Raw genomic sequence first — 71,818 nt, 5'->3', positions numbered from 1 at the left:
TGACACGTCAACACAAAGAAAACTAAAATCCTCACAACTGGACTTACAGACAAAATCATGATAAATGAAGAAAATATTGAAGTTGTCAAGAATTTCATTTTCCTTGGATCCACAATCAATGCCCATGGAAGCAGCAGCCAAGAAATCAAACGATGTGCTGCATTAGGCAAATCTGCAAAGAAAAAAAAAAAAAGTCTTTAAAGTGTTAAGAAGCAAAGATGTTGCTTTGAGGACTAAGGTGCACCTGACCAGAGCCATGGTACTTTCAATTGTCTCATGGGCATTCAAAAGCAAGACCAAAGAAGAACTGAATTACGGTGTTGGCGAAGGATACTAATATTCCATGGACTGCCAGAAGCACGGACAAATCTGTCTCGGTAGAAGTATAGCCAGAACACTCCTTTAGAAGCGAGGATGGCAAAACTTCATCTCACTTACTCTGGACATGTTATCAGGGGGACCAGTCTCTGGAGAAGGACATAATGCTTGGTAAAGTAGAGGGTCAGTGAAAAAGAAGAAGTGACACTGTGGCTGCAACACTGTGCTCAAACATAGCAACGATTGTGAGGATGGTGCAGGACCAGGCAAAGGAAACAACTGGTTTTCCCATCTATGATGAAAGGGTGCATTATTCCTAGAGGCTCCAACTCTTCCCAGCTGCCAGCACACTGTTCCTCCAACATCTGCAGCTTAACCCTGTTGGTCCGGCACCTGGGCCAGTTTTAGACTTTGTTTTCCTTACTATGGAACCAAGCTCTAATTATAAAGGGTCTGGCTTATTCACCATTGACTCTCCAGCACCTAGCAGACCACCTAACACATGGTTGTTGTCATTATTGTCGTTGGGTGCCCTCAAGTTTGTTCCAACTCATAGCGACCCCATGTACAACAGAATGAACCACAGCCCAGTCCTGCCTCATCCTCACAATCGTTATACATGAGCCTATTGTTACAGCCTCCTGCCATTACATCTTGTTGAGGGTTCTGTAAACATTTGCTGAGTAAATGAAAGAATTATTAATAGCTGGGAGAAACACAAAAATTGTAGTTATTTTTTTAGGAATAAAAATGCAATAAGAATAAAGACAAATCAACAGTGAAATGTGTTATTTGTAGAGAAATACTTTAAAGAAGTATCCTGGCTCTTATTAGTCAGAAACATAGCCTGAAAATATAAAACAAACCTAAGAAAGCATAAAATGCTAGAGTTCTAACCATCATGTTCTAAAAGTCATTTTTGTCGAGTTTTGATACTCTGGCATGGTTAAATTTCGGTCTCTAACTGAATTACTTTAGATTCTCAAAGCAAACATAATATGATGTGTAAGTTTGAATTTGTTGACAAATCATTCTTAATTTTTTTCTCATTCAAAAATTTATACACAAATTGTTTTGTGATATTGGTTGCAATCCCCAAAATGTGTTAGCGCTCCCCGCCTTTTTACCGCAGATTCCCTATGTCCATTCACCCAGTTTCCCAGTCCCTTCCTGCCTTCTCATCTTGCCCTTGGACAGGAGTTGCCCGTTTGGTCTTATATACTGGACTGAAATAAGAAGCACATTCCTCACGTGTTTTATAGTTTGTTTTATAGGCGTAACTAATCGTTGGCTGAAAGGTGGACTTGGGAAGTGGCTTCAATTTTGAGTTAGTAGGGAGTCTGGAGCCATACTGTCAGCGTTTTTCCAGTCTTTATCCAGACCAGTAAGTCCAGTCTTTTTTTGTGATACTGAATTTTGTTCTTCATTTTTCCCCTGCTCTGTCTGAAACCCTCTATTGTGATCCCTGTCAGAGCAGATGTTGGTGGTAGCCGGGCACCATTTAATTCTGTTGTACTCAGTCTGGCGGAGGCTTTGGTAGTTGTGGTCCATTAATCTTTTGGACTAATCTCTCCCTTGTGTCTTTGGTTTTCTTCATTCTGCTTTGTTCCAGACAGGGTAGGACCAGTAGATGTATCTTAGCTGCCCACAAGCTTTTAAGACTCCAGATGCTACGTAACAAAATAGGATGTAGAACATTTTCTTTAAGAACTATGTTATGCCAACTGAGTTAGATGTTCCCCAAGATCATGGTCCCCAGCCCTTAGCCCAGTAACTAGGTACCTCAGGGAGTTTGGATGTGTCTATGAAGCTTCTATGATTTTGCCTTGGTCCAGTTGTGCTGACTTCTCCAGTGTTGTGTACTGTCTTACCCTTCATCAAAGTTACCACTTGTCTATTGTCTAGTGTTTTTCCCTCCCCAACCCTCCCCTCCCTCATAACCACCAAAGATTTTTTTTTCTGTGTGTAAACCTTTTCATGAGTTTTTTTAATAGTGGTCTCATACAGTATTTGTCCTTTTGTGACTGACTTATTTCTCTCAGCGTAATGTCCTCGAGATTCATCCATGTTGTGAGATGTTTTGGGGACTCATCATTGTTCTTTATCATTGCACAGTGTTCCATTGTGTGTATGTACGGTAGTTTGTTTATCCATTCATCTGTTGATGGGCACTTAGGTTGTTTCCATCTTTTTGCTATTGTGAATAATGCTGCAGTGAACATGGGCGTTCATATGTTTATTCTTGCAACGGCTCTTATTTCTCTAGGATATATTCCTAGGAGTGGGATTGCTGGATCATATGGTATTTCTATTTCTAGCTTTCTAAGGAAGTACCATATCATTTTCCAAAATGGTTGTATCATTTTGCATTCCTGCCAGCAGTGCATAAGAGTTCCAATCTCCCTACAGCCTCTGAAACATTTGTTAATTTCTGTTTTTTTTTTTTTTTGATTAACCCCAATAATGTTGGAGAGAGATGGTATTTCATCGCAGTTTTGATTTGCATTTCTCTAATGGCTAGTGATCATGAGCATTTCCTCATGTGTCTGTTAGCCACCTGAATGTCTTCTTTGGTGAAGTGTCTGTTCATGCCCTTTGCCCATTTTTTAACTGAATTACTTGTCTTTCTGTTGTAGAGTGTTGGCTTTTCCTATAGATTTTAGAGATTAGGCCCTTGTAGGACACATCATAGCCAGAATTTTCTTCCCGATATGTAGGTTCTCTTTTTACTCTTTTTGTGAAGGTTTTGGTAAGTGTATGTTTAATTTTTAGAAGTTCCCAGTTATCTAACTTATCTTCTGGTTTGTGTGTATTGTTAGTTATGGTTTGTATCCTATTTTTTCTTCGATGGTCTTTATAATTTTTTGTTTTATATTTAGGTCTTTGATGCATTTTGAATCAGTTATTGTGTATGGTGTGAGGTGTGGGTTCTGTTTCATTTTTTTTACAGATGGACATCCAGTTTTGCCAGCACCTTTTGTTAAAAAGATTGTTGTTTCCCTGTTAATGGACTTTGAGTCTTTGTCAAAGATCAGGTGACTGGAGGTGGATAGATTTACATCTGGGCTCTCGATTCTGTTCCCTCGGTCAATGTGACTGTCATTGTATCTAGTACCATTTTGTCTATGGGATTTGCACAGTAGGTTCTGAGGTCAGGTAGTATGAGGCCTTCTACTTTGTTCTTGCTCTTCAATAATGCTTTACTTATCCACGGCCTCTTTCCTTTCCATATAAAGTTAATGATTAGTTTTTCCATCTTGTTAAAGAATGCTGTAGGTATTTGGATTGGGATTGCATTTTATTTGTAGATTGCTTTGGGTAAAATTGACATTTTCACAATATCGAGTCTACCTGTCCATGAGCATGGTATGTTTTTACATTTATGTAGGTCTTTTTTGGTTTCTTGCAGTAGTGTTTTGTAGTTTTCTTTGTATAGGTCTTTTACTCCCAGGTTAGATTTATTCTTAAGTATTTTATGGGGGGGGGGCTATTATAAATGGTTTTGCATTCCTGATCTCCTTTGCATGGTTCTCTTTATTGGTATATAGAAATCCAACTGATTTCTGTATGCTGATCTCGTATCCTGCTACTTACTCTGCTGAATCTATTAGTTCCAGTAGTTTTCTCGTGGAGTCTTTAGGGTTCTGTATGGATAGTATCATACCATCTGCAAATTGGGATCGTTTTACTTCTTCCTTACCAATTTGGATGTTCTTCATTTCTTTTTCTTGCCTTATTGCTCTAGCTAGTACCTCTAGCACAAAGTTAAATAGAGTGGTGATAAAGTGCATCCTTGTCTTGTTCCCATTTTCAGGGAAATGATTTCAGCCTCTCTCCATTGAGAATGATGTTGGCTGTTGGTTTTATATAGTTGCCCTTTATTATGTTGAGGAATTTTCCTTCTATTCTTATGTTATTGAGAGTTTTTATCAAAAATTGGTGTTGAACTTTATCACATGCCTTTTCTGCATCAATTGAGATGATCATGTGTTTTTTGGTTTGTTTGTTTTATTTATGTGGTGGATTACATTGATTGATTTTCTAATGCTTAACCATCCTTGCATACCTGGTGTGAATTCTACTTGGTTGGGGTGTATTTTTTATATGATGCTGAATTATACTGGCTAGAATTTTGTTGAAAATTTTTGCATCTGTATTCATGAGAGACATTGTTCTGTAATTTTCTTTTTTGTGTAGTGTTTTTGCCTGGTAACAGGGTTATGCTGGCTTCATAGAATGAATTCAGAAGTATCCCTTTCTTTCCTATGTTCTGAAATAATATGAGTAGTACAGGTGCAAACTCTTCTCTGAATGTTTGGTGGAATTCTCCATTGAAGCTGTCTGGGCCAAGAGGTTTTTTTTTTTTTTTTGCTGGGAGTTTTTTTTTTTTTTTTAATCTTTTCACTCTCTTGTTATAGGTCTGTTCAGATTTTCTATCTCAATTTGTGATACTTTAGGTAGGTAGTGTGTTTATAGAAATTTGTCCATTTTCTCTAGGTTTTCAAATTTGTTGGAGTATAATTTTTCATAGTACTCTGTTATGATCCTTTTTATTTCAGTTGGGTGTGTTGTAATGTCTCTCATCTTGTTTCTTATCTGGATTATTTGCAACTTCTCCTGATTTTCTTTGATCAATTTGGCCAATGGTTTATCAGTTTCTTTCATCCTTTCAAAGGACCAACTTTTGGTTTTTTTGATTCTATTGTTTTTCTAGTATTTATTTCATTTATTTCTACTCTGATCTTTATTATTTCCTTTTTAATGGTGACTGTGGGCTTCCTTTGCTATTCTATTTCTATTTGTTTTAGTCGTAAAGCTATCGTTTTTTATTTTATCCCTTTTTTCTTTTTTGACATGTACATCTCATTGACCTCTGAGCACTGCCTTTGTTGTGTCCCAAAGATTTTGGTATGACGTGTTTTTGTTCTCATTTGATTCTAGGAATCGTTTTATTCCATCTTTGATTTTTTTCTATTACCCAGTAGTTTTTACAAGGCATTATTCAGCTTCCATGTTTTTTATTTTTTCTCCTCGATCTTCCTGTTATTAATTTCTACTTTATGGTGCTGTGATCAGGGAAGATGCTTTGTATTATCTCAAAGTTTTGGATTTTGTTGAGGATTGCTTTGTGGCCTAAGATGTGGTTTATTCTGGGGAACATTCCACGTGCATTGAAAAGTGTGTATACTTTGCTGCTGTTGGGTGGAGTGTTCTATGAGGTCAAGTTGATTGATTGTGGCCTTTAGATCTTCTGTATCTTTGTTGAGTTTCTTTCTAGATGTTCCGTACTTTACAAAGAATGATGTGTTGAAGTCTACTAATATTATCGTGGAACTGTGAATTTCTCTTCTCAGTGGTGTTATAGTTTGTTCTAAGTATTTTGGAACCCTGTCATGGAATGCATAGATACTTACTATGGTTGTGTCATCATGGAGGATTGTCCCTTTAATCATTATATAATGTCCTTCCTTTTCTTTTATGGTGGATTTTGCCTTAAAGTCTATTTCATCTGAGATTAATATTGCCACTCCTTCTCTTTTTTGGTTGCTGTTTGGCTGATATGGTTTTTCCATCCTTTGATTTTTAATATATTTATGTCCTTGTTTCTGAGGTGTGTCTCTTGTAGACAGCATATTGATAGGTCATTTTTTTTTTTTTTTTTAATCCATTCTGTCACTCTCTATCTCTTTATGGGCAGATTTAAACCATTTACATTCAGGGAGATTATCAATAGGTATAAGCTTATTACTGTCATTTTGTAGTGCCCTTTTTTTTTTTTTTTTTTTGGTGGTGCTGATATTTTCTTTGTTCTTCTTACTTTCCTGTACTGAGTTCCTTTTGTTTGTGAAATTCCTCTACTTTTTTTTTTTCTTTTTGTAGATTTTGCGTTTACTGAGAATTTATGTTTTTCTTCTTTATTTTGACGCGTAGGTTTGTTAACTTCCTTTGCGGTTACCATGATTTACCCCTAACTTCCTCAGTTTGAACCAGTCTTTTATTACTTGATATCACTTTGGCTTCTTCTCCATTTAAAAGTTCAATACCTACAATGTTTATCCTCCCTTTTATTGTTCTGATGTCATTGACATTTACAGACTGACATCCCTGGTTCCCTGTTATAAATCTCTTTTTTTTTTTAATTGTGCTTTAAGTAAAAGTTTACAAATCAAGTCAGACTCTGATACAAAAATTTATAAACACCTTGCTATATACTCGTAATTGCTTTCCCCTGATGAGACAGCACACTCCTTCCCTCCACTTTCTCTTTTTGTGTCCATTCGGCCAGCTTCTGGCCCTCTCTATCCTCCCATCTCCCCTTCAGACAGTAAATGCCAACATAGCCTCATATGTCTACTTGATCCAAGAAGCTCACTCTTCACTAGTATCATTTTCTATCCCATAGTCCAGTCCAATCTCTGTCTGAAGAGTTAGCTTTAGGAATGGTTCCTCTCTTGGGCTAAAAGAAGGTCTGGGGACCATGACCTCCGGGGTCATTCTAGTCTCAGTCAGACCATTAAGTCTGGTCTTTTTACAAGAATTTGGGCTCTGCACCCCACTGCTCTCCTGCTCCCTCATGGGTTATTTGTTGTGTTCCCTGTCAGGGCAGTCATCAGTGGGCTGGGCACCATATAGTTCTTCTGGTCTCAGGCTGATGTAGTCTCTGGTTTATGTGGCCCTTTCTGTCAGTTGGGCTCATAAGTACCCTGTGTCTTTAGTGTTCTTCATTCTCCTTTGCTCCAGATGGGTTGAGACTCATTGATGCATCTTAGATGGCCGCTTGCTAGCATTTAAGACCCCAGACGCCACTCTTCTTTTCCTCTTATTTGTTGTTCTTGATTTCATTTCTGCAGAGCCTCTGTTTTTTTCTTGTATTTTATTTTGATGAGTTGGATAGTTAGCCTCCTTTGTGGTTACCTTAATATTTACCCCTAATTTTCTAAATTTAAACCTAGCTTTTATTTCTTTATATTGCCTTGTCTTCCTCTCCATATGAAAGATCTATGACCACATTTCTTAGTCCCTCTTTATTATTTTAACGTGGCCTTCTTTTACATAATGACATTGTTGTTTCCCTGTTTTGAGCATTTTTTATCTTGATTTATTTTTATGATCTCCCTGTCTGGATTGACATCTGATTGCCCTGTAGAGTGTTCTAGTCTTGGGTTGATACCTGATATTATTGATTTTCTAACCAAAGGACTCCCTCTAGTATTTCTTGTAGTTTTGGTTTGGTTTTAATGAAATCCCTAAACTTCCATTTATCTGGAAATGTCCCAGTTTCACCTTCATATTTGATAGACAGTTTTGCTGGATATGTGATTCTTGGCTGACATTTTTTTTCCTTCAATGCTTTATATAAGTCATCCCATTGCCTTCTTGCCTGCATGGTTTCTGCCGAGTGGTCCAAGCTTATTCTTATTGACTGTCTTTTGTAGGTGACTCTTCGTTTATCCCTAGCCACTCTTAAAATTCTCTCTTTATTTTTGGTTTTGGCATGTTTGGTTGTAATATGTCTTGGTGACTTTCTTTTAGTATCTACCTTATGTGGAGTTCGATGAAAATCTTGGATTGATATCTTCTCATCTTTCACGATATCAGGAAAGTTTTCTGCCAACAAATCTTCAACAATTCTCTCTGTATTTTCTGTTATCCCTCCCTGTTCTGGTACTCCAGTCTCTCACAGTTTATTTCTCTTGATAGAGTCCCACGTGATTCTTAAGGTTTCTTCATTTTTTTTAATTCTTTTTCATCTGATTTTTCTTCAAATATATTGGTGCCAACTGCTTTCTCTTCAAGTTCACCAATTCTGCCTTCCACTTGCTTGCTTCTGCTCCTCTGACTTTCTATTGAGTTGTCTAATTCTGTAATTTTATTGTTAATCTTCTGAATTTCTGATTGCTGTCTCTCTATGGATTCTTGCAGCTTATTAAATTTTTCATTATGTTCTTGAAGAACCTTTTTAATATCTTCAACTGTTTTATCTGTGTGTTCCTTGGCTAGTTCTGCATATTGCCTAATCTCCTTCCTTATGTCATGAAGAGTTCTGCATATTAATCTTTTGAATCTGCACCTGACAATTCCAGGAAGTCACCTTCATCCAAAAGATGCTTTGATTCTCTGTTTTGAGAGCTTGTGGAAGTGATCATGGTCTGTTTCTTTATGTGATTTGATATTGACTGTTGTCTTCATGCCATCTATAAGTTATTGTATTAGTTTATTTTATGTTTGCTTACTGTATCCTAGTTTCTTGCTTTGTTTTGTTTCGATATGCCCAAATGGGTTGCTATAGGGAGCTAGCTTGATTATTTTCACCTTTGGGGCTCTGACCTCCTGTCACCAGATGGCTAGGGCTGTTATATGAGCTTATGAGCCCATTCATTTTTCTTGTGTGGATTCAGGTCAGGTTTCCAGGTAGCTGATCATCAAGTGTGCAGTACAAGCTCTGTTCTACAGTCCTAGAAGAGCAGGGGTGTTTGGTGTAGGTTCCGGTGTCTGGTTGCAGCAGGGGTCACACTCTGAACAAGGCAGGGGGCTGAGAACCATCCCCCGAGTGTCTGTGAGGAAAGCACATCCCTGTTCCTTAGAGCATACAGGGGGACGGGTTCTGCCAATGGACCATGGGCACCCAATGCGTTTGGTTGTAAGGACTGGGAGGTATCAGTTATCCTTGGACCCCTGTCATGGGTGGCTGGATGACCTGAGTGGAGCTACCCATCCTTAGGCCCCTGATGTGGGTAGGCGAGGACCCTGTTTAATAGGCAAAGCTGTGTCAAATATCAGACACCCACCTCACCACAACACAGCTTAAACAGTCGCCATCTGCCAGCAAGGGCCTGTTCTCCTGGAATAGACCCACACAGGTCCATGCGGGTGAGGGGAGGGGAAGGTATTCAAAGTCCACAGACTGTTTATGCCTGGACAGGAGCCACTTCTGTCCTGAGCTCCCCAGGTTAGTGGAGTTGGCAAATTATCTTTTCACCTGTTGTGAATTTACTCCTTCCCCAAGTCCGGGAGCATGGCTGAGGGCACTCAAATGGGCCTATCTCAGGTCCAGGGAAATCAATAGCCACTGAAGCCGACTTGGGGGTGGGGGTGCAGTAAAACATACTTAAGTACTTAGCTTTTGCCGAAAGCGCTGTTCTCTGGTTCCGGAGGTTTGAGTAGGCTGTGTAGCTGGCTGCTTCTCCCTGAGAAAACTGTGGCTGAAAGCTACCACCAACCCGCCACAGCCGCTTCCAGGAATGGTGCCTGAAGAATCCCAGCAATTCAGATCCGGCAACTCCTCTCCACTTCTGAATGGTTTCTCTCTCACCCTGCCACTCAGTCCATTTTCTAACTTTGCCTTTGTTGTTCAGGGCTCCTAGCTTGTCATAAATATAATCATTTCACTTGATTTTTTGGGTCTTTGTTGTAAGAGGGATCACCGGAAGCATCTGGCTATTCCTCCATCTTGGTCCTGCCCACCTGTTATAAATCTTTTAGTTTTGTTTTATCCTCGAGGGTTCATTACCTAGGATGGTATCTGGCTGATGCTATCCTGTGTCCTACCTAGATTTAGGTTGTCATCTGATTTATTTTTTCTCCCTTTAATAATTCTTGTAAGTTTGGTTTGGTTTTTACATATTCCCTTAATTTCTGTTTATCTGGAAATGTCTAATTTTGCTATCAGATTTGAACAAGTTTTGCAGGATATATTATTATTGGTTGGCAATTTTTTTTCTTTCAAGGTTTTTATGTGTAATCCTATTGCCTTCTTGCCTGCATGGCTTCTGCTGAGTAATCAGAGCTTAGTCTTATTGTTACCGTTTTTTATGTGACTTTTCCTTTTTCTCAGTCTGCTCTCAGGATTCTTTCTTTGTCTTTTGTTTTGGAGAATGTGATTATGATATGTCTTGGTGACTTTCTTTTGGGGTCTATGCTATATGGTGTTTGTTCATCTTCTTGGATGGTCAGCTTTTAGTCTTTCATGATATTAGGGAAATGTTCTGTCAGCAAGTCTTCAATAATCCTCTCTGTGTTTTCCATTTTCCCCACTTGTTCTGGAACTCCAATCACATGCAAATTTTTACTCTTGGTTATATCTCACATAGTTCTTAGGTTTTCTTTTTTCTTCATTCTTTCTGATTTATCCTCAATGTGATACCCACAGATTTGTCTTCAATTTCACTGACTCTGTCTTCCATTGTTTCAAATTTGCTCCTAAAACCTTCTATTGGTTGTCCATTTCTGAAATTTTGTTGTTTATCTTTTGGATTTCTAGTTACTGTTTTGTATGATTTCTATTTATTTATTTATTTTTGACATTTTGTTCTTTAATTCTTCTATTTTTTTGTCTGTGTTTCCCTGATTTGGTCTGTATTTTATATGATTTTTTCTGTTTTTCCTTAGTTTTATCTGTGCTTTTCTTGATCTCTTTACTGATCTCATAGAGATTCGTCAATATTAGTTTCGAATTCCCTATCAGGTATTTCCAGAGCATTTTATTCTGCTGGAAGGTCATTTGTTGTTTTATTTTGGTTTCTTACTGGAGTTATCCTGTCCTGTTTTTTAATATGTTTTGATATTGTCTGCTGTCCCCAACCCATTCAAGAAATATTTTCTTCATTTATTTATTGTGGGCGTGTTTGTTTTGTCCTGCTTTTTTGTTTTATTTGGCTATGTCTGATCAGGTGAGCTGGGTAGGGTTTTTTGCTTGCTTGTCTATGGGCACAATAGTTCTCACCACCTTGTCCAGGTGGGCAGGGCCAGTAGCTCAGCTATGGTGCAGCAGGGCAGGTCCAGTGTGGGGGAGGAGTAGAAACGGTCCATTTACCTGTGGCACAAACCAGAGCCAGTGGGGCAGGTCTGGAAGTGGTGTGGCAGGGTGGGGCTGGGGGTCCAGATGTCCATTCCGATCCCACTTGGGGGCATAGCTGTTGGTGGAGTAGGGCTGGGGAGAAAGTAGAGTGTAGGGTGTGGGGCTCCAGGGATCCAGAGCGGTCCCACACAGGTGCACAGTGCTCGATGGGAGGGACCTGGGCACAGCATGGGACAGGGTTCTGGGGCCTGAGGATCTGCACCAGTGCCACTCCGGAGGCAGGATGGGGCCAGGGCATGGAATGGGACAGGGTCTGGGGATCCAAGCTGGTGCCACTTGGTGGCATAGTGATCAGCAGGGCAGGGCCAGGAGGTGGCATGAGGTGGGGTCCATAGGGCGGGGGTCTGCATAGGTGCCACTCGGGGGCATCTTGCTTGGAGGACAGTACAGAGAGGCAGGAGGGAAGAGAGGGAATGTGATGTGTGGGGCTAGGTGGGAGGGAGAAAGAAAAGAGAAACAAAACTTTTTTAAAAATGGCATAGCAGGAGCGAGTGGGTGGTGGCAGGGTGACTTGGGGTGACCGTGTGCTGATTGCTCTCTAGCTGAGTGGAGTGGCAGGGCCCATTGAGAAGGGGCAGAGGCAGTGCACAGGGTTAGGTGGGTGGGAGAAAGGAAGAGAAAGAGAGAGAAGAAACAAATAAAAATATATGATGCTGAGGAAACTGGCCATTGGGGAAGGGGCAGAACTGAGGTGGCAGCAAGCTGGTGTCTCTCTCATTGGGTGGCATGGCATAGCCCATCAGGAAGGGGTGGGACAGCACAGGGGGCTAGGTGGAAGAGAGAAGGAAAAGGAAGAAAAAGAAAGAGAATATATATATATATATGGCTCTGAGGAAGCTAGCTGGTTGGGGGAATGGACCCAGGGTGGCAATGAACCAGTGTCTTTCCCACCGAGTGACCATGGTCCATTGGAAAGTGGGAGAAGCAGCACACAGACCAGAAGGGTGAGGGGTGGGAAAACGTGTATCTCTGGTTACCAGGTGCTCTGTCTCCTGATGGAAGCTCTGTGAATTGCCTTTCCACACTCCCTGTCCAGGGTTGTTGCTTCCTGTGCTCCAAGATAGCAAAGCTGTGCCGTGACAGCAGGCAGGGAACCTGCATTCTGTAGGCTCTCCTCATTCTCTGCTCTCTGTCACTTTCTTCTTCCATATGGTGTTTGATCTAGTTCTTTATCCCTTCGTTTGGTTATTAGGCTTCCAGGATAAACGTTTGTATCTGTTGTACTTAGTTTTTTGGGTCTTTTTGCTGAAGGACAGCATGGTGCTTCTGTCTATAGTGCTATGTTGGCTCAAAAAATTATTTTTAATGTCATTAGCTTTGAGAACAAGAAAACGGATGTTCAGGAAGGTTAAGCAAATTGAGGCCACTTAGCTAGATCAACTCGACGGCAACAGGTTTTTTTGTTTTTGTTTTTAGCTAGTAAACAGCAGTTAGTTCAACTCAACAAGTATTTATTGAGCAGTTATGCATAAAGAATTAGTCTAAGCACTATTTGAGATACAAAGATGATTAGGACACAGTACTTAGTCTCAGCAAATAGAGGAAACAAATCATGTTGTGCATGCAGTGGGGTAGAAGGAGAATGAAAACTGGAAAATTCACTATAAGTTGGGCATTAAGCAAAGGGCCTTCCATTCCTTCCTCTCATTTAGTTCTCATAGATACCAGCCTCAACTCATGGTAACCCTACATACAACAGAACAAAACGGCACCCTGCCCTGGACCATCCCCATGATCGATTGGTTGCGGTTCAAACTCTTGTGATCCGTAGGACTTTCACTAGCTGATTTTCAGAAGCAGATCACCAGGTCTTTTTTTCTTAGTCTGTTTTAGTCTGGAAGCTCCGCTGAAACCTGTTCAGTATCATAACAACATGCATGCTTCCACTGACAGACAGATGGTGGTTGTGCATGAAGAACATTGGCTGGGAATCAAACCCAGGTCTCTTGCATGGAAGGCAAGAATTCTACCATTGAACCACGAATATTCCCCATCCCCATTTTACAGACATTGAATCTCAGAAATATCATGCAGTAATGAGAGGAAGATCCAGAATTTGAACCTAGGTCTACCTGGTGGCAAATTCTTAGCTCTTTTCCTAACAGTTTTATAGTTCAAGACATAAAGGCCAAATGAGTTCAAAGGAAGAAGTTGCTCACATCCATTTGGGGGTTGTAGGAGATCTTCATGAGAGAGGTTGTTGTAGTTGTTAGATGCTGGCGAGTCAGTTCCAACTCATACCCACCCCATGTACAACAGAGTGAAACACTGCCCGGTCCTGCATCATCCTCACAATTGCTGTTATGCTTGAGCCCATTGCTGCAGCCACTGTGTCAATCCATTTTGCTAAGGGTCTTCCTCTTGTTCGCTGACCCTGTACTTTACCGAGCATGATGTCCTTCTCCAGGGACTGACACTTCCTGATAACATGTCCAAAGTATGTGAGACAAAATCCTTGCTTCTAAGGAGCATTCCGGCTGTACTTCTTCCAAGACAAATTTGTTTGTTCTTTTGGCAGTCCATGATATATTCAATATTCTTCACCCACATCATAATTGAAAGGTGTCAATTCTTCTCCGTTCTTCGTTATTCTTTGTCCAGCTTTCACATGCATATGAGGCTATTGAAACACCATGACTTGGGTAAGGCACACCTTAGTCTACAGAGTGACATCTTTGCTATTCAACACTTTAAAGAGGTCTTTTGCAGCAGATTTGCCCAGTGCAATGTGTCATTTGATTTCTTGACTGAGAGAGGTAGTGCTTGTTAATTGGAAAATTTTTGACAAAAAACCATGGGAAGTAGGGGGTGCAGATAGGTGGCCATTTTGGATAGAGAAAATGCAGAAGGAAATGTATGTCCAAAGAAAGATCCATGACTCTCTTTAGCTGGAACCCACAGTCCTTGTAGAGCAATAGTGGGGACAAGGTGGGAGTGGGAATGTGAAGCCATATTACATACAGGTCCTTGAAAGCCAGGAAGAAAAGCCTGGACTTAATATGAAGACGGTGTTTGAGCAGGGGCATGACCCACATAGTCAGAGCTGGTCTTTAGGAAGATTGGCATGTCAACATATGTAGGTTGGCTTATAAAAGAGAAACTAGAGACAGGGAATCAGTTACTAGGACTATTGCTGAAATGGCCCAAGGCCAGGATAATGTGAGTGTTCAGAGGGACTGGAAAGGAGACAATGATTTATACTGTCATAATGTTCAGGTGGCTGGGTGTGGCCCATCTATATTATAATTATATAATTGCTAAGTACAGAGATTTGGTAATGATAATAGAAATATTTATTGAGTGTTCACTAGATACCTGGCACGTTATTAGTGCTTTACAAGCCTTAATTCATTTACTGCTGATAGCAGACTTACAAGGTGGATGCTGTTGTTATCCCAATTGTACAGATGAGGAAATTGGGGCTCAGAGAGGGTAGGAAACACATCCAAGGTCACATAATTAAGGGTTGCTGAAACCAGAACTCAAACCCAGATTTGTTTGACTCCGAAGCCCATGCTCTTATCACCATGCTATATACTCAGCCCTCGTGCCTACCTCTTTTGGGTCAGGCTCCTCTAAATGAATAATATTTTGATGGACATTTCAGGGCAGCCTGATGTGGTAGAAATAGCAAGAGCTCTGTAGTGCCACAGACCTGAGTTTGGAATCCTGGCTCAGCTATTTACAAGCTGAGTGATTTGGGGCATGTTACTTGACCTCCCTGAGCTTATTTTCTCATCTGAAACATGAAAATAGCAGATCTACTTCCCAGGGTTGCTGTGAAGATTAAAAGCAGGAACATATGGACCATCCCTAGATGGTGCATGGCACATAGGAACAAGTTATCAGTAAATAGTGGTTAATAATAATAATCATAATAATGGGCATCCAGATGAGGGTAAACAGGATGCTGAGAGGACTAAAGATAAAGTCATGTGAGGACCTCTTAAGAGCACTGGCTGTACTTACCTGGAGAAGGGAGATAAATAGTCATCCTCAAATGTACACACTGCGGTCAAGTGGAAGGGAGACAGAGAAGATTCATTCTGTGTGACAAAATAAGCAGTAAGAGGGTAGAATGGGAACCAAGGAGGCAGAGCTGTGTCAGTCTAGGTGTTTCTCACCACCTGAGCTGACTCTCATTGGAATAGGCTGCTTTGGGGGGTGCTAGGATTCTGTTGGAGCCCTGATGGCACAGTGATTAAGAGCTGTGGCTGCTAAACAAAAGGTCAGCAGTTCGAACCCACCAGCTGCTCCTTGGAAACCCTAAGGGCCAGTTCTACCCTGTCCTACAGTGTCACTGTGAGTTGTCGAATCTACTCAACAGCAATGTGGGGTTTTTTTGGAGGGGGGGAGGAGAGGGGGCAGGTGGGAATCCTGTTACGGGTTTTCCAGAGAGAGCCTCTGTAATCCATCTAGAAGAGATGCTGTATAGCAGGTGTTCTCAGATGTGAGTGTGTCTCAGAAACACCAGGAGGGCTTGTTAAAGCACAGATTGCTATGTCCACCCCCACAATTTGTCCTAGTAGGCCTGGGATGGGGCCTGAGAATTTGCATCTCTAGCAGTTCCCGGGCAATGCTAATGCTTCTTGTTTGGGGTCCACATTTTGATAGCCACTGCTTTATAGAATTAGTGTTAGATACCCTGAGTCAGCTGCGAACTCATGGCCACCCCATGTACAACAGAACAAAACATTACCTGGTCCTGCACCATCTTCACAGCCGTTGGCATGCTGAGTCCATTGACACAGCTATTGTCGTATCTTCCAACCTAGGGGGTTCACCTTCCAGCCCTACACTGGACAATAGTCTGTTGTGATCTATAATGTCTTCATTGGCTAATTTTCAAAAGTAGATCACCAGGTATTTTTTCCTAGTCTGTCTGAGTCTGGAAGCTCCACTGAAACCTGGCTACCATGGGTGACCCTGCTGGTATGTGAAATATACCATAGCTTCCAGCATCATAGCAACATGCAAGCCACCACAGTATGACAAAGTGACAGATGGGTGGTGGGCCTTTATAGGGCAGTAATTTCTAAATGCCAGTTCGTTTGGTTGATCTGTGACAAGGCTTCCAGAGGTTGCAGCAAAGCAAGAAAAATCATGTATAATGGGTTTTTCATGATGCTAAATTTATTCCATTTGAAGAATTGTCCTTTATTCTAAGATTGTGACTTTCCTACTCTTTTGAACTTTAAAATTTCTTTTTTGGAAAGATGATGCGAGTAGATAATGGTTCTTTTGCTGGTTTGTTTCTTTGTGTCTTTACATACAAAATAACAAGTTGTCAACCGTGGGGTGCTCCTCAACTTTTAAAAAGTCTTTTCGGTCCATGAACTTCTAAACTCTAGGAAACACTGCCCCTCTGGTGTATAAGAGGTTGGACTAAATGATTTCTCAAAGAGTGTTTCCAAAGTTAAGCTTAGGGTTCTCAGGTGTCTTTTAAAAAGGCATTATACAACGTTTGGCCTGACTGAACAGCTTACTGTGAACATGTCTGACCTTTTATTGAAGCGTCAAGTGATCGTTATGCACTTCTATTACAATCAAGAGCTGTCAAAACCATAGCCATGTCCTCGGGGAGGCCACTTAAGAAAGGACTGTTTGTCCCTCATTAAACTCCCCAGGCCAATTTTCTGTCCTCTGTAAAGTAATCCTGCCGCCTCTGCAGTTAACTCTCACCCATTAGCCTTCTCTTCTCAGTGAGTCAGTTTCTTCCTCCACCCATCACTCCCAGAATGTCAGGCCACCAAACTTATTACATCAGTGAGTTTATTTCACACATCATTTTAAGTCAGCAGCCTGTGACTTTGGGACTGTTTACTTCTGCCAAGGAGTTAAGGACATAGGCTCAGTAAATGATCAAAGAGAGTTGTCCGTTTCTGTTGGGAAATGGTAATGACAGATAATATTCATTGCAGACTTATCTATAAAAATGTCATGGTGTCAGACCTCCTCTAACTTCGGTGGGGTGGGGAAGGGGGGAAGAATCACCATCAACATCAGTCTGGTGTTGATTCCTATGAGGTAGAGGTCAGACAGACTTCCACTCTCCAATCTTTTCACTAATTCTGACACCAGCTGTCCCTCCCACGGCACTCTCTAATTCTCTGCTGGGTTTGATAATTCATTGCAGTGGCCACACAGAACTCACAGACTGTACTTACAATTAAGTGGTTTATTAGAGAAGTAATGAGGTACAGCTCAGGATCAGGATCAACAGGCTGTTGTACATGGGATCGCCAAAAGTCAGAGCCAACTTGACAGCAACTAACAACACCATGGTGCTTTCGATAGTGAGCTGCTAGAAGTCTGGCCATTAAATAAGTGAAGATATATAGATCATATTGGAGGTATGCAATGCTTCTACATTAATAATTTGTTTTTGTTTTCTTTTTTAAAGAGATATTCTGACTGTTAGAGGAAACTGAAATGATGCTAATTCAAGAATCAAGCTGAGGACCAGTTGACTTCAGAACACCGGGCCCCATGCTGGGCGCTGGGTACACAGAGATTAGGAGACGAGCCTTGTCCTTGAGGAGCTCACAGCCTAAGGGAGCCAGCAGCAAGAGTGGAATGAGGAGCTGGGGTGTGGGAAGGAAGGGGCAGCAGATTGCTATTTTTGTGAAAAGCCTTTTACTATTGTTTAGCCTACATGCTCGTGTCCTTTGTTAAAGCTGCACAAAGCTGACACCAGCCCACACTGGCTGTGTGTGCCTGGCTCCTAATATCTGTCCTAAGAGATCAAGGGTCCAGCATCTGGTTTCACCACTTACCCTCCTTGGATCAGCTCCCCAACTTCTCCAAACGTGGATGTATTGAGGGCATGTCAATACCCACTTTGCAGAGTTGTTTTGAGGGTTGTATTGAGATGATGGGTATGCTATGTCTAGTACACAGCAGGTGCTCAATATTTATTATTATGCAAAAAATTTTTCCCTGCCTCTTAAGCATTTACATAGTATTGGACCACTCAAAAGGTATTTGAACTGTTTTATTGTATTTAATTATAGTATTGTATTTCATATAAATATAAAGCATTTAGAACCGGACCTGACAAAAAAATACATGCTCAATACATTTCAGCTGTTTTCACTATTATGATTAGCATTGCTCCTCACAGGCCCAAGGCTTTCCTTCAGGTAGGCTGTTTCCTTCATCTTGACCAATCTTTACCGCCAACCGTTGCCTTCCTAATGTCTTTTCACTTTTAAAGTTTCATTTTCTCAGGCAAACCTTCCCTCCTCCCCTAGACAAGACAGGGTAAAATGCAGACTCTGATCCAGTAGGTCTGGGGTGGGGGCTGACATTTGGCATTTCTAACAAGCTCCCAGGTGATGCTGATGCTATCTGTCCAAAATGTCCACATTTTGAGTAGCAAGGCCTGGGCCACATTGAGTCCCCTTGTTTTACTGTACTATGATTGTCTACTGTGCAACTTGAGAAGAGTTGCACTTATAATTACTCTTTCAGTGTCTGTCTTTCTCTTCCTGTGGTTCTCAACCAGAGGAGAATTTATCCCACAGGGACATTTGGCAATGTTTGGAGGCATTTTTTGGTTGTCACAACTGGGTGGAGTGGAGGTATTACTGGCATCTAGTGAGTATAGGCCAGGAATGCTGTTAAATATCCTACAAAGCATAGTCAGCCCCCACAACAAAGGAATGTCAATAATGCCAAGGGTGAGAGACACTGGCTTAGATTGTAAGCTTCCTGAGCGTAGGGACTAGAACAGCTTATTTTCTGTTTTCTCCTCAGAGCCACAAAATCCCTAAGCATGTTCTGCATTTTCCACCCCAGTTTAAAATGTTTCCACGTTCTGCACATTTCTTTCCATGTTGATGGCAGGAAGCTATGAAAAGCAGTCCCTAATATCACAGAATCCTACACAGAAAAAAAATTAAGACAAATAAATAATAGGAGACACAAGCTTATGCATAGGGACTTTATGACCACTCTGTAGATGCTCGATAGATATTTAATAATTTGTTGATTGATTCCATAAACAAATGAGTGAAGGTTGCATTCAAGAACATTGGTCTGAAAGTTTGTCACTGACCTGAGCACAGAGAAGATTGCAGCAACAAAGGAATTTTAAGACTGCCCTCAGGAATGATGGTAAAATGTGAAAACGCCCAGGGTTGTCACAGTGCAAGGATAGAAAGAATGGTTGGTCTAGGACATTTGCTTCAGTCTTTCTTGTCCAGAAAGCACTGAATGGTAGACATTATGGCAGACTAGAAAAGGAGATTGGTGGCTGAATTCCATGGTGAACTGGCATGATATGAGAGACACCGAAAAGCCAAGTGGACCAACCAGCTACAGTGTCTGAAATCCCCACAATTTAAACAACAATGAAATACCATCTATCACCTCTCAGATTGCATAGGTAAAATCCAATGCTGATAAGGGCTTTGGGGAAATTGACATTCCTATAGTCCTGGTGGCACAAAAGGTTGGTGGTTCGAACTTACCCAGTGACTCTGTGGGACAAAGACCTGGTGATCTGCTTCTGTAAAGATTACAGCTGAGAAAACCCTATGGGGAAGCTATGCGGGGTCGCTATGGGTTGAAATTGATTTGAGGGCACTTAACAACAATAGGAGCCCTGGTAGTGCAGTGGTTAAGTGTTTGGCTGCTAACCAAAAGGTCAGCAGGTCAAATCCACCAGCTGCTCCTTGGAAACCCTATGGAGCAGTTCTACTCTGTCCTATAAGGGTCATTATGAGTGGGAATTGATCCAATGGCAACAGGTTTTGTTGTTTTGTTTTGTTTTTTGGTACATAGCTGTGGTAGTGAAGTGGTTAAGCAGTTGGCTGCTAACCAAAAAGTCAAAGGTTCAAACCCACCATCGGCTCTGTGGGGGAGAAAGATGTGGCAGTTTGCTTCCATAAAGATTTACAACTTCAGGAACTATAGGGCAGATCTACTCTGCCCTATAGAGTCCTGTGAGTCAGATTCGACTCGACAGCAATGGGTTAATATCCTGCAGGTAATATTTTTACAAAACAGTTTGGCAATATGTTTTGAAATATAGGAAGTGGTAGACTTTGACCATCAATCTTCTTTTTTTTAATGATGTAAAAATATACGTAACATCCATATATAACATAACGTTCACCAATTCAACATTTTTTCTGTTTATAATTCAACGAAGGATCCCTAAAGGCTCAGTGTTTAAGAGCTTGGCTACTAACTGAAATGTTGGTGATTCGAACCCCCAGCCACTCCTCAGGAGAAAGATGTAGCAGTCTGCTTCCATAAAGATTTATAGCCTTGGAAATCCTGTGGGGCCATTCTACTCTGTCCAAAAATATCCACTATGAGTCAGAATTAACTCTACGGCAGCAGGTTTTTTGGTATGAATCAATGACACCAATTACATTAATCATGTACAACCATCACCAGTATTCGTTGCCAAATTCCAATCGCCATAAACTGATACTCAGTGCTTCCTAAACAATGACCCTCTTTTTTCCCCTCCTCCCTGCTCCTGCAACCGCTAATAAACCTTGGTCTCTATGCAGTTGCTTATTCCAGATACTTCATATAAGTGGGATCATACAATATTTGTCCTTTCATAGCTGATTTACTTAACTCAGCATGTTTTCAAGTTTCATCCATGTCGGAGCATGTACAAAACTTCGTTTCTTTTTATGGCTGAATAATATTCTATTATATATGTATATATATGTAAACAAAATGTAATATATGTGTTATATATATCACATTTTGTGTGTATGTGTGTATTATATATATAAGATGTTATACATATATAATGTGAGCTATATGTATCACATTTTGTTTATCCAACAAGAAGTGACGTTTCACACAACTGAGGGAGCAGGTCCAAATAATGAACTATCCAGAACGTGGGAGCCACATCTTGGTTTCACTAATTCACCAGGATAAGACACTGATTAGGCAAGTCATTTAACCTTTCTGAGCCTGAATGTCCTTATTTACTAAAAACAAGACAAATTAATAGTTCTCTGGATTGCTACTACTATAACAAACTCCATCTGTTAAGAGCTCTTCGATCAGAAAAAGTCATTTGTGTTCTTTAAGCTCGATTTATTAAGATATTGGGGACTCATATTTTAGAAACATTGCTTCATGGTCAAACGATAAAAGGGATTTTGTTTAATTTCCAATGTTAACCCAAGAACTTGTTGACCAGAACATCTTATTCTTAAGCATTCTAACCGAGGTTTTATGGTCCATCAACTCTGTAAATAATGTTTACATGAATCCTTCCATGTGTTAAAATTCATAGAATCAAACACAAAGAAAAACAATTTTACTTTATGTTAATTTAAAAAATAAAATAATTGGCCCAACTCAAGGTGAACGTTTTTCTTGCCTAGATAATAGCAATCCAAGGGTTGGGATTTGTGGAGAGAGAGAAAAGAAGAATCAGAGAGACGAAAAGAGTAGGCAGGAAGGAAGAATGGGAAGAAAGTGCATGAGTGCATGGGAAGTAAACACTCGTTCTGAATATGTTTTCTTTTCTTTTTTGGGCTTTTGAGTGTTGCCTCCTGCAGATCACTTTTATCTACTTCTTGGGCCTTCCTCTTCCCGTGACCAACTATTCTGATTAACCAGTAACACAGGTTGTCTCTCCTACAAAGCACTAAGCACTTCAGTTGATTGTTAGGTTAACTTTACTTTCCAGAGAAAACCCTGGTGGGATGGATAGTGGTTAAGTGCTACGGCTGCTAACCTAGAGGTCGGCAGTCTAAATCCTCCAGGCGCTCCTTGGAAACTCTATCAGGCAGTTCTCCTCTGTCCTATAGGGTCTCTATGAGTCACAAGCAACTCGACAGCAGTGGGTTTGGTTTTTTGGTTTACTTTCCAGATTACCTTACATCCTGACAATGCTCAGAACAGTTAAGCTTTAAAGTAAAGCCCTCCATAGCAGTTCCAACATTTGAATTCAGATAGAATCAGGAAAGAGGCATTTTTCGTATTATCTCTCCTCTTTATTCTTCAGTTACCCCCTCTTGATTAGAGTTTCTAGAAATATAATGTAAGAGATATGTAATTTTTTATTTTCTAGTAGCCACCTTGGAAACCCTGGTGGCATAGTGGTTAAGAGCTACGGCTGCTGACCAAAAGGTCCGCAGTTCGAATCCACCAGGCACTCCTTGGAAACTCTATGAGGCAGTTCTACTCTGTCTTATAGGGTCGCTGAGTTGGAGTCGACTCGATGGCAAGAGTTTTTTTTGTTTGTTTGTTTTAGTAGCCACCTTAAAAAAGTAAATAAAACAGGTGGAATTAATTTTAATAGTATATTTTATTTAACCCAATTTATCGAAATATTACCATTTCAACATATAATCAATATCAAAAACTATTAATAACATATTTTACATTCTCTTTTTGTAACAAATGTTTGAAAAGTCTAGACTATTTTCTCTCTTTTTTTTCATAATATTTTATTGTGTTTTCGGTGAAAGTTTACACAGCAAATTATGTTTCCATTGACAATGTCTATCCAAATTGTTCAGTGACATGAGCTCCATTTTTCACAATGTGTCAACATCCTCTTAAATTGTGTTTTGGTTGTTCTGTTTTCAGTACTCCAGTTTCCCTGTCCCCTTATCTTCTCATCTTTGCTTTAGAGTAATTTTTGACCTTTTGGTCTCATTTAGATGGTTTTTTAATGAAGCACTGTACTCACAGGTAATATCCTTTATTTTGTGTGCCAATCTGTTAATTTGATAAAAGGTGACCTCAGGAATAGTTTCAGTTCAAAGTTTAAAGAGTATCTCAGGGTGAGAGTCTCAAGGAGCACTTTAGTTTCAATTGGTGCAGTAAGTCTAGACTTTTTTAAAATTTGAGTTCTGTTCTGTGTTTTTCTCCCATTCTATCAGAGTTCATCTGTTGTGGCCCTGATCAGAATGATCGGGAGTGGTAGCCGGGCACCATCTAATTCTGGTCTCAGAGTAGATGAGGATATGCCTTGTGTAAGTTATTAGCCCTGTAGACTAGTTTTTTCTACGAGACTTTTGTTTCCTTCTTTCTCTTTTGCTTTTGACAAGTACAGACCAATAATTGTATCTTAGATGGCTGCTTGCAAGCTTTTAAGATTCCAGATGCCACTCACCTCACTAGGACGTAGAACACAAACTTCGTAAGCTATATTATGCTAGTTGAGTTGTCCCATGAGACCAAGGTCCTAAGCCTTCAAACCCAGAAAACTGATCTTGCAAGGTGTTTGGTTATATTTGAGAAGTACCTGTAACTGTGTATTCTATGAATATGTATGTGTGCACACACATCTGTATGTACACATACTTGTAGATACTTCCATCTGTGCATACATATGTATACACCTGTACCTACTCATACACATATATGCCTTTGTACCTATGTGACCATAAATTCATTTTTTGGTTATTGGTGATGTTGTTTGTGTATCTGGATTTTGATGGTTATTGAATATTCAGACCTCTGCCTACATTCTTCTTTCATTCATCCATCTGTTCAACAAACACTAGAGTGTCTACTATGCCCCAAGCATCATGTTAGAAGCTGGAAATACAGCCATACCTTGGATATATCATGGATTTGGTTCCAGACCACCGCAATAAAGCAAATATCACAATAAAGTGAGTCATGTGAATTTTTGTTTTGTTTTGTTTCCCAGTGCATATAAAACTTATGTTTATACTATACTGTGTTCTATTAGGCTGGTAGTTTGAATGTACTAGGTGCTTCTTAAAAACCTATGGGACAGTTCTACTCTGTCCTATAGGTTCACTACGAGTCAAAATTGACAGCAATGGGGTTGGTTTGTTGTTGTTCTTGGAGTTTTTCTTTTTTTTTTTGGAGGGGGCAGTCAATTAAGTGTTATTATTTTTTTTTTTAGTCAGTTAAGTGTATGATAGCATTATGTCTAAAAAAACAATGCACATACCTTAACTTAAAAATACTGTATTGCTAAAAAATGCTAACCATCATCTGAGCGTTCAGGAAGTCTTAATCTTTTTGCCGGTGGAGGGTCTTGCCTAGATGTTGATGGCTGCTGACTGATCAGGGTAGTGGCTGCTGAAGGTTGGGGTGGTTGTGACAATTTCTTAAAATAAAACAACAATGAAGTTTGCCTCATCGATTGACTCTTTCATGAAGGATTTCTCTGAAGTATGCAATGCTATTTGATAGCATTTTGCCCACAGTAGAACTTCTTTCAAAATTGGAGTCAGTTCTCTCAAAACCTGTCACTGCTATATCAACTAAGTTTATGTAATATTGTAAATACTTTGTTGTCATTTCAACAATGTTCCCAGCATCTTCACCAGGTGTAGATTTCATCTCAAGAAATCACTTTCTGTGTCTGGGGTCTTAAAAACTAGAAAGTGGCCATCTAAGATGCATCAATCGGTCTCAACCCACCTGAAGCAAAGGAGAATGGAGAGCACCAAAGACACAAGGAAAATATGAGCCCAAGAAAAAGAAAGGGCCACATAAACCAGAGACCCCATCAGCCTGAGACCGGAAGACCTAGATGGTACCTGGCTACCACCAATGACTGCCCTGACAGGGAACACAACAGAGATGGAGCAGGAGAAAAGTGGGATGCAGATCTCAAATTCTAGTAAAAAGACCAGACTTAATGGTCCGACTGAGGCTGGAGGGACCCCAGGAGACATGGCCCCCAGATTTTCTGTTAGCCCAAAACTTAAACCATTTTCAAAGCCAACTCTTCAGACAAAGATTAGACTGGACTATAAAAATATAAAATGATACTGGTGAGGAGTTTGCTTCTTACCTCAGGTAGACACATGAGACTATGTGGGCAGCTCCTGTTTGGAGGCAAGATGAGAAGGCAGAGGGAGACAGAAGCTGGTTGAATGGACACGGGAAATACAGGGTAGAGAGTAGGAATGTGCTGTCACATTATAGGGAGAGCAACTAGTGTCACCCAACAATGTGTGTATAAGTTTTTGTATGAGAAACTGACTTGAACTGTAAACTTTCACTTAAAGCACAAAAATAATAATAATAAAGAAACCACTTTCTTTGCTCATTCATAAGAATCAACACCTCATCTGTTAAAGTTTTATCATGACATTGCAGCAATTCAGTCACATCTTCAGGCTCCACTTTTAATTCTAGTTCTCTTGCTATTTCCACCACATCTGCACATACTTCCTTCACTGAAGTCTTGAACCCCTCAAAGTCATCCATGAGAGTTGGAATCAATTTCTTCCAAACTCCTGTTAATGTTGCTCTTTTGACCTTCCCCATGAATCATGATGTTCTTAATGGCATCTAGAATGGTGAATTCTTTCCAGAAGGTTTTCAATTTACTTTGCCCAGGTTCATCAGAGGAATCACTATCTATGGCAGCTATAGCCTCACGAAATGTATTTCTTAAATGTTAAGACTTGAAAGTCGAAATTATTCCTTGATGCATGGGCTGCAGAATGAATGTTAAGACTTGAAAGTCGAAATTATTCCTTGATGCATGGGCTGCAGAATGAATGTTGTGTTAGCAGGCATGAAAACAGCATTCATCTCCTTGACATCTCCATCAGAGCTCTTGGGTGACCAGGTGTATTGTCAATGAGCAGTAATATTTTGTAGGAAATCTTTTTTTCTGAGCGCTAAGCCTCAACAATGGGCTTAAAATATTCAGTAAACCATGTTATAAACAGATGTGCTGTCATCTAGGCTTTGTCGTTTCATTTACAGAGTACAGGCAAAGTAGATTTAGCATAAGTATTAAAAAAAAAAAAAGTATTAAGGGCCCTAGGATTTTCGGAAAGATAAATAAATGAGCATTGGCTTCAACTTAAAGTCACCAGCTGCATTACCCTCTAACAAGAGAGTACTTGGAAACTTTGAAGACAGGCGTTGACTTCTCCTCTCTAGCTGTGAAAGCCCTAGATGGCATCTTCTTCTACTATAAGGCTGTTATGTCTACACTGAAACTCTCTCGTTTGGCGTAGCCCCCTTCATCAATTATCTTAGCTGGACCTTCTGAATAATTTGCTGCAGCTTCTACATTAGCACTTGCTATTTCACCTGGCATTTTTATGTTATGGAGATGGCTTCTTCCTTAAACCTCATGAACCAAGCTCTGCTAGCTTCCAACTTTTGTTCTACAGCTTCCTCACCTCTCCCAGCTTTCACAGAATTGAAGAGAGTTAGTGCCTTGCTCTGGATTAGGATTCGGCTTAAGAAAATATTGTGGCTGGTTTGATCTTCTATCCAGACCACTGTTTCACTTTCTTGCATTCATGTGTTCACTGTAGTAGCGCTTTTAATTCCCTTCAAGAACGTTCCTTTGCATTCACAACTTGGCTAACTATTAGGTGCAAGAGGCCTAGCTTTCGGCCTGTCTCAGCTTTCAATGCATCTTCCTCACTAAGCTTAATCATTTCTAGCTTTTGATTTAAAGCGAGACGTGAGACTCTTTCGCTTAAACACTTAGAGGCCATTGTAGGGTCATTAATTGGCCTAATTTCAATATTGTTGTGTATCAGGGAATAGGAAGGCCCCAGGAGAGGGAGAGAGACAGAGGGTCAGCGGAGCAGTCAGAACACACACATTTATGGATTAAGTTCACCATGTTATATGGGCACAGCTTGTGGCACCCCAAAATAATTGCAATAGTAACATTAAAGATCATAGATCACCATAACAGGTATAATAATACTGAAAAAGTTTGGAATATTGTGAGAATTGCCAAAATGTGACACAAAGACAAAGTGAGCACATGCTGTTGGAAAAACGATGCCAATAGACTTGCTGGACATAGCGTTGCCACAAACCTTGAATTTGTAAAAAAAAAAAAAAAACACAATATCTGCAAAGCATAATAAAGCAAAGCACAATAAAATGAGGTATGCCTGTACAAAAGTGAACAAGATACTGTATGCCCTAAAGCTCAGTCTGTGGGGGTGAAAGACACATAAACACACAATTACAAAACAACGCGAAAGAATGGAGGCATAGATGCAAGTATTTTATGAGTATCTGGAGGGGGAGGGAGGAGCCATAAATGTGTATGTAATGTTAGCTCTGTGAAGGGGATGGGAAGAGGCATTCCAAAGGGGCCAGCTTTAGTAAAGGCACTGAAATGAGAAACAGCAGGGTGCAGGAACTCTCCTAAAAGTGCATGCTGGAGCGAAGGTGAAAGGAGAGGAAACTGGAGGGGTCAGCATGGCCAGACAGCAGAGGGGCTGGTATGTCATGTTTGCCTTATGAAACAAAACATCTGGTACACTTCCTAACATTCCAGAAGAGGTAATCATCTCTCTACGGAATTAAGGTGAAGCCTAAATGACACTGGATTTCAGTGTAAAGGACTGATTGCTCCATCAAGGCAGGCCATCAGCTTTGCTCACTCTACAACACTGCCTGGCACAGGCATGACTGGCATTCCTCCCTTGGTTCTTTCCCCTTCACCCCTTCCCATCCAAAGGCCCCTAGGTGGCATGAAGTGTCCGAGTCCACCCAGTGTAGCTGTGGAAGAAAACGCCTGGGGGTCTGCATCCTTTAAGATCACAGCCAAGAAAATTCTACTCGGTAACACGTGGGATCTCCGTGAGTGGGAATCAACTCCACAGCGACTGACAACGCCGCCTCCGATCTGCCTCAGCAGAGCAGACAGCGGCAAAGTTCCCAGACACAGCCCTCCATGGAGATCACAGACAAGTTTGCACTTTTCTGCCCATTTTGTCGTCTATAAAATGCGGCTTACAACTATCCGCTGCTCAGGGTTGCTGTGTCGCTCAAATGAACTTATGGAAAGCGCCTACAAAAATGAAAAGGTCCATCTCGTGGCCTTGCGGCAGGAAGTGACACGACTTACAGAGGTCGAGGCCAGGTTTCCACACTGCCAAGAGTGTCCTGCCAGCCAGAATTCTGGCCTAGAGCGATTCCCAGAAGCCGGCTTGTGCGGCCTTGGGTATCCCTTCCTCCCCTTCCCCGGAGGTAACCCGATGCGGGACCGTATAACTCGCCTCTCTGAGGAAGCGCCCCCTAAGGAAAAGGGTGCAGCCGCGCCTCTCGACCAAAGGGCCGCCTCCAAGCCCCAAGCGTGGAAAACCCCGACTCTCAGCCGCCACTGCCCCAAGCAGCCCCTGGCCCTGCAGAGCGCGGTTGACCCCACCACCGCCCCAGTCCCCGGACATCCCCTCCTCGAGCGTTGGCGACGACAAGGGGTGGAGCGGTCCAACGCCCACAGCCAATAAAAGCCGAGGGTTCCTGGTCCGATCCCCTGCGCGGCTCTCCATTGGTCGCCACCCGGGTCTCGGCCCACCGAACCTTTGCGACCCGAGCCAATCGCGAGCAGGAGAGGCGATTCTCCCCCCCCACCCCCGCACCCCACCAGCTCATTCCCGGGCCAGCTCGGAGCGGGCAGCAGCGGCAGGCGCAGGCCCGCGCGGAGCGGGTGGTGGCAGTGACAGGAGGCGCCCTAGTCCCCGCGATGGAGCCCGCTGTGTCCCTGGCCGTGTGCGCGCTGCTCTTCCTGCTCTGGATCCGTGTGAAGGGGCTGGAGTTCGTGCTCATCCATCAGCGCTGGGTGTTCGTGTGCCTCTTCCTCCTGCCACTGTCGCTAATCTTCGACATCTGCTACTACGTGCGCGCCTGGGTGGTGTTCAAGCTCAGCAGCGCGCCGCGGCTGCACGAGCAGCGCGTGCGGGACATCCAGAAGCAGGTGAGTGGCGCCTGGATCCGAGAGTGGGCTGTCGGGCCGGCCTGCGCCAGGCACCAGTGGTCAAGGAGCTCCCAGGCTGATGGGACAGGGAACACGTGTGCCAATCGCTGTGTGCGAGGCAGCGGCAGCAGATAGAGAGTGCCCGGGAGGAGAATCGAGAAAGTGATGTGCGGTGCAGAGGAGGGAGCCTCAACGCCAGCCTCGGCTGGGGAGCCAAGACTTCACAGAGGAGGTGGTATCTTGGGGGGAGGCGAGGTTTGAACCAAAAATGATGATGGAGGGGGCTTCCAGGGGAAGGAACGGAATCAGCAAAGGCACTGAGGAAACAAAACATTCCTCAGATGTTTATGGAGTGCCTACCATATCCAGTGGTTAAGAGCTCAGGCTGCTAACCAAAAGATTGGCAGTTCGAATCCACCAGTCGGTCCTTGGAAACCCGGTGGGGCAGTTCTCCTCTGTCCTGTAGGGTCGCTATGAATCGGAATCTACTGGACAGAAACGGGTTTACCATATGCAGAGCACTGTGTGGGTACCAAGAGGAATATAAAGAATCCTAGCATAGAGGAAGAAGAGCAATACACAGGTAACTATCCTGAAGCGAGAAGCCTAAAGGAGGTTGAGGCAAAACGCTGGGTGAGTTCAGAGGAGGGAAGGCTTCCAGAGGATGGAGCTGAAGCTAGAGACTGGGAAGCAGGCAAACTGATGGAGAAAAGTGTATCAGGTGGAGGGACTGGTGTGAGCAAAGGCAGAGAGGGAGAACAGTGCAGGGAGGGAGGGAGAAGCTGGAGAAGTCAGTTTGGAGCTAGTTGGGGAGGGGCCATGATGCCTGGTTAAAGAGTTTGGAGTTTATTCTATAGCAGCAAGGAGCTTTTGACACTTTTAGGATAGAGGGCTGAAGTGAGCAGGTAGAGCCACTCCCCAGGTGAGGAGCCTCACAACCTCTGGTGAAGGGGTGCTCACTCCTTGGCAAGGCAGTCCTCCATCTCCAAGTAACTGTATATATCCTCAGCCCCCACAGAGCCAGTGACCAGCTGCTGCTCACAGCAGAGCTGTCTTCACTTCAGGGCTGGCATAAGCGTCGGGCCTGGGCAGTTTCTTTGCTCCTCTTCCCCTTCTTCTGTTCCTCTCTTAGTGGCATCAGGTTGCAAAGAGCTTCTGTTTCCTGCTCCCACCTATCCTCGGGTGTAGCAGCCTCCAGTTTCTGTTTGCTGCATTCTGGGTGCTGCAAACAAGACCATGAAGATAAATGCAGAGAGATGCCCCCATGAGGAGCAAGACTTGGGCAGCTGGGAGAATGCAGCAATGGAAATGCCTTGCTCAGGCTGCCCTGGGTTTTTGCTGATCACAGTCATGGCTCCAAAGCCCTGCCTACCGCCCTCCCCAACTGCACCCTCTTTCACAGTTCTTTCCACATTGTATTCAGAGTCTCCATCAGATTGTGAGCTCCTTGAAGGCAGGGACAGTGTCCAACTCTCCCCTGGCTCAGAGCAGCCCAGAGAGCATTTATTAACCTAAACTAAACCAAAGGGCTCACTGTGGTCAGGAAGACAAGGGGCCCAGCATATCAGCTGTCACATGGATGGCCACATTGGACCAGCCCACTGCCCTGGACCTGCCATGTGCCACATCCTGTGCCGTTGGCATCCCTTGTTTCTAATTCTCACAGCAATGCTGGTAGATCTTTTACCTATTTTTCAGATGGACAAAATTGAGGCTCAGACTGTAAGTCAGGTGCCCAAGATGACATAGCTCGTAAACAAGGCTGCATTCCAGGTCTGCATGACTTCAGAGCTTGAACGCCAACACTTCCTCTTTCCCATCCCTTTCCATTCTGGTTATGTTGCCTCACACGTAGCCTGTTGTAACAGCTTTCTGACCAGTTGCCCTTCTTCGGGGCCCTCTCTACCTTTCTTTGTCCTGCATACAGTCACAAGAGTCACTTTTTCACATGTCACCTGCCTGCCCAGAATCTTGGTTGGTTCCCATCAGGATCCAATCCAACCACTGATTCAGGCGTTGTAGCTTCTAAATTCACTTCATGTGGCCTGCCTTCTCAGAATGCATTCTCTGCCCCTGTAACGTCACACGTCTGGCTCGTATCAAGTTGTGGGGCTACAGAGTTGGGTAGAAGCAAGGCCTGGTTGGTCATGAAATCCCACTGCTCGTCCCTTCACCCCCAATCACAGGACTTCCTTCCTCAGTAACCTCACTTTGCTTGAATACCTCCCAGGCTGAGGAGCTCATCACTTCACATGGCACCCTGGGCTCTGACTGTAGGAAGTCCTCCTGTGCTGAGCTGTTTGCCTGACCAGCTCAAATGCAGCCTCCTTCAGGAGGCCTGACCAGTATTTGACAGGACTCTTGGTTGTAAGTGATAGAAACTCAACTTAAACTGGCATGAGCAAAAAGGGACTTTGTTGACTCAGCTACCTGAAAAGTCAAGGAGTGAAACTGACTCAGGTGTAGCAGGATCCAGAGTACTCCTCTCTCCTGTCTCCATCTCTCTGTCTGTCAGCCATCTCTTGACTCTGCTTTCCTCTGGGTCAGTTTCACTCTCAGCGAAGCCATCTCCTCATGGAGGCCTTACCAGCTTCTGGCTTACACCAGACTGGCTTAGTAACTCCAGGAGAGAGAGTGCCTCTCCTGGAACCAGGCTTATTGGCCTGGCTCCAGTCAGACCACCCCTAAAACTGTCACCAACACCAAGAGGATGGAATCAGACCTAAGTCAGTACCATGTCCTGGAGCAGGGGAAATAGAATTAGCCTCACCTGGACCAAAAGAAGATGGGATTGTTAGAAGCAGATGAAGAGGGAATGGATGGTGGCGGGTCAAAACAACTGATACCCACCTCCCCTGCCCTGGCCCATCTCAACAGGAGGGGAACAGTTCCTCCTGGGTTCCTGATAGACGTGTCAACTCCTGGGCCATTATTCTCTGTTTTGTCTTCTGCTTACTTCCAGTAGAGGTTTTGCAAATGCATTGGCAAGGTGGACCTTTCCTGCCTTCTTCTCTCCCTCTCAAAGTGACATATGCTTAATGCATGCAAATGCTTAGAACAGGACTTGGCATATAATAAGCTTCAGTACTGTTAGCTGCTATTCTGCTGACTGTTGATATGAGCCCATTCAGGCCTGACATGGAAGTTTCTTCTCCCACAAATCAAAAGCTGGACGGTTCTGGCAGTGAATCTGGGCTCCACCATTCAGTTGTATGACCTTGGGCAAGCCATTTTGCCTCTTGGTTTCCTCATTGGCAAAAGGGAATTGGTTCTTCCAGCCTCCTGGGGTTGTTGTGAGAAGTAAATGAGAAAGGTACAGTAGGTGCCTGGCACAATGAGGTCACCCAGTAAATGGTAATCATTTTTGTAATCGCTATTGTTATCAAAGCCTTACCTCAACTTCCCAGTTAATGTTTCCAAAACACCACTTTGTGATATAGCAACTTGTTGGCTTTTCTATTGGCCTTGGAGATGCCAGAAGACAGGGCCAGCTAGCCTCTCATTGCCCTGTTCCTCCCTGCATCTGGAAGGATGTAGCTCAGTAAATGTTCGCTGGCAAGTGAAGGCATTTTTCCCAGTTCCCTCTGCATGAAAGCGGGGCTGTGAGCTGCTCTGGGGATCCCTGGCAGGGCCGCTCAGCCTCTGTCCTCACGGTTGCAGGTACGAGAATGGAAGGAGCAGGGCAGCAAGACGTTCATGTGCACGGGGCGCCCTGGCTGGCTCACCATCTCACTGCGGGTTGGGAAGTACAAGAAGATACACAAAAACATCATGATCAACCTGATGGACATTCTGGAGGTGGACACCAAGAAACAGGTGAGAGCAGCAATGGTCCCTGCCTCTGGGATCATGCGGACACTGCCTTGGTGGAAGTGATTCATAGACAGACAGTTTTCACCAAGGGCATCTGTCTTAGTCACCTAGTATTGCTGTAACAGAAATACCAGAAGTGAGCAGCTTTAACAAACAAATTTATTTTCTCACAGCTTACAAACCAAACCAAACCCACTGCTGTCGAGTCAATTCCCACTCATAGTGACCCTATACAACAGAGTAGAACTGCCCGATAGCATTTCCAAGGAGCGCCTGGTGGATTCGAACTGCCAACCACTTGGTTAGCAGCCGTAGCACTTAACAACTACGCCACCAGGGTTTCCTCTCACAGCTTAGGAGGGTAGGAGTCCGAATTCGGGATGCCGGCTCTAAAGAAAGTCTTTCTCTCTGTGTTGGTTCTGGAGGAAGGCCCTTGTCTCTGAAGCTTCTGTTCCGTGGCTCCTTGGTGATCTTCATGTGGCCTCACATCTATCTTCCCCCATCTGTACTTGCTTCCTTGTTTGCTGGCTTAATCTACTCTTTTATATCTCAACAGAGATTGATTTAAGACACACTCTATACTAATCCTGCCTCATTAATATACAAAGAAAATCCATTCCCAAATGGCATTATACCCACATGTATAGGGGTTAGGATTTCTAACACACATTTTTAGGGGACACGATTCCATCCATAACAGCAATTCCGAGTAGATGGGACTGAGGCCCATGGGCTCTGCCTACCGTTGCCATCCTCTAAATCCTCATAGCCACCAACAGGAGAGATTGGTCATAGCCCCATCTCACAAGCAGGCAAACTGAGAGCTCAGGGGATTTGCATGTACTTCTATAGGAAGCCAGGAGAAAAAATGAGAGGGAAAAAAGGGAACCGGTTTAGCTCTTCTCAGTAAGGAAGTGTGTTGGTAAAAAATGGACTGTGAAGATGGCTGGGAGGAGTGAGCTTTATAACAAGCTTCCTGGGGACACACTTGTTTTTTGTTTGTTTTTTATTCTTGTTGAAAATGTAGACAGTAATACATACACCAATTCAACAATTTCTATGGGTACAGTACAGTGACTTTGATTACATTCTTCAAATTGTGCAACCATTCCCACCCTCCTTTTCCAATTTGTTCCTTCCCTATTGATGTAAACTCACAGCCTTCAGCTGCCTATCTAACCTCCCCAGTCGCTGTTATCAACTTGATCCCATATAGATAGTTCTTTAAAAGAGCACAATGCTCATTGGTAGATATCCTTTACTAATTAACCTAGACTATTTTTTATTTTGGGTTTAAAGAAGGCTTCAGGATATTTTTGGTTTAAAGTTTCAGGTGTAAAGATTGCCTCAAGGCAATAGTGTTGGGGAGTCATCTAGCCTCGATGGCTCTAGAAAGTCTGGATTCCATGAGAACTGAGATTCTCGTCTACACTTCCCCCTTTTTGATCAGGATCTGGGGACCCACATGTTTAACAGCCTTCAAAATGTGTGTACTCTCTGGTCCATCTAATAATTCTACTTCTTGAAACCTGATTTAAGGAAAAAGGAAATAAGCCTCAAAGTAATCAAAGATATATACACAGAGAGATTTTATCACAGCTTTATTTCTAGCTGAGAACAATACAATAGCCAATAATAGGGGAGTTATTAAATATGGTATATCCACAAGATGGTATTTTGCTATTATTCCGAGACCTTGGCCAAGTTTTATTTTGTAATTTTTTTAAACAGCTTTATTGAGGCATATTTGACATAAAATAAACTGCACATATTTAAAGTATACAATTTGATGACAAATTTTGACGTATGTAGGTACCCATGGGAGTCCCAACTATACCAACAATCCTGAAGAAGGCGTTGGACCAGGCAGTGTTTCATTCTGTTACACACGGGTTGCTATGAGTCGGGGTTGACTCAGTGACAACTAACGAGAACAATAGGTGTGTTCGAGGCCACCCAGAGTTGCCTCTGCAGAAAGCCTTGGCGATCTACTTCCAAAATATCAGCCATTGAAAACTCTACGGAGCACAGTTCTACTCTGACAAACATGGGGCCGCCATGAGTTGGAATTGACTCAGTGGTAACCGGTTTGGCTAGGTTTTTTATGTACCCATGAAACAGTTACATAGTCAGGACAATGCACATACCCATCGCCCCAAAATTTCCTCATGCTCCTTAGTAATCCTTTCCTCCAGCCCTTCTCCTCCTCTCCCTCTACATTCCCAGGCAAACAATGATCTGCTTTCTGTCACTATAGGTTAGTTTGAATTTAGTTTTATACAAATGAAATCATACAGTATATACTCTTTTTTGTCTGGCTTTTTTCACACAGCATAATTTTTTTGAGATCCATCCATGTTGGAGTATGTGTCAATAATACATTCCATTTTATTGCTGAATATGGTCTCTTTTTAGTTAATTTTTGTGTATGGTGTATGGTCTGGATCAAAGTTCTTTTTTTTTGCATGTGGACACACAGTTTTTCTAGCACCACTTGTTGAAAAGACAGTTCTTCTTCTGTGGAATTGCCTTTGCACCTCTTGAAATCAGTTGTATAGATTGATGGATGGATGGATGCATGGATAGATATAAATTATTTCTGTATTCTTTCTTCTGTTCTATTGTTGTATTCACCCTTATACCAATACCACACTGTCTTGATTACTGATCTTTCTGATAAGTCCATAAGAATGAGTTAAGAAGTATTCCTTTGTTGTAGTTGTTGTTAGGTGCCTTCGAGTTGGTTCCGAATCATAGCGGAACAGAATAAAACACTGCCCGGTCCTGCGCTATCCTCAAAATTATTATTATGTTTGAACCCATTGTTGCAGCCACTGTGTCAATTCATCTTGTTGAGGGTCTTCCTCAACCAAGCATGATGTCCTTCTCCAGGGGCTGGGCCCTTCTCATAACATGTCCTAAGTATGTGAGACAAAGTCTCACCATCCTTACTTCTAAGGAGCATTCTGGCTGTACTTCTAAGACAGATTTGTTTGTTCTTCTGGCAGTCCATGGTATATTCAGTATTCTTTGCCAACACCATAATGCAAACTCTTAAATTCTTGATCGGTCTTCCTTATTCATTGCCCAGCTTTTACATGCATATAAGGCCATTGACAATACCGTAGCTTGGGTTGCGTGCACCTTAGTCCTTCAAAGTGACACCTTTGCTTTTTAAACACTTTAAAGAGGTCTTTTGCAGCGGATTTGCCCAGTGCAATCCATCATTTGATTTCTTAACTGCTGCTTCCATGGGCGTTGATTGTGGATCCAAGTAAAATGAAATCCTTGACAACTTCAGTCTTTTCTCCATTTATCATGGTGCCGCTTATTGGTCCAGCTGTGAGAATTTTTATTTTCTTTATGTTGAGGTGTAATCCATGCTGAAGGCTATAGCCTTTGATCTTCGTCAGTAAGTGCTTCAAGTCCTCTTCACTTTCAGTAAGCAAGGTTGTGTCATCTGCATATCACAGGTTGTTAGTTAGTCTTCCTCCAATCCTGCACCACCAGGGCTCCTTATTAGTTATAACTCTTTATTTCAGCTGTCGTTTTAGGGTTTATAGGATCACTCTGAGTTGGAATCAACTCAAGGGCAATGGGTTTAGTTTTTGGTGAGGGTTGGTTATAATAACGCAGTGGTTAAGAGCTCGGCTGCTAACCGAAAGGTCAGCAGTTCAAATCCACCAGCCGATCCTTGCAAACCCTATGGGACGGTACTACTCTGTCTTATAGAGTTGCTGTGAGTCAAAATCGACTTGACGGCAGCAGGTTTTTTGGTTTTGATAGGACAATGGTTAAGCACTCAGCTGCTAGCCCAAAGATCAGTGGTTTGAACCCACCAGCTGCTCTGTTGGAGAAAGATGTGGTGATCTGGTTCCAGAGATTACAGCCTAGGAAACCCCATGGGGCAGTTCTACTCTTCCCTATAGGATTCCTATGAGTCAGAACCCCAACAGCAACGGGTTTTTTAGGGTTTGTAGTATGCACTTTACTTATCACAGTCTACCTTTAAATGATGTTATACCATTACACATATAGCATAAGCATCCTACAATAATATACTTTCATTTCTCTCCTCCTGGCCTTTGTGCTACTATTGACGTGCTTCTAAATTATAAATCCCACACTGCATTATTATTTTTTTAACAGTTAGTTATCTTTTAAAGAAATTTAATAATAAGGAAAAAATCTTACGTATTTACCCATGTGGCCACTATTTCTGATGCTTCTTCGTTCGATTGTGTAGGTTCGTATTTCCATCTGGTTTTACTTTCCTTCTGCCTGAAGGACCTTCTTTGACACTTCTTGTATAGTGTTTTCCTGGTGATCAATCTTTTGGCTTTCGTATGTCTGAAAATATGTTTATTTTGCCTTTGTTTTTTAAAGATATTATCATTGGGTATGGAATTTCAGGTTGACAGTTTTGGGTTTTTTCTGTCAGTACTTTAAAGGCATTGCTTCACTGTCTTCTTGCTTGTCATGTTTCTGACGAGAATCCTGTCATTGTTACTTTTGCTCCTCTGTATGTCTTCTTTCTCTAGCAGCTTTTGTCACTAGTTTTGAGCAATATGATTATGATGTGCCTTGGCATAGTTTTCTTCATAGTTCTTGTGCTTGGGGTTCTGTAAGGTTATAATTTTTCACCAAATTTGGATTTTTTTTGGCCAATTTTTCTTGAAATATTTTTTCTGCCTCCCCCTTTCTCTCCTCCTTTCTGTGGACTGCTGTTACACATGTAACAGGCCACTTGAAGTTGTCCATAGCTCAGCTCACTGATGCTGTATTCATTTTTTAAAATTGCTTTTTCTCTCCAAGTTTTATTTTGGCTATTTTCTGTTGCTATGTACTTAAATTTACTAATCTTTTCTTCTGTGATATCTAATTTGCCATTAATCCCATCCAGTATATTTTTCATCTCAGACATTATGCTTTTCATTTCTAAAAGTTCATTTTGGGCCTTTTAAATATCTTTTAGTGTCTCTGCTTAACTTTTTTAACATGGGGGATACAGTTAAAACTATTTTAATGTCCTTGTTTGCTAATTTTAATGTCTGCATCAGTTCTGGGTCTATTTTGATTAATTGATATTTCTCCTTATTATAGGTTGTATCTTCCTGTCTTTTTATATGCTTGGTAACATTTGATTGGATTCTAGATATTGTGAACATTACCTTTTTGGGTGCTGGATAGTTTTGTATTTATATAAATCTTCTTGAGCTCTCTTCTGGGATGCAATTAAGTTACTTGGAAATAGTTTGATCCTGTTGGGTCTTTATTTTTTAGGTGGGGTCAGAACAGCATTTAATCTAGAGCTAATTATTCTGCACTGCTGAGGCAAGACTCTTCTCAGTACTCTACGCAATGCCCTATGAATCATGAGGTTTTCCAGTCTAGCTCATGGGAACAGACACTGGCTGCTGACATGTATGAGCCCCTGCTAATATTCTTTCCAGTGGTTCTTTTCCAGGCCTTGTTCTTATTGTATGCCGTTGAATCGATTCTGACTCGTAGTGACTCCATATGACAGCGTAGAACTGCTCCATAGGGTTTCCCAGGCTATAATCTTCATAGGAGCAGATCACCAGGTCTTTCTCCCATGGAGCCATTGGTGAGTTCAAACTGCTGACTTTTTGGTTAGCAGCCAAGTGCTTAACCATTGCTCCACCGGCGCTCCTGACCCTCCTTGACTTTAGCTTCTGGCAATTCCTCACGTGTGTGCCTTGATCGCCACTCAGTTAAATACTTGAGGGGCATCCTTTGAAGTTCTTCCAAGTTTTCTTTCTGTACAACTGTCTACTCTCCTGCAAATTCTAGCTACCTTGGTCTTTTAGGGGCTCTCATCTCCATCTACTCAACTCAGGGAGTCCGATGAACTCCACCTGGGTTCCCCCTTCCTGCGCTGAGGCCTGGATACTCTCTCCAGGCAGTTAGCTGGGGCATTCATAGAATTCACCTTGTTTATTTCTTATCTCTGAAGGATCACTGACTTTCATTGCCTAACGTCCAGAATCTGAAAACTGTCGTTTCGTGTATTTTGTCTTTTTTTCAGGTTTGTTGTTAGGTGCTGTTAAGTCGGTTCTGACTCATAGTGATCCTATGTACAACAGAATGCAACACTGCCCAGTCTTACACCATCGTCACAATCGTTGTTATGTTTGAGTCCATTGTTGCAGCCACTATGTCAATCCATCTAATAAGGGTCTTCCTCTTTTTCACTGACCCTCTACTTTACTAAGCTGGGTGTCCTTCTCCAGGGCCTGGGTCCTCCTGATAACATGTCCAAAGTATGTAAAAGGAAGTCTCACCATCCTCGCTTCTCAGGAGCATTCTGGCTGTACTTTTTCCAAGAGAGATTTATTCGTTCTTCTGGCAGCCATGATATAGTCAGTGTTCTTTGCCCACACCATAGTTCAAAGGCATCAACTCTTCTGTCTTCCTTATTCATTGTCCAGCTTTCACATGCATATGAGGCGATTGAAAATACCATGGCTTGGGTCAGGTGCACCTTGGTCCTCAGAGTAGCATCATTGCTTTCCAACACTTTAAAGAGGTCCTTTGCAGCAGATTTGCCCAATGCGATACATCGTTTGTGCACTATATATGTGTTGCATTAAGCCATACAAAATAGCAATATAATTATGCATAGAAAAAAAGCTGAAAGTAAATACACTCCAGAATAAACATTGGTAACTCTGAAGAATTAGGATGGATCATTTTCATTTCCTTCCTAATAGATGCTGTATCTTCCAAATGAATGTTTTTTCTATAATCTAGGAGGCAGAACAAACACCAAAACTAAGCAGTAAGTATAATGATACTTGAAAGGATGAAATTAAATACTGGTAAACCCAGAGCCAGAAATCACATTCACTGTGACTAAAGGCAGTGTAATGTTCTAGAAAGAGTCCACAAAGGCTATGAGTAAACCCGGCGCTGAGTATTTGGAAAATTTGGAATGACATGCTTTGCACGTCCCCATTAGTCTTGGCAGCTTCCATGTGACCCAGGGTCTCTTTTCTTGTGTCAACAGATTGTCCGTGTGGAGCCCTTGGTGACCATGGGTCAGGTGACTGCCCTGCTGACTTCCATTGGCTGGACTCTGCCTGTGTTGCCCGAGCTCGATGACCTCACCGTAGGTAAGCACCTCATGTTAAGGGGCAAGAGGAGTCAGAGAATGCCAGAATCAGAGTTGAGGGCCTTTCCTCACCATCCACCTCTATTCCATCTGCAGCAGAAGTCATCCGTCTCTACTCACCCAGCTGCCATGACAGGGCAATCACTGCCTGCCATTCCATTTCTGAACAGCTCAAGTTACCAGACAGTACTTCTTATTTCTAGCTAGAAGCTGCTTCTCTGTGACTTGTATCCATTGCTCCTAACTCTATCCTGTGGAACAGAATGTCTAGTTTCTCTTCCCTTCCACAGAATTCACAGCCCCAAAATCTTTTCTTCTCCAAGGGAGACACCTGCAATTCTTTTAACTATTCCCCTGAGACACAGCTTCCTGCCACCCTACCAAGGTCCCTCTTGACATGAATGCACAGTTTTCTGAGTTGGGTGTAGCAAGAGCTGAGGCTATGAGCACCCTTGACAGGGTTTTCCCACCCATTCCCTGCCTCCAGGCAGGCCCTCCTTTTCTTTTCTGAACTCTTCCCTAAGTCAGCAGCCCCATTTCTTCTATCTTTGCCCTGCTCCCCTCATGCCATGAGCTCCCCCAGTTCCAGTGAGGTGCCCTGTACTCAAGCAGTTCCCACCCTGCACCCTGCAGCCTTCCCTGGCTAACACGTGTGTCTCTGCAGGGGGCTTGATCATGGGCACTGGCATCGAGTCGTCATCCCACAAGTATGGTCTGTTCCAGCACATCTGTACAGCCTATGAGCTGGTCCTAGCTGATGGCAGCTTTGTGCGATGTACGCCGGTGAGTTTAGGAATGGGGGGCGTCCACACCAGCCTGGGCATCAAAGATCTCAGGGGTGGGGAAGTGGCTCACTTAGGGATGCTTCCTTTCAAATGCTTCAGGGATGCATCCAACACTTGTTCAGCCTAGGTCTCTACCCATGATAGTAACAAACGTTAATATAGCCCTTTATAGTTATTCAGAAGGAGCTCAGATGGTTCAGTGGTTAATTGCTCAGCTGCTAAGTGAAAGGTTGGCATTTTGAACCCACCAGCCACTCCGTAGGAGAAAGATGTGGCAGTCTGCCGCTGTAAAAATTACAGCCTTGGAAACCCTGTGGGGCAGTTCTACTCTGTCCTCTAGGGTCACTATGAGTCCGAATCCACTTGTCAGCAATGGGTTTGCTTTGGTTATAGTTATTCAGGCTCTATTTAAATGCTTTATATATGTTAATGCATTTAGTTCTTCCACAAACTTATGAGGTAAATAGTAGTAATATCCCCATTTTACAGATAGAAAACTAAAGCACGGAGAGATTAATAAACTTGCCCAAAGTCATACAGCTAGTAAATGGCTGAGCTAGGATTCAAACTCACATAATGTGGTTCCCAGATCTATGCCCTTAGCCATTCATGTTCCTTATACCATATTGCTAGATGTGAGGTGTAGCTAAAAGCATTAAGAGGAACTGTTTTGGAGAAATAAAAGATAATCCTACCACCCAGAGTGGGACACAAACATTTAAGACTTCTTACCCTAAAAAGTGGGACTGGATTAAAAGTTCGAATAAACTCAGATCCCTGCTAGCATGTTTAAGGGGCACTGAGATGGGAGGGAGAGTCTGAGCCTTTTGAAGTGGATGTTTCAGAAGTCACCAGAGGGTGGCCTCACAAAAGAGAGCCCAGGGAAGGACTTGGGAGCTCTGATCTTGGATGAGAGAGACCCTTTTCAGGACTCACATCTGTTCAGCACATTTCCCTAAACACTTGCCTGGGCCTTGCCCTCTAACCTGCTTCTTATCAACAGACAAAGGAGACAAACCTTCATGAATCACCTCCCTCCTCTGAGGCTCACTTCCATTATCTAATAAAGGCATTGTCAGGAGGAGGAAGTTGATATTATATGTGAATCTCCTGGCATCAAGCCCAGTACATAGCAGGTGCATGGTTATCACTGTTGAGATCATGACAGTGTGATTAGGTGGTAGCCCAGTTCTGCTGTTCTGGAGGCTTCTGCTGGCCTGCCATGGAGCTTCTCTGCTCCAGCTCCCCTCACCCACCCTGCTCGCCACCGAGGCCTCCCAGGTTTAGCAGAGACTGCACAGGGGTGTCGTCTTGGGAAAGCCAAGACAAGGCCGGCATTTTTCAAAAGGAGCCTTATTTAATCAAAGAATCTGAATTAGATTAGCCAGGGAGAAGTCGGCTGTCTGTCTTCAAGACAAAAACCAAAACAGGAAAATGGCGAAGTTAGAAACAGATGTATAGAACCAGATACGTGTTGTAGGAAGAAGGCTGGATTGGGAGGTGCACATTTCTTGCCTGAGCCACGGTCAGGGCCAGATTACCCAATAAGGTATGTACGGGCCCAATTTTGTCTTCCCAGCAATCTGCACAATTTCACCTATCCCCCATCATGTCAAAGATGCAGTGAAACCCTTGTGAAACTGCTCACCATATATTAGCAAATAAATACAGTTTTGCCCGTGAGTACTTTGCTCAATGCAAGCCAGTACATACCGTTTTACTGATCAGTCCTGCCCTGCCTGGCACTGTTGCCTTTGACTTTCTGAGAAGCCTTGGGTGAGTTATGTCACCTCTTGGAGCCTGCATTTCTTTACTTGTCAAATGAGAATATCAATGTTTTCTCTCCCTGGGTGTTGGGAGGATTACACAAGCTAATGGACTGAAAAGGCTTTGTAAATTTTAGTAACAGCCCAGACCAGAAGAACTAAATGGTGCCCAGCTACAGCTTCTGAATGTTCTACTCAGGGAGACAAGAGATGAATCCTGATAAGGAGGGAGAAAATTGTGGAACAGAATTATTTTCTTAAAGAATCCAGACTTACTAGACCTATTGAGGCTGAAGGAATCCCCCAGACTATGGCTCTGAGTCGCTCTTCAGATCTTGAATTGAAAATATCCCCTGCAGTCACCTTTAAACTAAGAGTTTAGCCCAAAGAATAAAGATTGTCACCCCTGAGTATTGCATTTCTTTTAAAAAAAAAAAAAAGAAAAATCTGTTTAAGACCAAAGGGTCAACAGCTATCTTAAGGCACAGATGAGGAGGTTAGAGGGCAGGGAGATTAAATAAATGGAAGTGAAACAACTGTAACAAAAATAACGAGAATGTTGGCACAATGTGAAGAATGTAACCAATGTCACTGATCATTATGTCTAGAAACTGGAATAGCAGTGGGTTTTGCTATGTATATTTTCACCAAAAATAAAATTAAAAAAAAAAAAACTTTTAGTAACAGCCCAGAAGGAAGGCATTTTAATGTTTCCTGGTTACTTTGACTCTCAATAAGGCTCAGCTCTTTTTTCAGCCTGGCCTGGTACCTGTGCCCCTTAGTCCCCCATTTTGGGTCTTTGGGCAGTGCTGGTCATGGCCTCATTCCTGGTTAGCTGTGGCTCAGGTACTGTGCCTGGGTGGAGAAGGGAAGATGCTCTCTCAGTGAGCATCTCCGATACAGAGGGCAATATAAGGCCAAAAGTTGTGTTGAAGCTGCAGAAGAGTTGTACCCCTATTACACAGAAGGGAAAATTGAATCCCAGAAAGTACAGTTTGTAAAATTCTTTGTATGGGTTTACACAGCGAAATAGTAACAGAACAGGATCTTAGCCTAGGCCTCCTGGCTGAGACCCTAGGTTCTTTGTTCCCCCATTGAACACATACGAGAATGTGAGGTCCAGGGTTCAAGCTCTCTGTGTTGCCTCTATCTCACAGTCTGAAAACTCAGATCTGTTCTATGCTGTGCCCTGGTCCTGTGGGACACTGGGCTTCCTGGTGACCGCTGAGATCCGCATCATCCCTGCCAAGAAGTACGTCAAGCTGCGCTTTGAGCCAGTACGGGGCCTGGAGAATATCTGTGACAAGTTCTCCCGCGAGTCCCAGCAGCTGGAGAACCACTTCGTGGAAGGGCTGCTATACTCCCTGGATGAGGCCGTCATCATGACAGGCGTCATGACAGACGAAGCAGAGCCCAGCAAGGTAGGCCAGGTGTCACCTCTGTGGACTGAGGCCTGAAGAGAAGGGAGACATGGGGGAGGCTGGAACCTTCACCCCACCCTGACCTGGCAGCCGCCCTCTTTGAAGCTGCTCCCTGGGTCAGCCTACCTGGGGTCAGGCAACAAGACTTGAAGTCCAGGCTTTTGTGGGCAGTGAGAAAACTTCTGTTTACCGTGCCCCTACCACCTACCAGGCATGGGCTTGCTTCTTGAGAGGTGTAATCTTTGATCCTCACAACAACCGCATTTTATATCTTTTTACAAAAGATAGTGTAATGCTTCCATAAGATGACAAAGCCAAAGTTGGAGATTGATTGCCCCCCGCCACCCCCATTGGGTTTTTTTGTTTTGTTTTGTGCTTTGGATGAAGGTTTACAGAGCAAATTAGTTTCTCATTAATCAATTAATACACATATTGTTTTGTGACATTGGTTGCCGACCTGCAACTTGTCAACACTCTCCCATTCTTGACTTTGGCTTCCCCATTTCCATTCGTCCAGCTTTCCTAACCCTTCCTGCCTTCTTGTCCTTGCCCCTGGGCTGGTGTGCCCATTTAGTCTTGTACATGCAGTTGAACTACATGTATTATTTGTTTTATGGGCTTGTCTAATCTTTAGCTGAAGGGTGAACCTCAGGAGTGATTTCAGTACTGAGTTAAAAGGGTATCCGGGGGCTATACTCTCAGGGTTTCTCTAGTCTCTGTCAGACCAGTAAGTCTGGTTTTCTTTTCTGTTTAATGAGTTAGAATTTTGTTCTACATTTTTCTGTAGCACTGTGCGGGACCCTCTATTGTGATCCCTGTCAGTGGCAGTGGTAGCCAGGCACCATCTAGTTGTGCTAGACTCAGTCGGGCAGTGATAGCCGGGTACCACTTAGTTGTGCTGGACTCAGTCTGGTGGAGGCTGTGGTAGTTGTAGTCCAGTAGTCCTTTGGATGAATTTTTCCATTGTTTCTTTGGTTTTCTTCATTCTCCCTTGCTCCGAACTGGGTGGGACGAGTGAAGTATCTTAAACGGCCACTCACAAGCTCTTAAGACCCCTAATGCTACTCACCAAATTAGAACTAGAACATTTTCTCTATAAATGTTATGCCAATTGAACTAGGTGGCACCCAAGACTATGGTCCCTGACCCTCAACCCAGTAATTCAGTTCCTCAGGGAGTTTGGCTTCTATGACTTTGCCTTGGTCGAGTTGTGATGACTTCTCCAGTACTGTGTACTGTCTTACCCTTCACCAAATTTACCACTTATCTATACTCGAGTGTTTTTCCCTTCCCATCCCTCCCCTCCCTCGTAACCATCAAAGATTGTTTCTTTCTGTATGCAAACCTTTTCATGGAGTTTTTATAATAATGGTTTCATACAGTATTTGTCCCTTGTGATTGACTTATTTTACTCGGCATAATGCCCTCCAGATTCATCCATGTTGTGAGATGTTTCATGGATTCATCATTGTTCTTTATCGCTGCGTAGTATTACCATAGTTTCTCCATTCATCTGTTGATGGGTACTTAGGTTGCTTCCATCTTTTTGCTGTTGTGGATAATGCTGCAATGAACATGGGTGTGCGTATGTCTATTTGTGTGACAGCTCTTATTTCTCTAGGATATATGCTGATGACTAGGCTTGCTGGATTGTATGGTATTTCTATTTCTAGCTTTTTAAGGGAGAGCCATATTGTTTTCCAGCAGTGCATAAGAGTTCCAATCTCCCCAAAGCCTCTGCGACATTTCTTATTTTGTTTTTTTGATTCATGCCAGTAATGTCGGTGTGAGATGGTATTTCATTGTAGTTTTGATTTGCATTTCTCTAATGAGGTTAAGAGCCAAGTCATCGTGCTACGGCTGCTAACCAAAAGGTTGGCAGTATGAATCTACCAGCTGCTTATTGGAGACCTTATGGAACAGTTCTACTCTGTCCTATAGGGTCACTATGAGTCGGAATGGAGTTGAGGACAGTGGGTGGGTTTATGGCTAATGATCACGAGCATTTCCTCACATGCCTGTTAGTTACCCGAATGTCTTCTTTGGTGATGGAGGCTGATGTGATGCCTTGGAATTCAGATTGACACTTTATTCAGTTTATACCACGTACGTTTTAACAGCATTTTCCCCCCATTTTGAAAGGATTTGTCCTTATCATAAGAGACTTGGAAAGTATAAGCAAATAAAAGGAAAGAAAAGACTCTGCGTACAAACATGACCCAAAGCCAACTGTTGCTAATGTGTTTGGTATATTTTTTTCTTCTCTTTTTCTGTGCATAGATTTTTTTTTAAGTTTTTTAATTACAAAAGTAGTATAACAATATTGAAATAAACACAGAAAAAGTTAAAGTGCATCTCCCCACCCCCAGGCACACTCCAGGATAACCGCTAGTCACAGTTCGGTGTGTGTTCTTCTAGAGTTATTTCTCTGCGTGTGTGTGTGTGAACATACATGTGTTTCATCTCATAGTATTCAGGTGTTGGGTGAAAATAACTTATTTAACTCATTGCTTACTGATATCATTTATGTTCCTTAAAATATCTTGCTCTTACAAATGAGATCGCGCTGAAGATTTTTTCATGTTTCTCCTTGCCCTGTTGTACAATAATTTCTCTAGGGTTGAGTCAAAAAAATGAAATTCCTGGCCCAAGGATTTGAGCCCATTAATAGTGATAGATAACTCCTAAGAGCCCTCAAAAGAAGAGCCTCAAAAGAATGTCCCTACATTCCTACCAGCCCCAGATAGTATCACTCTTTAGGCTTCACCGGCCTGATAGGGTTAAAAATAGTATCTCCTGGCTTTATTTTGCAGTTCTCGGGTCACTTGCCAAGTCGAGCATTTCTTTGCCTAGTTTATGGCTTGTTGGTCTTCGGCTTTGATAACCTGTTCAAATATATAACCTGCTCTTCTCGTTTAGTGTGACAAGCATTTCCATTTACTACTACACCCACACACCCACTGCCGTCGAGTCAATTCTGACTCATAGCAACCCTGTAGGACAGAGTAGAACTGCCCCATAGAGTTTCCAAGGAGTGCCTGGTGGATTTGAACTGCCCACCTCTTGGTTAGCAGCCTAGCACTTAACCACTACGCCACCAGGGTTTCCCTCTTTACTATGAGGTTGTATTTAATGTCTGCAGAACATTTCATTGAGCAAATGCACTCTCATTTACTAAACTATTGCCCTATTGCTGGAAATTTAAGCTGCTTCCAGTCTTTTCATTACTTTAATTAATGTAGCAACAAACGCCTTTCAATTTTGTTTTTTATTGTGCTTTAGATGAAAGTTTACAGCTCAAGTTAGTTTCTCATTCAAAAATTTATACACATATTGTTCCGTGACATTGGTTGCAATCCCAGCACTGTGACAGCACTCTCCTTTCCACCCCGCCTTCCCTGTGTCCATTCCTCCAGATTTTCTGTCCCTTCCTGACCTTTTTCCTGACCTCTTGTCTTACTTTTGGGCAGGAGTTACCCATTTGGTCTCGTATATTTGATTGAACTAAGATGCACCTTCCTCATGTGTATTATCGTTTATTTTCTAGGCCTGTCTAATTGTTGTCTGAAAAGTGAGCTTTGGGAGTGGCTTCAGTTCTGAGTTAGCAGTGTGTCTGGAGCCCATAGTCTTGGGGGTTCTCTTAAAGCTCTTGGTCTGTATTTATTGAGTTAAAACACTTCAAAGTTGGAAAGACCTCGAAAATCATCTGGTACAATCCCCTCTCTAAATAAGGAAATGAGGCCAAGAGAGGGAAAAACAACTCCTGAGGACACACAGCTAGCGTGAGGCGGGTTTAAATTCCAGTCTCTGACTCCCAGTTTGGTGTTCATTCCCCTACATCTCAGCTTCTAGAGTTATCATCATCCACAAACATTGATTGAGCACCCACTCCTTGTGGGACACTGTGGTGAGCACTGGAGAGGGGGATCGTGGAACAGAGGTGGGAACTCTGGGGCATGGAGCCAAAGTACCCATGTTCAAGGCCAGGGCTGGGCCTGGCCTTCCCAGCCTCTGGCTCTGCCTGACCCTGGCCAGAGCCCTGTCAGTGTGCGTTGAATAGATACACCTAGCAAGGATATCTGGACCAGAGAGGTTGTCCTACTTCTCAGAGGTAGTAAAGTTCAGCTAGGGACTCAAGGGGCATTGCCACCCCTACTCTATCTAAAATGGCTCTGCTATAATCTGTTTGACGTACTAGCTACTATCTAAGGTTACTGTCTTAGTCATCCACCACTGCCATAACAGCAATACCGCAAGTGGATGGCTTTAACAAAGAGAAGTTTATTGTCTCCCAGTCTAGTAGGCTAGAAATCCGAATTCAGGGCATCAGCGCCAGAGGAAGGCTTTCTGTCTCTGTAGGCTCTGGAGGAAGGTCTTTGTCCTTAATCTTCCCCTGGTCCAGGAGCTTCTCAGGCCCGGAGACCCCATGTCCAAAGGACACGCTCTGCTCCTGGTGCTGCTTTCTTGGTGGTTTGAGGTCTATAACTCCCTGCTTGCTTCCCTTTCCTTTTATCTCTTGGGGGAAACTCTGTTTATCTTGGATCAGGGAGGTGACCTGTATAAGGGTGGTGTTACAATCCCACCCTAATCCTCTTAACATAAAATTAAAATCACAAAATGGACAACCACACATGCTATAACCAAGTTGATACGCACGTTTTGGGGGGACACAATTCAAACCATGACAGTTATGATTGGACAAGTGAGTTTGTACAGCTTTTCACATGTTCGAACACCCTGACCCAATTACTGTGTTTCCCCAGGAGAAGATCAAGACCAGAGAGCCTTGCTCCCTTGGCATCAGTGGCAGAGGGACCAGACCTGAAGGCCCACAGACATTTGTCATGTGCCCTGAGGAGCAAGACCTGATGGGAACAGGGCTGGCCACAGACAATGGTAGAAACCATAACACGTAGACTTTTCATTGCAGGAACATTTCTTCCAAACGTTCCTGTTTGGAAGGCTGCACAGGAAGTGTGCCAGGCATTGTGATAGGTTCTTTGCGACTGTGTCCTGTGGAAGACTCACTGCAGCCCTGCCAGGAGGCAACCTACCTCATTTTACAGGGGAGGAAGTGTTAGGGCTGGAGCTGGAACGCTTGCAGTCACCTGGCCTCCCCAACCCAAGTATGTTCTGGGACAGACATATGGTCTGGGCTCTGTACCCGACCCTGGGCTTCTCTGGCATGGATGGCCCTGATGAGCTCGTGAGCAACAGGAGCACCTGTGATCAAGGTACCCCAGAGTCTCGATTCCATTCTGCAGCCAGCACCACAGCCAAGTATACGGTCAGGCCCTACCTGGGGTTGGGTGAAGTTGCTCTGCTTTCTGTTGGGTTTCACTCTCCTTTGATTCACAGGCAGAGGCTGATGTATGGTGCCCTTGCCCTGCCCCTTAGGATCTACACTAAAGCTGATTTGGGCAAACAGGCTCTTCAGCCCTAGTTCCCTGGCATGTCTGGTCCCTGGCTCTCTCCCTGCAGAGTAACCTATTAGCAGAGTGGGCTAACACAGGAGGGTGATGCCAGACAAGCTGCAGGTGCTGGCTGCCAGAGGGTAAGGGGCGAGGGGCTGCCTGGCTCCAGCATAGAGTGGGGCAAGAGGCAATGAGAAGCAGGGAACTGATGCTGCACCCTGCTGTGGACCGGGCAGCACACTTGGAACTTAGTACATTAGATCTTTTAATCTTCTCAAGCACCCCAGGAGTAGTTATGTTACCGGAATAAGGTTCTTGCCTCTCACTGGTCAAGAATGAACAGGTAAGGCACGTAGTTTTCCACACGAGCAAAGCTTTATTGAAGAGGCTCGCAAGCACAGACGAGGAGGGCCTAGAGCAACGCGTACCCTCATCTCACAGAACAAAAGACTGGCCTGAGTTTTTAAAAGTTCTTAGGTGGGAAAAGATTCATGTTTATTCATAGGCACAGGCGGGGGATATGTTAACTAAGGTGCACTTGCAGCAGCTTTCCAAGATGGCTCCTGTCCTGGAGGCCTCTGGGATTCATAGCAGAGCTTATTATGGGGTGTGGTACCTGCGCAGTCTCCCGCTCCCCGCTCCCTGGGTGGATTCTCACTGCCCCTGGTGGAAGGTCACACAGGGGTCACAGGTGGATATTCTGCACATGTCCCTGGGCCTGGTCTTCTCCAACTGCTTCTGAAAGGCAACTTTAAAGAAGTTTGCAGTCTGTTTTTAGATACCCTGCCCCATTGTTCTGGAGAATGGCTTTCTTTCTGTGCCCTGGCCCATTTCTTGTTATTTTGTTTGCAGATTTGGGGCTCCTCTGTTCCTTGTCTTACTAAGTCTCTAGGTTCCGTACTCAACCCCCTATTACCTCTCTGATAAAAAAAAACAAAACCCTATAGCCTATTTCTCTTTTACTTGTTTCTCCTCTAACCACAGCAGTCTCTTCGCAATTTCTCAAACAGGTACCCTCTGATCTCAGGGCCTCTGCTCCCTGTCTTAGTTAATGTCTCAATCTTCGCCTCGCAGCAAATGAGGCTCAGAGAGATTAAGTAACCTGCTCAGGATCAACCAAGTGTGATATAAGTAGGAAAAGCAAATTGCCAACAGCATGCATAGGATAAAGAGCCCTGGTGGGCAGCAGTTAAGTGCTCAGCTGCTAACTGTAAGGTTGATGGTTTGAACCCCCTATTGGCTCCACAGGAGAAAGACCTAGTGATCTGCTCACATAAAGATTACAGCCTAGAAAACCCCAAGGGGCAGTTCTACTCTGTCACATGGGGTCACTAGGAGTCCAAATCAACTTGACAGTACCTGGCAACAACAACAACAACATGCATAGGATGGTCCCATTTTATGAATTGTGTGTGTGTATATGTACAGAAAATAAAGCCTAGTAAGTATCAATTTCAGCCATTATCCCTGGAGGGTTAGGCAACAGGGGTTTTTCACTTTCCAAGTTACGTTTTCTACAGTGTTTGAAGTTTTCAGAAAGTACGTATTGCTTTTGGAATCAGGGAAAAAATTCATAGTTTTATATGTTTTTTTGTTTTAAATAACTCCCACATTCCAGACTCCATTGTTGAAAGCTCTCTGCCCTCTGGCTCTGGCCTTGTTTTGCAACATGCTGTGGGGTTTGAATCTTTGCACTGTGGCAGCCCAGTGGCAGCTGTGCAGCCTTGGGCAGCCTATTCACCTTTGAAGATTCTCAATTCCCCATCAGTGACACAGGGACAAGCCCTGCCATGACAAGTTACTGAGGGGATAAAGAGCCCAGATGCCTGTCTGGAAGGTGGACACTCTGCGCATATCATTGTGATTGTTCTCCAGGCTTGCTCACTTCTTGTCTTTGCTCCTGCTGGTTTCCTCCCTAGAAACAATCAACAGTCAGCCTCTCCTGCGTGGCCTATTTCTCTCTCTGTCTTTGTTGTTATTAGGTGCTGTCAAGTTGGTTCTGATTCATAGAGGCCCTATGTACAGCAGAAAGAAACACTGCCTGGTCCTGTGCCATCATCACAATCCTTGCTGTGTTTCAGCCCATTGTTGCAGCCACTGTGTCAGTCCATCTCGTTGAGGGTCTTCCTGTTTTTTGCTGACCCTCTGCTTACCAAGCATGATGTCCTTTTCCAGGGATTGGTCCCTCCTAATAACATGTCCAAAGTACGTGAGCCAAAGTCTCACCATCCTTACTTCTAAGGAGCATTCTGCCTGTACTTCTTCCAAAACAGATTTGTTTGTTCTTCTGGCAGTCTGTTGTGTATTCAGAATTCTTCACCGACACCATTATTCAAAGGCATTAATTCTTCTATCTTCCTTTTTCTTTTTTTCAATTTTTTTTTGTGCTTTAGGTGGAAGTTTACAAATCAAGTCAGTCTCTCATGCAAAAACTTATATACGCCTTGCTATATACTCCCTGTTGCTCTCCACCTAATGAGACAGACACTCCTTCTCTCCACCCTATATTTCTGTGTCCATTCAGCCAATTTCTGTCCCCCTCGGCCTTCACATCTCCTCTCCAGATAGGGGCTGCCCACATAGTCTCATGTATCTACTTGATCCACAAGGCTCACTCCTCACCAGTATCATTTTCTATCTTATGTCCAGTCTAATCCCTGTCTGAAGAGCTGGCTTTGAGACTGGTTCCTGTCTTGGGCTAACAGAAGGTCTCAGGACCATGACCTCCGGGGTCCTTCTAGTCTAAGTCAGACCATTAGGTCTCGTCTTTTTACCAGAATTTGAGGTCTGCATCCCACCGTTCTCCTGCTCCTCCGGGGATTCTCTGTCATATTCCTTGTCATGCAGTCATCGATTGTAGCCAGGCACCATCTAGTTCTTCTGGTCTCAGGCTAATGTAGTCTCTGATTTATGTGGGCCTTTCTGTCTCTTGGGCTCATAATTACCTTGTGTCTTTGGTGTTCTTCATTCTCCTTTGATCCATGTGGGTCGAGACCAAATGATGCATCTTAGATGGCCGCTTGCTAGTGTTTAAGGCCCCAGACCCACTCCCCAAAATGGGATGCAGAATGTTTTCTTAATAGATTTTATTATGCCAGTTGACCTAGGTGACCACTGAAACCATGGTCGCCAAACCCCCGCCTCTGCTACACTGGCCTTAGAAGCATTCGGTTTATTCAGGAAACTTCTTTGCTTTTGGCTTAGTCCAGTTGTGCTGACCCCTCCTGTGTTGCGTGTTGTCTTTCCCTTCACCTAAATTAGTTCTTGTTTACTACCTAATTAGCGAATCCCCTTCTTCCCTCCCTCCCTCCCCGCTCTCGTAACCTTCAAAGAATATTTTCTGCTCTGTTTAAGCTGCTTTTCGAGTTCTTATAATAGTGGTCTCATACAATATTTGTCCCTTTGAAACTGACTAATTTCACTCAGCATAATGCCTTCCAGATTCCTCCATGTTATGAAATGTTTCACAGATTCATCGGTGTTCTTTATCAATGCATAGTATTCCATTGTGTGAATATACCATAATGTATTTATCCATTCATCCTTTGATGGGCACCTTGGTTGCTTCCATCTTTTTGCTATTGTAAACAGTGCTGCAGTGAACATGGGTTTGCATCTATCTGTTCGTATAAAGGCTCTTATTTCTCTAGGATATATTCCAAGGAGTGGGATTGCTGGATCTTATGGTAGTTCTATTTCTAGCTTTTTAATGAAGCACCAAATCGATTTCCAAAGTGGTTGTACCATTTTACATTCCCACCAGCAGTGTATAAGTGTCCCAATCTCTCCACAGCCTCTCCAACATTTATTATTTTGTGTTTTTTTGGATTAACGCCAGCCTTGTTGGAGTGAGATGGAATCTCATTGTAGTTTTGATTTGCATTTCTCTAATGGCTAATGATCGTGAGCATTTCCTCATGCATCTGTTAGTTACCTGAGTGCCTTCTTTAGTGAAGTGCCTGTTCATATCCTTCGCCCATTTTTTAATTGGTTTATTTGTCTTTTTGTTGCTGAGTTTTTGCAGTGACATGTCATGATTGGAAATGTCATAGCTAAAAACTTTTTCCCAGTTTGTAGGTAATCTTTTTACTCTTTTGGTGAAGTCTTTGGATGAGCATAGGTGTTTGACTTTTAGGAGCTCCCAGTTATCTAATTTCTCTTCTGGTATTTGTACATTTCTGACACTGTTTTGTGTACTGTTTATGCCACATATTAGGGCTCCTAGTGTTGTTCCTATTTTTTCTTCCATGATCTTTATCATTTTAGATTTTATATTTAGGTCTTTGATCCATTTTGAGTTGTTTTTTGTGCATGGTGTGAGGTGCGGGTCTTGTTTCATTTTTATGCAGATGAATATCCAGTTATGCCAGCACCATTTGTTAAACAGACTGTTTTTTCCCCACTTAACAGACTTTGGGCCTTTGTCAAATGTCAGCTGTTCATACGTGGATAGATTTATGTCTGGATTCTCAATTCTGTTCCATTGTTCTATGTATCCGTTGTTGTACCAGTACCAGGCTGTTTTGACTACTGTGGCAGTATAATAGTTTCTAAAATCAGGTAGTGTGAGGCCTCCCACTTTGTTCTTCTTTTTCAGTAATTCTTTACTTATCCAGGGCCTCTTTCCCTTCCATGTGAAGTTGGTGATTTGTTTCTCCATCTAATTAAACAATGTCACTGGTATTTGGATTGGGATTGCATTGTATCTGTAGATCACTTTGGGCAGATAGGCATTTTTACAATGTTGAGTCTTCCTATCCACGAGCAAGGTATGTTTTTCCACTTAAGTAGGTCTCTTTTGGTTTCTTGCAGTAGTGTCTCATAGTTTTCTTTGTATAGGCCTTTGACATCTCTGGTTAGATTTATTCCTAAGTATTTTATCTTCTTAGGGGCTATTGTAAATGGTATTGATTTGGTGATTTCCTCTTCAACGCTCTCTTTGTTGGTGTAGAGGAATCCAACTGATTTATGTATGTTTCTCTTGTATCCTGATATTCTGCTAAATTCTTCAACTAGTTTCAGTAGTTTTCTTGAGGATTCTTTAGGGTTTTCTGTGTATAAGATGATGTCATCTGCAAACAGAGATACTTTTACTTCTTCTTTGCCAATTTGGATGCCCTTTATTTCTTTATCTAGCCTAATAGCTCTGGCTGGGACCTCCAGCACAATGTTGAATAAGAGTGGTGATAAAGAGCATCCTTGTCTGGTTCCTGTTCTCAAGGAGAGTGCTTTCAGTCTCTCTTTGTTTAGGATGATGTTGGCTGTTGGCTTTGTATAAATGCCCTTTATAATGTTTAGGAATTTTCCTTCTGTTTCTATTTTGCTGAGAGTTTTTATCACGAATGGGTGTTGGACTTTCTCAAATGCCTTTTCTGCATCAGTTGATAAGATCATGTAGTTCTTGTCTTTTGTTTTATTTATGTGATGGATTACATTGATTGTTTTTCTAATGTTGAACCATCCCTGCATACCTGCTATGAATCCCACTTGGTTGTGGTGAATTATTTTTTTGATACATTGTTGAATTCTATTGGCTAGAATTTTGTTGAGGATTTTTGCAGCTAAGTTAATGAGGGATATCGGTCTGTAATTCTCTTTTTTTGTATCTTCTTCCTTTTTCATTGCCCAGCTTTCACATGCATATGAGGCGACTGAAAATACCATGGCTTGAGTGATGCACACCTTAGTCCTCAAAGTGACATCTTTATTTTTTAACACTTTAAAGAGGTCTTTTGCAGCAGATTTGCTCAATGCAATGCGTCATTTGATTTCTTGACTGCTGCTTCCGTGGGCATTGATTGTAGATCCAAGTAAAATGAAATCCTTGACAACTTCAATATTTTCTCTGCTTATCATGGTGTTGTTTATTGGTCCAGTTGTGAGGATTTTTATTGTCTTTGTTTTGAGGTGTAATCCATACTGAAGGCTGTGGTCTTTGATCTTCATTTCACTCCCTACTTATTCTTAACCCTTTGCTGATCCCCCAGCTAGTTGTGATCTTACGTTTCCGTAAAACTCAGTACCTTTCCCTGCCCTCCAGAGAGGCTGGTCTGGTGTGGGGCCTGAACATCTGCAGCCAGGGTGGAAAACCTGGCCTGGTGGGTTGCCTCTTGAAGGCTGTGGGGCTTGGAGTTTAGAACAGGAAGGAGCATTCACCAGCACTAGGCTGGGTGATCGATGAGTGTATGCTTATAATTTCTAAAAAACACCAAAAATCTCCCACAAAGTATATATTTTTATTGTTGTTTTATATGTGATAAAACTGAGGTGCAAAGCGATGTGCCCAGGGTCACACAGCTTGTGAGTGACTGGGCTGTGGTTTGGCTCTGGCTGCCTGGGCACCCAATCTCAGAGGAGACCCGAAGCGTTACAAACGGTTAAGTGCTGGGCTCTAACCAAAAGTTGGTGGATCAAACCCATTCAGAGGTACTTTAAAAGAAAGGCCTGGTGATCTACTTCCAAAAGGTCACAAACCCTGTAGAGTACACTTTTCTACTCTGGACACATACAGGGTCACCAGGAGTCGGAACTGACTTAATGGCAACTGGCTTACCCAATCCCAGAATGTGGGCTCTTTCTAGGACACCACCCTGCCTCTTTCCAAGAGCATCTGCTCAGAGTTGATTTCATGGGTGAGGAAGCTGAGGCACAGAGAAGCTAAGTCACCCCAGGGCACCCAGCAAGTTAAGTCCTGGACCTTTTATTTGGACTGAAAAAGGCACCAGCTAAATATAAGATTGAGGAGTTAGAGACCCCGGGGTACAGGGCCAGGGTGGCATGTTGGTTGATTCTTGAGAGCCATCTGTACTTTATGGTGGCTGCCTAGATGAAGCACTGTGCCCAGGACTGTGGAGCTCAGCTGAGGGGAAGCAGGAAACATTCTGTGATCAGTTAGTGCTGGCTGCCTTGGGTTCCAGTGGGGCTTGATGATACACACTCAGTGTTTTTACCAGCACTGACCCAGCAGCAGGAGGGAACAAAATTCACCTGCATGGAGCCTGCATTGTGGCAAACACTGTGACACATTTGCACTTCAGATTCTCTCTGAGAGGAGCCCCAGGCTAGGGAGCAGGTTGCTAAATTCTCTAGACTAGCAGGAACTAGTCGTTTGACTCTGGACATACCACTTAACCTCTCTGAGCTCCTCTTCTCTCTGCGTGTGAAAACCTGCTGTGCTTAACCTCACTGGGCTTCTGGGAGTCTCAAAGGCGATAATAGACATGAAAGGGCTTTGAAAGGGTCAGGCGTGCAGCACAGAAGCCGGGTATCGCCGTTACACCCTAATGGCATTTGGTGCTTATCTGTGGCTGATCACAATGCACCCTGTCATTTCAGCTGAATAGCATTGGGAGTTACTACAAGCCATGGTTCTTCAAGCACGTGGAGAACTACCTGAAGACAAACCAAGAGGGCCTGGAGTACGTTCCCCTGAGGCACTACTATCACCGCCACACGCGCAGCATCTTCTGGGAGCTCCAGGTGAGGCTCGGATTTCCCAGGAGTCCTGGCTTCTCCCGCCGGGCAAGGAGGACACCAAAGTGTTTGACATTGTGGCCAAAATCTCTCTTTCCTAAGGGAAAAGAGCGACTTTGTCCTAAAGGACTAGAACGCCTTCTTAAGCAGCAACAATGTCGTTTCCTGCTGCGGGAACTGACCACTTCAGTTAAAGCAGCAGCTTTTAGTGAGCATCTCCTTTGTGCCAGAGAGTAGGGCGCTGGGCCACATACTTTGGGGAACTCAGGCCTGCTTCTGTCCTTGAGGAACAGCAGACAGACCCCAGCCCTATAGAAAGCCACAGGAACAAGAAAAAGAAGTGTCTAGTTCTGCCTAGGGCTGGAGGCAGGCATCAAGCATGGCTTGGTGGTGAACAGGAATCTCTGCTTTTGTGTGGATGGGGTGGTGGAGGGATGTGGGCAGTGGGTTTTAAATAGAGGGGTCAGAGAAGGCCTCTAAGGAGATGACCATGAGCAGGGACCTGAACTTGGGATGGGCAGGCCATGCGGCGCTCTGGGGGAGAGCGTCCCAGGCAGAGGAGCAGCCAGAGCCCAGGTCCTGAAGTGGGTTGCCTGGTATTGAAAAATAGGAAGAAGGCCCTGGGGCTAGAGCCTGGTGAATGGGACAGAGTGGGGTGGGGTGGGGGTGGTGGGAAGAGGTCAAACATAGCCAGAGGCTAGATTCTGTGGGACCCTGTGGTTGTGGGTTTTCACACATTCAGCGTTGTGGCTGATGCAGAAGAGGTGGAAACTTAGACTCACTAAATGTTGAGGTTTTGCAGATGTTGGAGCCCTGGTGGCGTAGTGGTTAAGACCTCGGCTGCTAACCAAAAGATTGGCAGTTCAAATCCACCAGCTGCTCCTTGGAAACCCTATGGGGCAGTTCTACTCTGTCCTCTAAGGTCACTGTGAGTCGGAATCAACTGGATGGCAACCAGTTTGGTTTGGTTTTTATGATAGAGGGAAGGAGCCCTGGTGGTGCAGTGGTTAAAGTGCTCAGCTGCTAACCAAAATGTCAGTGGTTGGAACTCACCAGTCACTCTGTGGGAGAGATGTGACAGTCTGCTTCTGTAAAGATTTATAGCCTCTTAAGCCCTATGGGGCAGTGCTATTCTGTCCTATCGAGTTGTTATGAATCAGAATCAACTCAATGGCAGTGGGTTTTGGTTTGGATAATAGGGGGTGAGCGGGGCAATGTTGATAGTACAAGGGCGTGATGGTGATGAAATCTAAAGAAGGACTTTAGATTTGATTCTAAGTGTTGTTGTAGTGAAACACTCAATAGTCTGTTTAAATTTAAAAACAAAGGGAGTTTTACTATGGCAAAGAAAGTGATCTGCAAAATGGGGAGACACAGTGCTGGGAGAAATCCAACTCTGTGCTGGTGAGGGGTCTACAGTAATACAAAGACTTATGAAGAAAAAAAAACACAAACAGCAGGTTACAGCTAAAACAGTTTTGATGGGTTAACATTTACATAGTTGCAGGTGGCAACACCTTGGTCAACCATCCTGGCAGGTATTGACATCTTTTGCAGGGATGGCTCCAATGACAGAATTCTGGCTGACCACGAAAATCACATGTTTTCTGGCATCTAAACATCTGTAGCCCAAACCCCAAACCAAACCCGTTGCCATCTAGCCTATGTTAAACTGACTTTACCATTATGAGGGAGAGTTCTGTTGAAATATAAAACAAAGTTCTACGATGATTATAAGTGAAAATGGTTATTGTAATGCTTAAGGAGAGAAAAAGGGGGTTTGATACAGAAAAGCCATAACCTTGTAACACTAGCTTATTCTAGTTACAGGTTTAAGGTGAGTTAGGCTGAAACCCTGGTGGTGTAGTGATTAAGAGCTATAGCTGCTAACCAAAAGGTCGGCAGTTTGAATCCATCAGGCACTCCTTGGAAACCCTATGGGGCAGTTCTGCTCTGTCCTGTAGGGTCACTATGAGTCGGAATTGACTCAACGGCAATGAGTTTTTTTTTTAGGCTATGGAAAAGGTACAGGGCCTTGTAAGGATTCAGGTACAGGTTACAGAAACATTTTTCGAGGGAGAATGAAGAGGGCATTTTCTAAAAACTGGCTGAATGTGTAAGTCACATGTTTAACACTTTTGTCTAACACCTATATAGGTCTTGAATTATCTCTTTTTAGCATCAGCCATTTCTAACTGCAAACTCTTCCTCTAGCAGCAAAACCGCATTTATCTAGGTCAGGGTACAGTGGAAAGCTTTGCAGAAATGACGAGTTTTATTATATGACAAAGAAGATATCCAAGATGGAGTCGCTTAGGACAAGAAAGACTCTGGCTTAGACTCTTGCTAGAAGTCCCAGTCACACCAAGGGTTTTAGCTTTCGAATGCTCTTCATCACTGTGACAGGAACACAGGTCCCTGACTACTAACCTAAAGATTGATGATTTGAACCCGCTTGGTGACGTCATGAAAGAAAGCCCTGCTGATCTGCTTCCCTAAAGATTATAGCCAAGAAAACCCTATGGAACTCATTTCTACTCTGTAACATGGGGTCGCCATGAGTAGGAGCCAACTCGATGGCAATAGGTTTGTTTGATAGTAGGAAGACAGTGGAGAGTTTTGAGCAGAAAAGGGACATGATAGGATTTTTGTTTCAAAAGAATAACTTTGACAGCTGGATGGAGAGTGGATTGGGCTGAGGTTGTGGGGTAAGAATGGGAGAGCTGAAGAAATGATTTTGGCTTGCCCAGAGTGTTAGCAGTGGAGGAGGAAAGAAGGGTCAGATCCAGGAGGTACCGTGAAGGCTGAACCAACCACTAGGATTTCCAGATAGACTGGACGTGGGTGTGATTCCAAGGTTTGGGGCCTGAGCAATGGGATGAATGGAGGGAAATCAGAAGTTTGGTCTGGGACATGTCAGTTTGAGGTCCTGTCAGACATCCAGTGGGACATCCACTCAGGCATCTGGCTGCCTGTATGAGGACTTTGGGGCAGAGCCTGAGGCTGCAGATGTAAATGTGGGTGTCAGCAGCAGAGACATGTGACTAAAGCCATGGGAGCCTATGAGAGACGGTGGAGAGAGAAGAGAAGAGGCCCAAGGGCCCAGCCCCAGCCACCTCAAAGGTTTGAGGAGGAGATGTGGTCTGTCGGAGGGGAGAAAAACCGGGAGAACATGGAGTCCCAGAAGCTGAGTAAAAACAGTGTTTCTAGAAAGAGGATAAACAACTGTGTTACATGCTGCAGAGTGAGACAAGGACTGTAAATTGACCCCTGGGCTTAGGCATGAGAAGGTCATTAGTGACCTTGAGCGGTGGAGGCAAAAGCCTGACAGGAGTAGGTTCACAAGAGAATAGGAAACAGAAACCTGAGGAGATGCGCTCTGAAGGAAAGCAGAGAAGTAGGTGATTGCTGGAAGGGGATGTTTTTGTGGCTCTTTGAGGAAAAGAGAGATTCCAGCATGTTTGTGTGCTAATGGGAATGACCCAGTAGAGAGGGGAAGTGACAGTGCAGGTGAGAGAGGGGTATATTTATAGGGCAAAGTCCTGAAGAGAGGGGTGGGGGATGAGCCCTGAGCTCAGGTGCAGAGTTTGCCTTTTGATGGGAGCCTGGAAAGTTCATCCACTCGACAGGAGGGAACAAGTGTAAATGGGGACAGTGGCTACAAATAGGATGGTGTGGGTGGCGGGAAGGTGCGAGAGTTCTGACTGCTTCTATTTTCTCAATGAATAGGAAGCCAGGATTTCAGCTGAGAGTCGGGGTGAGAGAGCATGGAAGGTTTGAGAGAGGAGCTGTGAAATCATTTGTTGGAGAGCGGGAAGTGAGCTAACTGGGGAAATATAAAGATGGCCAGGCAACACTGTGCCCGCCTAAGATGGTGATCATGAATTTACAGTGAAACCCGCCGTTGCGGTTGTGGATTTTCACCAGGGCTTCGGACCGGTTCGTTCTCTGCTGACAGTTTGCATTTCTACCCCAGATATACAGAATCAGAATGTACAGTTTAACAAGATCCCCAGGTGATTCTTATGTATAATAAATTTTGAGAACTACTACTCTACTAGTGGTTCTCAGAACTGGTCCCTAACCAGCAGCATTAACATCTCCTGGGAACTTGTTAGAAATGCAAATTCATTAGTGGAACCCCCACCTCCCCCCAACACTGTGGCCCTTAGACGCCCTTCAAACTTGGATCACTTCCGGAGATCACATTATAGCCATACAATAAAATGAACAGTAAAACGTACACCTTGGAGCAATCAACTCTACAAGATCTAAAGGGCAGCATTTGCCCAAAAGCAAAGTTCAGAAAGACGGTAGGGGTAGGAAAACTGGGCGAATAGACATGGGGAACCCATGGAGGAAGCGGGGAGAGTGCCAACACATTCAGGGGTTTGCAACCAATGTCACAAAACAAACTGTGGATAAATTGTTGGACAGGAAACTAATTTGCTCTCTAAACTTTCACCTAAATAACAATAAAATGTTCCGCAAAAAGGCAAATTGTCAGCAGGTGTTGGAAGCCGTGTGGGTGGAGCAGAGTAGGTGAGGATTTAGATTTAAGCAAGGTTGAGATTTTGCAGGCAAGTATGATAGAAGGTGAGTAGGGTAAGGTTGCTGAAGCTACAAGGCATGATTGTAATGAAATATAAGCCAGTCAGGGAGAAGGGTAAGGATGGGAAGAGCTCTGTTCCTGACAAGGTGTTATGGTGGATTGGCTGTCCCAGGAGGGGGAAGAATTGAAGTCAGGGTACTAGAGGGAGTGAGCTGGAAAGAGAGGTGATGATAGTCAGAGGGCGAATGCTTGAAATGGAAATTTTGGACGCAATGAATATAGACAAATGACAACATCTACCCGTCAGTAGACTTTTACTAAAGGCCCAGATAGTAAATATTGTAGGCTTTGCAGCCATACTGTCTCTGTCACAGTTACTCAGCTCTGTCTTTGCAGCATGAAAGCAGCCACAAGCGATGTGTGGACAAGTGGGCATAGCTGTGTTCCTATAAAACTTTATTTACAAAAGCAGATGGTGAGCCAGATTTGGCCAGCAGGGGGGATCCCAATGGGTTGTATTTTGCTGTCTTCTGCTCTGGAGTTCTCCAGAGTTGTCTCACCTTGAGGCAAGGGACAGACCTAGGACTTTATACCCTGTCCACCCACTCCTCCCATTAGCCAGCCATTGACTGTGGGCTGCCCTTGAAGAAGTGGTGTGAACTTGGATGAGGCAGCTCCCATCAGGCAAGGACAATTCCCCAGAGAGGGACTCAGCTCTGAGCATCAGCCACCAACATTTCCCACACCTGGGGGAACGGGTGCTTCCCTAGAGTGGGCATCTGGGCAGAGCACCACAGCATCATCCACTATAATGGAATTGCAGAAGCCAAGACATTTCTAGAAAGAAAGAGTAATAAACAATTTCAAACATCTGTCTTTTTCTCCCTTCCCTGGGGATAACTCCTTCTCCCCTTGGCAGCCTCCCCCCAGGTTCCTCCCTGCTGAATCTGGCCCTTTAATGAACCAAATTTGGCCTGGCCTGGGTGCTGAGCCCCCGAAGAAGCTGTATTCTAGGTGATCAGTCCATTCCGTCAAACCTGGGCCGGGCCAGTCCCGGCCCATCCAATTGCTTCCCCTCCCCCAGCTTGGCCAATCAGCTGGCTACACAATCTGCAAAAAAGCAGACAAAGAGCACCGTTAAGGTACTAAAACATTAAGCTTTTTCCATGGCCTGTCTTGATTTGTCATAAATATTTCCTATTAAATGTCATTCTAAGTACAGAAAAATTTTAAATTTAAATTACTATCATGAATGTTACCGTTCATCTTTTGACGCTCCAGGCATAAGTACTTTGTTCTTAACAGAGCAGTGGAAATGGTGCACAAAACTCAGTTTTCTCTGACACTTCCTGCTACCTGCGCTGCATCCTACCAACACTGATGAGTAAGGGAGGATGGAAAGGAAGAGGAGCTACTGCTGCCCTAGCTTTCCCTTTCCTTCTGTGCCATCATTTTTAGCGTAAGTGATTGGTTAAGACGGGGAAGTAACACCAGTAAGAAAGGATACAATAGGGCTCCTTGGCTGTTTCTGTTACTTGGGATACCACTGCATAGACCTGGCTTTGGGGTCTGGGGGCCTGGCTGAGGTTGGGCTCCTTGGATCTGTAGCAGGGCCCTGCAGCCCAGCAGAGCAGACACGGCCAGTTATCTGGACACAGATTAAGGGCAAGAGCAGCTGGTAAGCCGAGGAGGGGAGGGCCTGAAACAAGGTTGGTTCTCTGGAATGACTGACCTTCATGTGTTGACAGTAGGGACAGGCATGAAGCCAAGGTCATAGGACCTGAGGTCACTGAGAGGCAGAAGCGAGACTAATGGGGCAGACAGAAGCTGGGAGAGGAGGATAGGACACATGTTTACAATGGGAACTTTCTGAGGCTGAGACTTTGGAAAAGGAGTTGTTCCAACTGGTACATTTAACTAATAATTAACTATTTCCAGAAAAAAACAATGCGAATGGCTTTTGAGCATACAAAAAGTGATGCAGTCTCTCTCAGAATTGAAGAGTGAAACAAAACTACAGTGAGTCTCATTTTTCACCTGTCGGAATAACAGAGATCCAGATGTTTGATAGTATACCGTGCTGGCAAGGGTGTGGGGAAACAGTTCTCCTGTGTTGTTTGGGAGGGTATAAAATGGGGCAAGTTCTTGAAATAGGATCCATTAAAATTGCTTTATGTGAACCAGAATTTTCCACTTCTAGGAATTTATCTTATAGATGCTTACCAGTGGACAAAGACACATGTAAAAAGAATAATCACTAGAATAATCTGGAGATAATTAAATGTCTTTCGGCACAGAACTGATTAAATAAATTATGATGCAGCCATACAGTAGAGCGAGGCTCAGTAAGCGTTTTCCGTAAAGGACCAGGTAGTAGATATTTTAGGTTTTTTGGACCATAAAAGCCTCTTGTGCAACTATCCTGCTGTTGTAGTCTGAAAGTAGGGATAGACAATATGTTAATGAATGAGCATGGCTGTGTTCCAATAAAACTTTATTTTACAAAACCAGATGGTGGGCTGGATTTGTCCCATGTGCCATAGTTTGCTTCTCCCTGCAGTACAGTGTTGTGCAGCCATGACAATGAGGCATCACTCTGTGTACTGATACAGTGAGTTCCAGGATACATTGATAAGCAGGGTCTTGAAGGCAGGGGTCACGTCTCAATTATATTGATAGCCCCAGTGCCCAGCACAGAACCTGGTGCTTGACCTTGTAGGCAACTTGTAATGGTCTAATTAATGAGTGAATGTCCTTGGCTTCAAGGACTATCCCAGTAACTATTCTGGTAGAAAATGGGCTATCCTGGTAATGCTCAGGAAGCCAGTGGGACCTGGAGCAGGAGGAATATTGTGAGCCAGGGGTCAAACCCTTCACTGTTTGGATTGCCAGCAGATGGGAGCCATGGAGGAGCTGAGGGTAAGGAGGACGTGTGGTTGGAGAGAGCAGTGCTGAGTGAGCCTGAGGGCTCTTGCCTCAGGGCAGCTTGAGGCATGGGGGCGGGGCATGCAGGGTAATCAGGCAACGCACTAAGGCTGCTGCAAGCCAAAAGTCTTGCCGTTGAACCTGAGCTAGACCTCACCCACCCAGAGAGCTGTTCCTGGCTGGGTGATCTTAGGGAAGTTGCTTCAGCTCTCTGAGTATCGCTCTTCTCAGTGAACAGCATTCTTGTCTCAAACATTTATGGCCTGTCAACCCTGTGCCAGCTACTCTGACTCAACAACAAGAACAGAAATGATAGCTACTGTTAATTGGACTCTTATTTTGTGCCAGGCACTGGGCCGAGTGCCTTCCATATGGTATCACACGATCCTCACAGCAAATCCTAAGGAGGCACTGTACTGTCATATCCATTGCACAGACAAGAAAACTGAGCTCAGAAAAGTTAAGTAGCCCAATTCATCGCAGCTGGTAAATGCCACAGCTGAGATCCAAACCCAGATCTGATGGTGATGTTCTAGGTACCACCACACCCCTCCACATAGGGGAATTGTATCCGTGTCATCTTTATGTCCCACACTGAACCAGAGGACCTGGCCCCTGGCTCGTGGTAGACATTCAGCACTTTTTGGGGCCTTCTCTCCCTCCCCAACTTTTGTCTTTCAGGACATCATCCCCTTCGGCAACAACCCCATTTTCCGCTACCTCTTTGGTTGGATGGTACCTCCTAAGATCTCCCTCCTGAAGCTGACCCAGGGCGAGACCCTGCGCAAGCTGTATGAGCAGCACCACGTGGTGCAGGACATGCTGGTGCCCATGAAGTGCATGCCGCAGGCCCTGCACACCTTCCACAACGACATCCACGTGAGCCTTCCTGGCGGGGCGTGGGCATGCCTGCCCTGTGAGGCCTCAGCCCGCTTGGCCAGGGCCCCGGCTGAGTGACCTTCACTTCTATGACCTGCTCAGATTGTGTCCTCTAGTGTGGCAGAGTTGGGTTGTTCTCAGCCAGGGCTGGGGAGGCGGTTGGTAAGGCTGTGATCAGGCAAGGGGGCATAGCCTGCAGAGTGCTGTGAGCTTCCCCGTGGAGAAAAAGCTCCAACTCCCTCTCCCCGGCCCACCCAGGTCTACCCCATCTGGCTGTGCCCCTTCATCCTGCCCAGCCAGCCAGGCCTGGTGCACCCCAAAGGAGATGAGGCAGAGCTCTACGTCGACATTGGGGCCTATGGGGAGCCACGCATAAAGCACTTTGAAGCCAGGTCCTGCATGAGGCAGTTGGAGAAGTTCGTTCGAAGCGTGCATGGGTGAGTGGCCAGGAGTATGGTTCAGAGTACTGTTCCACTGGGGTGCAGGGCAGGACCAGGGTGCCAGCTCTGGATTGAGATCCAAGACCCCCAGGCTAGACCAGCTAATCACATAGGGACCCTGTAGTTGCAGCCATCTCTGATCTAGGAAGCAAGCTATGAAGATGGCGTTCATTGTTAGCTGCCATTGAGTTGACCCCTGACTCATGGTGATGCCCTGCACAGCGGAACAAAATGCTGCTCAGTCCTCCGCCATCCCCATGGTCAGTTGCAGATTCGACCATTGTCACCTGTTGGGTTTTCATTGGCTGATTTTCAGAAGTAGGTTGCCAGCCCTTTCTTCCTACTCCATGTTAGTCTGGAAGCTCTGCTGAAACCTATTCAGCATTATAGCGACACACAAGCCTCCACTGACAGATGGGTGGTGACTGCATATGAGGTGCATTGGCCAGGAATGGCACCCGGGTCTCCCGCATGGAAGGCGAGAATTCTGCCACTGAACCACCACTGTCCCCGTGAAGATGGTAGGGAGGGAGAAATGCAGAACTTCTTGCCCTTCTTCCTGCATCCCCCTTCTCCAGTGAACACCCCTCATCTGCTCAAGGCAGAAACCCAGGAGTCACCCCAACTCTGCCCCACAGGGTAGATGATGGGTCTGAGTTTAGATATATTCAAGGGCCACTGCCTGCTGAGACCTCTTCAGATTGAAAAGACCAGAGCTAAGGAGGGTGGGGTCCATGACTATGAAAACCACAGAGAGGCTCGGAACAGACTGAGTACGCTCAGGAGACTGCCTGGAACAAACGATTGATGTACACACATGGGCGAATCTCAAAATAATTATGCTGATTGGAAGAAGCCAGGCAAAAACAAGTACATACTGTATGACTCCATTTATATAAAATTCTAGAAAGTGCAAATGACTCCACGGTGACAGAAAGCAGATTGGAGTTGCCTAGGAATGGCAGAGGATGATGAGTAACAAAGGATCAGGAGGAATGTTTGTGAGTGGTGGAGAGGTTCATTATCTCAATTGTGGTGATGGGTTCATGGTGAGATACCATATTTTTACGCAAATAACGCTCACCTTCTACCTTTGTTTTGTCAACCGCTCCTTCCCCACCAGATATTTTCCTAAGTATCGCTACGCCAATTTTTGTTTTACATGTTGCTGTAAAAAAAAAAAAAGCATAACTTACTTACAAAAATACCTGGGGGGGGAGGGGGGAGGGAGCAGTTGTCAAACAAATATAGAAGGTGCAATTTATTTGCACAACGCATAAAAATATGGTACATGTATCAAGATTTAACCAAATTATACACTTTAAATATGTACAGTTTATTGAATGTCAATAAAAGCTGCACCACCCCCCATGAGGCAAGGCAGTATGTGGAGAGGACCGAGCTGCAGCAGGGAGCCCAGCAGCCTGAGCTCCACTCAGGGCCACCACTGCTAAGCTGCTTCACCCCCGAGCCCCGTTTCCCCGTCTGCAAAATGGGGATCAGCATTCCAGCACTGTCTTCCTCACTAGGCGTTCAGAAGAATCAAACACAACAAATTCTCCTGAAGTGCCCCTACGTTGCAAAACACGCTGCACGGTGGGGCGAACTGAGTGTCTCCCCCTCGCGCCTCCCTGCCCAGCAGACGTGGCTCCCTGTGCCCTCACCCTCTCATCCACCTCTGCAGATTCCAGATGCTGTATGCCGATTGCTACATGAACCGGGAGGAGTTCTGGGAGATGTTTGACGGATCCCTGTACCACAAGCTGCGGGAGCAGCTCAACTGCCAGGACGCCTTCCCAGAGGTGTATGACAAGATCTGCAAGGCCGCCAGGCACTAAGCTGCAACCCGACCGGGAAGGAGACTTGTGGATGGATCCTGTCCCCCAGGGCTAGGAGGCATCTTCCCTTCACTCAAGCTCAGCTGCTGTCCAGCTTCACACTTTCAGATAGAGGCCCTTCCATAGTCCCACCCAGACAGCCCCCTGGCTTCCTCCCAGTTCCCAGGGGGCAGCCTAGTGGAGTGGAAAGAGCCTGGGATCCGGAATCAGACAAGCTTGACTCCAGTTCCCAGTTTAGTCACTTATTAGCTGTGCATCTCTGGGCAAGTCACTTAACCCCTCTGAGCCCCAGTTCCTTCATCTGTCCAAAGGGGATAATAATACCTACCTGCAGGTCATTGTAAAGATTAGCAGTCATATAGGTCAAGCACTTGTCACATTGTGGGTGCTGGGTAAGTGGTGGCTATTATTGGTTCCCACTCAGCATCATGTTTGACTAAAGTATCTTGGATTCAGCAGTTGAGTCCAGAAAGCTTCACATTAGGTCACCTGTGCATAGGTTTGGCTGGAATGATGAAGGGGATGCCCTGGAGTTTCACTGCCATTGCCTCAGTCAGCCAGACGGGCTCCTCATGGGGAGAAGGAAGGCATCTCTCCATTCCTGGGGACTCAGGAGGGCAGCAGATGCAGTAGGCAGACCCAAGAAGTGTTGTGCCAAAGCCAGGTCCAATTCCAAAGTTGTCTCTGCCATCCTTGGGGACATCCTGCCCCTTCCATGCCTCCTTCACACATGGCTTGCAGGCCTACCCCAGCCATTGCTGAGTCCACTCAGGACCATGTCACTGGAGAGGACACGTCAAGGCTGATAGCTATCGCAGCCTAGGTCTGGGACCCCTAGGTGAAGGGAGTGGTCTCCACTCTGAATTTGATCCCAAGGACCTGGGCCCGTACTTCTTGGCTCTCCAACCCTCCACACCTCCTTTTGTCCCCAGAACCCACTTAGTCGTGGTAGGGACACTTCCATGCCACTCTGTGGCATGGGGGCTGGGGTAGGCCACACCAAGCCGGAAAATGGAGTCTGCCATCATTACTTCTGTGAGGCAGGTCTGAAAGGAAACAGTATCATGGACTACTGATTTCTCCAACTGCTTGTCTCCTTTTTTTTCTTTTTTTCACCCCAGCTAGTTAATTTCAGTGCCTTACGAATCCTGAGCTCAGAGAAAAGCTAGCTCTGTTTCTGTTCCAGCAGAAGGAAACCTCCCCAAGATCCTTCCCTACTTGTTACTAAAGCTTGGCTATTTATGCAGCTCCATCTTATGAACTTCACAGCCTCAGCTGAAAACCCAGAATCTAAAAAGGGAAGGTGGAATTCCATGAGCTTTGCCAGGCAGTGTGATATGTGGAGAGAGAGCACTAGGCCAGGAGTCCAGGGACCTGGGTTTCAGTCCCTGCTCTACTGTCAATGAGCTGTGCTACCTTGGGCAAACCACCTGTCCCCTCTGAGCTGTGCTTTCCTCACCTCATCTATCATATCAGTACAGCCAAGACCTCCCCAGCCCTTCTGCTGTAAAAGACTACCGGTGGCCTTGGATACCACGGTTACAAAGCCCGTAGAAAGTAAGTGGAAACATAAAGGGTCCAGGTGGACACTTGGGGGTTGTTCATCATTTCAGGTCCTTCCCTCAGCCCCAAGGCTAGCTCCCATCTCATTCACAGAAAGGTGCATCCATCCATGGCTTGCAGTCTTGCCACTCAAGGTTGCCAGAATCTTCTTAAAGTCATGTTTCGACTAAAGGATACTCACCCATCCCACCTAGGGCTTGGCACACTCTGCAAAGTGTCTTAACCTGTGTCCTGTGAGTGCTGAGTGCATCCATAGCTCTCAGAAGGTAAAGGAACTGCCCTTACCCATTTGGCCTCTGGAGGGGGCATAAGAAAAAAATAAGCAACCTCACTCTTCAGCTTGTATGCAAAGCGCGTGAATTCTAGCATTAGCTCTCCTAGTGGATCCATGTGCTTCCTCGCTTGGTGCTGAACTGATGATTCTACTTGCTGTAGAGGAATGGTTTCCACCAGCTCAATTAACCCAACAGTCAGAGCTCCGTCATTTCCCCAGTGGAGCTGCCATCCCTAAGACACTGAGTGTGGCCAGAGATGCCAGCAGCCTCTGTCACTTTTAGTCCTATAAACCAAAATCCTGCTCTCTGCAGACCTCATCCAGAGCCCTAGGGCTAGGAAGGGAAAGTGTTTGGGGATCATGTGGACCTCAGGTTAATATTTTGCTCCAGTAATGCCTTGCTTGGAAAGAGACCATCCTCCCAGCGTACTGAGCTGAGTTACCAGCTTCTTCATGCACCCAGTCCTGTCACTGTGGGTGCGGTGGTTTCGGGTGGAGCTAAACTTGGTGCTGGGGGAGTGCATGTGGGAAGGAAGAGTAGGCCTCTCCCCTCCAGAGCCCCCAGTTCCTTGGCTGCATGAAGGTTTTCTGTAAAATCAAGTTGCAGCCGGTTTCTTGGGCTGGAAGGATGAATCATTTAATTGGGTGTTATGGCAGGAGAAGGAGTGGGTGTGGAAGCGTATGGTGTGTGAGTTTTATTTTTTTCCTTGATCATGGGGCCGAGGGGGAGGGCATGAGTCTCCCCAGCCACAGATGCTGTGCCTGCTGTATAGAACATTTCATGTTCCTGTGGCTGTGTGGCCGCTGCTCCTACAAAATAAAACTATGGCCTGGAAACTAGCCTTTGCCCTTTCTTGCTCTGGGGTGTGTTTAGTGGGGACTACTGAGTGTGGCGTCAGACCTGGGTTCAAGGGCAGGCTGTGCCACTCACCAGGTCAGGTTCCCTCTGAAAAGGCTGAAAGACAACATGGGAAAATGACAAGTTTATTAAGGTAGGGAGGTGCTTGACCCATTTTGAATTTCTGTCATTGTCACAAGGTCATCTGGCATAGGTGTTAATAAAAAACCTGTTGCCACTGAGTCGATTTCAACTGTTAAAAACATTAAGACTTCTTTGACAATTAAATGTTTATTAAGAGAGAGAGAGGCATTTGCAAACAGGCAATCAGTTCTAGAGAACCTGCTTCGATTATGCGAAGTGGGTTTTTGCTTATATGTCATTTACAATCTTGTGATAAAAGAATGTACACCTGGTTTTTTGGAGGTTATACAGTAGTGCAGAAGAACAAGACCCAAGGAATACACAAAACTGTACAGATACTGGTCTTGGGGAATACAAATTTTTAGGCTAAATGTCTACCATCTGTTACTTCCAAGTGAGCAAGGTCCTTGGGAAAACAAGAAGGGGCATTCTTAAGGGACTAATGAGGTTGGTTTGTAGGGGTATTGTAAAAATGGTGTGGCAGGGCGGTGTCTGACATTCTTTAGCTTCACGAGGAGGAAGGAAAATCAAGACCAATAGCCCAAGGCTGATTCCTATGAGAGGGAGGTCAGACACGCCTCCTCTCTCTTTACCAATTCTGACACCAGCTAAGTGGCACTCTGCTTACCTGCTGGGTTCAACAATTCATCGCAATGGCCACACAGAAATCACAGACAATATTCATGATTATGGGGTTTATTACGGAAGTAACAGGTTACAATTCAGATTCAGGAAAGCTCAGGATACAGTTCTTCCATCAGGACAGCCTCTTCTCAGCCATGTTGTAGGCATGCTTCTCTCTGGCCTCTCAGCATCTGCCCTGCTCAGGCAAACTCTTTTAGCTCTGCCGATAAGTGCTTAGAGGCACTGCACTCTACCAGTAAGCCTCTGCCCAAAGGTGCTCAGCTCTAACTGATGGGTCAGCAAACCCAGCTCCACCAGGTGCCCGAAGGCACTCAGCCTTCTCCATGGGCTGGAAAGCCCATCACTTCATCTCCTGCTGGTCTCCTGCCTCTGCTGCTGCCACTTCTAGCAGTCTTCAGTGTTACAGCTCTAGGTATCCTGGTTCTAGGAGCTTCTCAGTGCAGGGGTCCTGGGTCCAAAGAACACACTCCACTTCCGGCTGTTCTTTCTTCGTGGTGGTGAGATCCTCTTTTTCTGCCTCTGGGATGGCTCATTTTAAGCCTAAGTAGAATGGCAAAACTGACCTACCGCCCTTAAAAAAAGACTGCCCTTGGTCGGCCACAATTACCTTATTTGAGGGAATTATAAGACCATGACAAGAAAGGTCACGTGAAAGTGATTGATTCACTGCTTTTCTAGCCATGGTTCTTTCATACTCGAAGGATAACTTTCCCCTCCCAATCAGTTTACTATCCAAAACAGTCATTAACAATTAGTCTTTCAATAGAGCAAAGAGTCCTCAGGGTGAGGTTACTCAGGTACTAGCCATTCAGGTCTGCTGCAGGTGTCCACCTGATCCTGTCAGGTTCTCCAAAAATCATCTTGGCTTCGCCCTTTCTGTTGTCGGATAAAATTTAACTAAAAGAAGATCATTCCCTTGCTCTGAGCTTCACGAGGTATCAGCATAGCAAAACCTTTAAAGGACTTTAGGTTCAGCCACTGTACTCCAGTCCAGCAGTGCCTCCCCCTTAGTCCATCCGCTCTTTCCCAGTTACTGCTTCTACAATTACAGGTCTTATAATCA

The 71,818-nt window shown here is 44.1% G+C and overlaps 1 protein-coding gene across 1 annotated transcript; it reads left to right on the top strand.

Moving 5' to 3' along the window:
- The first annotated feature begins 28,517 nt into the window (after window positions 1-28,517).
- On the top strand, window positions 28,518-70,148 carry DHCR24 (24-dehydrocholesterol reductase). Its single transcript, XM_049879359.1, has 9 exons — window positions 28,518-28,850; window positions 32,511-32,666; window positions 39,694-39,799; window positions 40,463-40,581; window positions 43,507-43,770; window positions 56,520-56,663; window positions 64,816-65,013; window positions 65,272-65,450; window positions 67,138-70,148. The coding sequence occupies exons 1-9, from the start codon at window positions 28,620-28,622 to the stop codon at window positions 67,289-67,291; spliced, it is 1,551 nt and encodes a 516-aa protein (XP_049735316.1). The 5' UTR covers window positions 28,518-28,619; the 3' UTR covers window positions 67,292-70,148.
- Window positions 70,149-71,818: the final 1,670 nt, after the last annotated feature.

This window comes from Elephas maximus, chromosome 3 (genome assembly GCF_024166365.1).
Source record: "Elephas maximus indicus isolate mEleMax1 chromosome 3, mEleMax1 primary haplotype, whole genome shotgun sequence".
Lineage (NCBI taxonomy): Eukaryota > Metazoa > Chordata > Mammalia > Proboscidea > Elephantidae > Elephas > Elephas maximus.
This window is presented reverse-complemented; position numbering and strand designations above follow the sequence as displayed.

Coding starts and splice junctions, on each gene's coding strand:
- DHCR24 (XM_049879359.1), top strand. CDS start 28,620: ATGGAGCCCGCTGTGTCCCTGGCCGTGTGCGCGCTGCTCTTCCTGCTC. Junction 28,851..32,510: donor TGCGGGACATCCAGAAGCAG/GTGAGTGGCGCC, acceptor TCACGGTTGCAG/GTACGAGAATGGAAGGAGCA. Junction 56,664..64,815: donor GCATCTTCTGGGAGCTCCAG/GTGAGGCTCGGA, acceptor TTTGTCTTTCAG/GACATCATCCCCTTCGGCAA.